The 55,187-nt window shown below is 35.3% G+C and overlaps 4 protein-coding genes across 5 annotated transcripts; 2 read left to right on the forward strand and 2 right to left on the reverse strand.

The window, feature by feature from the left end:
* The first annotated feature begins 217 nt into the window (after window positions 1-217).
* LOC145565433 (polyubiquitin 11-like) lies at window positions 218-3,505 on the forward strand. Its single transcript, XM_081625441.1, has 2 exons — window positions 218-304; window positions 2,681-3,505. Exons 1-2 carry the CDS (start codon window positions 218-220, stop codon window positions 3,503-3,505), a joined length of 912 nt encoding a protein of 303 aa, XP_081481567.1.
* A 949-nt stretch (window positions 3,506-4,454) lies between these two features.
* LOC145564155 (CRIB domain-containing protein RIC6-like) lies at window positions 4,455-5,670 on the reverse strand. The gene is made up of 4 exons (XM_081624492.1): window positions 5,438-5,670; window positions 5,245-5,345; window positions 5,099-5,156; window positions 4,455-5,005 (listed from the first exon to the last, which is right to left on the reverse strand). The coding sequence occupies exons 1-4, from the start codon at window positions 5,493-5,495 to the stop codon at window positions 4,455-4,457; spliced, it is 768 nt and encodes a 255-aa protein (XP_081480618.1). The 5' UTR covers window positions 5,496-5,670.
* Window positions 5,671-7,446: 1,776 nt separating this feature from the next.
* Window positions 7,447-20,220, reverse strand: LOC145564156 (putative helicase MAGATAMA 3). Of its 2 annotated transcripts, XM_081624494.1 has the most exons (20): window positions 20,091-20,220; window positions 19,461-19,599; window positions 19,224-19,366; window positions 18,867-19,061; window positions 17,846-18,037; window positions 17,643-17,678; window positions 16,267-16,352; window positions 16,097-16,147; window positions 15,122-15,233; window positions 14,949-15,054; window positions 14,212-14,309; window positions 13,103-13,213; window positions 12,941-13,033; window positions 12,187-12,240; window positions 11,649-11,707; window positions 11,464-11,548; window positions 10,772-11,140; window positions 10,439-10,561; window positions 10,279-10,365; window positions 7,447-8,181 (listed from the first exon to the last, which is right to left on the reverse strand). In XM_081624494.1, the coding sequence occupies exons 1-20, from the start codon at window positions 20,190-20,192 to the stop codon at window positions 8,002-8,004; spliced, it is 2,421 nt and encodes an 806-aa protein (XP_081480620.1). In that variant the 5' UTR covers window positions 20,193-20,220; the 3' UTR covers window positions 7,447-8,001. The 2 variants fall into 2 exon arrangements, with proteins under 2 accessions (XP_081480620.1, XP_081480619.1); XM_081624493.1 differs by lacking the exon at window positions 20,091-20,220 and having other exon boundaries at window positions 18,867-19,047; window positions 19,461-19,600.
* A 32,134-nt stretch (window positions 20,221-52,354) lies between these two features.
* On the forward strand, window positions 52,355-52,867 carry LOC145565434 (uncharacterized). Its single transcript, XM_081625442.1, has one exon. It carries the CDS (start codon window positions 52,355-52,357, stop codon window positions 52,865-52,867), a length of 513 nt encoding a protein of 170 aa, XP_081481568.1.
* Window positions 52,868-55,187: the final 2,320 nt, after the last annotated feature.

Raw genomic sequence — 55,187 nt, forward strand, 5'->3', positions numbered from 1 at the left:
AATGGCGCCCTGCCACTCAATAAAAACGTGGAGTCACACTAAAGAGCAGTCTTAGGTTGTTTTCATTTCACTATAAATACCCTAAACCCTACTCCTATAATCTCACACCACCTCTCTTTTCTTTTCTCTAATTAAAAATAGTTTTTTTTTTTTTTTTAATTGTTTTCGGTGTTTGTTCTTACAGCCGCCACCGGCCACCACCACCACCACCTTCACCATGGCTGATCATCGTGAAGCTCGTGCCTCGAGTCCCGCTTATGCTATCTCTGCCTCCTCTACTGCTAATGAGACTTATGGCGATGAGGTTTATTTCTTGTTTCATTTTAACACTCATCATGTTGTTTATGTGTTTATTTATGTGTGTTTTATTTGTTTTTGTTTTGTCAAAGGATGTTTTTTTTACATGTTTTTGGATTGGTTAGTTGGCTTTTCATGCGAAAAAATTTAGAATCGATTAGACCATTTGTTGAATCTTGATGTCATTTTCTTTTGATTTTTTATTTTTTATTTATTTTTTTTTTGATTTTTTTTTATATGTAGTTGTGAATTATGATGATGAAATCATTTACTCTGTCTTAAAAAAAAAGTTGAAATCATTTTCTCTTGATTTTTTTAAAATTTTATTATTTATTTAATTTTTGGTTAAGAATTAAAAATTAAATTTTAAATAAATAATAAAATTAAAAAAATTAAAAGAAAATGACTTCAAGATTTAATTTTTATAGTTGTGATGATGAAATGAAGGATGAAGAATTATTTTCCATGAATTTTTGTGCTATAACATTTGTTTTAAGAGTCATTTTTATAGATCTATAATTGAATTGATCAAAAGTTAAGGTTTGTTGATTAATTAATAAATTAAAAATATATATCATCAACATAAAATTGATTTTCACAAATGTTTTTGCCCTCTATATGAATCTTTGGATGTTTAATTTTAATATTAGGGGTTTTTGGTTATTATAAGATTTTGGTCTTTTCTTATATAAATCAAATGTAAAAATTGAAATTTCATGGATTTTTGGGTTTTGAAATATATAATTGTCAATTTTTGCCCTGGAAGGAGTTTGATCTTGTTTTGAAACACCAACTTGCAATTTGTGATTGATCTTTTAAAATCCAAAGGCTTAGATCTAGGATATATTAGTAGAATGGATTGTTGATCACTAATTTGAGAATCAAGATTGCTTCAAATTGATTTCTATTGGCTTGACTACATACGAATTTAATGAGGGCCTGTTTGACAATTTAGGGTGCATAGAGACTTAGATCTAACCCTCATTAGAGCGATCCAATAGATCTAGACTTTCTCATGGAGATCAATAGTCGATCTTTGTTTGTGAATGCATCTAGCTTATTCCTTTAATTTCTCTCCTTAGATTGGGGCGGGGGGGGGGGGGGGGGGGAGCGAGGGATTTTGGGAAGGGTGAGGGAGGGAACGAAGGGGATTTGTGAAGCCATCTAGCTTATTCCTTTAATTTCTCTCCTTTGATTGGGGGGGGGGGGGGGGGGGAGGGCGAGGGATTTTGGGAAGGGTGAGGGAGGGAACAAAGGGGATTTGTGAAGCCATCTAGCTTATTCCTTTAATTTCTCTCCTTCGATTGGGGGGAGGGGGGCGAGGGATTTTGGGAAGGGTGAGGGAGGGAACGAAGGGGATAAAATATTTAAATAATTCTGTATATTAATCTAATTTACCTAAATGTTTAAGTGTTTTTGAGAACCCAAATCATCTTTTTTTGAGGACCCAAATCGATCATCTAGTAATTAATATTGATTTTAATTTGATTGTGAAACATTTCAAGCCTTCTTTTTAGTGTATGAGAGAGTTTAATTTCACATTTTATTCACCCTTTTCCTTTCATTGAGATTGTTAGAGAATTGTTCATTTGAAGGGGAGTGAAGTAGATCAAAATATTTGGAGAGGTTTAGAACCCTACCTCCTATCATTATCCCATAAAATTAATTGAAAATATCAATCATATACTACATGCATGCTTGCTTGTGTGTCAATTGTTAGCTTTGATCCCTAAAATTGTCAATTGTTAACAACGCATAAAATTGCATGATAGATCTATGTAATTCACAAATTTCTAAATGATTAAATGTCTGATGTAGGTTTTTCTACGTGCACAATTTTGCTTATTTATGAATTCACTTTAATAAATAGCGAGGTTATATTATGTTATTAACTGCCGTATTTCTTAGTTATTAAGATATGTTATCTTTTTGTCTCATCGGTAATATTTGGTAGATTATTAATTACATTATATTATTTAGATCCGTTAAATTTTCCTAATATATATTGCATGATTTATGATTTGTCGCCGTGTGTTTCACATGTTTTTCCCATTCTAGAATAGACGATATTTTTAGTTAAAGTAATGTATAGTAACTGAAACAATTAAGTTTTAAAATTTTCAGCAAGAACTAACTTGATAAACTAATAAACTATACCATGTATCTTCACTCAATAGACTCTTCCATGTAAAAGTTAATAACCTCTAGTACTTTATTTAGAGCTGCATCCAATTCAAATTCGCGGTATGTTTACCATTCTTAACGATGTTCACCATGTCCTCTTTCGATTTGTTGTCACTAATATCATATGTACACAAGGATAACAATGTCGTATGTATACTTATTATATAGACTGATTTTATTCCGTCTGTATTTTATGAAGATTAAAAGCACCGCTGCATTCAAAGAGAAGAAATCATATTGTGTTGCTGAGAACCCCATTGATTTATCCCATCAAGATGAATCTCTGAGTGCAGAACAGACACTCGCCGACAACAATGTATCTGAGCTTACTAGGAAATTGCTAATCAAAATCCCTACCAACCCTCAGCTGGACATGATGGTTGTCGCGAATGCCAATGACACCGCGACTTCTGTCAAATACATGATAGCCAATAAGCTGGGATGCAACCCGCACAGCTACGATCTCATGTACGAGGGAAGACTACTTCTTCCTCGTGCAACTCTTGGTATTCTCGACATCAATACTAATTCGACCCTGTTCTTGGTCGAGATCCCTCAGGATCTCGTGTGGATCTCAGTTTACACCCCGAATAATGGGAAAGTGATCTTTCAGATCAGGAAGCTGCAGACTGTTGGTTATGCCAAGGTTGTGATTGGAAGTATGATAAACTCGAGAGTTGATGGAGCTGGACTTCTGTTGGATGGAAATGCTCTCGAGGATTCGAGGACATTGGCTTCATACTGCATTGATAATCATACTGTTCTGCAGCTGATCTATCCGTTTCAGGTGTCTTTGAAGATGTACTTGGGTAGTACTGTCACTCTGAATGTCCTGGCTTCGGATGATGTGGGTAATATCCGTCGAAGGGTGTTTGATCAGCATGGAATTATCCTTCCTTTTAATCCGATGTCCTTCCAAGGGAGACGGCTCGTTGTTGGATATAATCTCGCAAGCTATGGTGTCAAGAGGGACTCCATGCTCAGAATGGGGCGTCCTCCAAAGCACACAATATGTCTTGATTAGCTTGATGAGGGTTTTATCGGCGTCTTTGTTTAAGTTTTATGGAGTCAGTGTTGTCGTCGTTGTTGTTTTTCTTGTTAGCAGTTCTTATTGCTATCGTTGTTGTTTTTCTTCTTGTTGTGTCGTCGTTGTCTGTTTCAGAGAAACACTAGGCTGATTTTACATGTAACATACCAGAATCTCTGTTATTCTGGTAGCAGTAAGCTGTCTATTGCTTTCTGTTTGTTGTGTCAGTCCATGTTATAAGTTTTTATGTTGAATCAAACTCATCAAGCTTTCTATGGTTTAAGATATGTTGTGTTAAAGACTTAAAAGAATGCTGGGTATTTTTATCAATGTTGGTAATTTTAATGTTTGATTATTTCCTGTAGTTTTGTATTGATTGTTAAGTAGTTATGGTAAATGGGTTGTCTGGTTCGGGCAATTTTGCTTTGGGAACGAGTTCAATCAGGTCTATTCAGATGTATCGTAAATTACTACATTCTGTTAAAGGATCAGATCAATTTCAACTTTATGAACCAATCAAGTCATATTTGGTCTAGTAGTTCATATTCGAGTACAAACTACTCTGAGTTAGATAAATTTTGACAGGGTTGAATAATTTATTAATTTCACAAACTATGAAATAGATAAATTCATACCAGTTTAACAAATTTGGTAATGAGATGCGTTATCGTATCCAATAGGGTATTAAAAGCGCATTGCGAATTAGGTAACACTATTGGTTAGCTGAAAATTCAGGTTTTACATGCTATAAGCGAAGAACAAAACTTGGCTAAGAAGATCTTTTTTTTTTGTTCTATTTACTTCCAATCAAAGAATACAACTATCAATCTGTTGCAACTTGCAAGGAATAGAAGAGATTCTAAACCCAAGTTTGCCAAAAAAGGGGAGGTAAAAAGATAAAATGTGTACAGAAAAATATACATTACACATGATGATGAGACTATTTTTACATTGCATGAATTCCTCTAGAAATATCATCCAATGCCTTCTGATCTTCTTGCTCTGTTGCTTTCATAAGTGAACCTTGGCATGTATCTTTGCCTTTCGATCGACGTGGTGGTGTATGATCTGCACTGCCTCCTGCAGTAGCAGTGTTTCTGCTGCTGTTTCCTCCTCCTACACCAGGATCCGAGAAGTGTGAAAACTCGACGACTGGTGGGGCTGCAGACTTGGACTTGGTTGATGTTCTAGATGTGCTGGTCTTGGTCTTTTTCCGGCGTGAGGAGCTTTTTTGGCTCACTGAGGTTGACTCACCTTCTTCTGTTCGGAGAACCTGCTGCTGCTGCTGTTGTTGCTGAGGCGGCTGCTGCTTTGTTAATGACCTTCTGGGGGATTCGACAGCAGCAGAGGGAGTCGAGTTAGCACGCCTCGATCCCCTAGGCTTGTCGGACTTCTTTCGAGAGGGAGACTCAATGGGTGAGTCCGAACTTGTAGAGAATCGTTTTTCTTGGACTAGACCCCGTGTTCTAGGTCCGTTTTGTTGATCAACTAGACAAACAAAATATAACACACGTGTTTCATATCCAGGTAATTATTATTTCCAGACGAAGAGAGTATTAGACTTAAAATTACATTTGTTATCTAATTTCTTACCATTCAAAGCTCCTCCTCCGCCTCCTCCTCCTTCTCCGTCTTTGAATTGATTAATCTACGGAACACACGAAAGATTCAAATTCGATCATAACTAATCTGATCATACTTTCAACTGATATATATGAAATAAATTGTTACAATACCCAGCTCGGCGAATTCGCAGTTGGACCATCCCAACCAATATGAGCAACATGCTTTACATCAGTAGGAAACCCAATTTGCATTTCTGTCTCTTGTTCCTCATCTACATTATTACCAATAAATTTGCAAATATTAAGAATTATATTCCACATTAAACCAAAAAAAAAAAAAAAAAAAATCAACAAAAAAACTTACCAAAAATTGTTGAAATGTATCTAAGACCTTTGAGAAGTCCCTTCATCTTCATTGACATCGTCGATGGATCAAACACGATAGAAAATTTCGAAACAACGAACGTTCGTTAGCAAATTTCGATACAAGCTAACTGTTCATGTAATAATCTAGCTAATCTGCAAAAGGGGAGGAGAAATTCATGTTCATGTTTTTACATGTACACTTTTTTTTTCCCTCAATAATATTAAAATTAATAAATCAACATCTTATTCCTTCCAACTAACAAGATCTTGTAATAAAAGAGAGTTTATCAAATACCGTTGTCAAAAATCTCCAATCATATATTTTGTCAAATATAAATTATTAATTGATTGATTCCTTTTTCTTGGAGTGGAAACCACGAAGACCTTCAACATATTAATTAATTTAAGCATAATAAAAAAAAAAAATTAGTCTTTTTTCATTAAAATATGGAAAGATTTGAACTTTTCCATTAGAGTTTTTTCCTCCTTGTTTTTATGAGTTGACCTTTTAATATTTTTTCAACATATATGAATTTATTACAAACATGTTTCCATGTTTTCATGTTTAATTTCTTGAGCACTTAAAACAAACAAGCATTTATCAATTTTATCATACATAATGATGTAAAAACAACATGCATTTTTATTTTTTAGATGTTTGTGATTTTTTTTGTTGTATTAACGTATGATTATCTCCAATGGAATATGTTTTATACTCTTATCAGATATTGATATTGTTGCGTAACATGTAAAATTAAGCAAAATACATCAAAAATTTAAAAATGGGAATGGGAAAAATGGCATTCTCACCTTATAATAGAAACAAATTTGCAATATAATTCATCAAATTAGTCATAGAAAGAATTATCCTGAATCCATCTATACATCATAGATTGATGAAATAGGAGATCTTCACAGAACAAATTAAACACTAAGAAGAAATTGGCCCACAATGCAACAAATTTTGCCAAGGTTTTTTCATAATTTTTTTTTTTTTTTTGAATAAATTAAAGGAGGAAGAAAAAAAATCAGAAAGGAAAATTTTAATTCAATCTATTGATGTAAGATGAATGAGAGAATTTTGCCATATGATTTAGAAGCCAAACGTGTTTAGTTGGTTTGGTCCAATTTGGCAATTGCCAGCTAAATTTCAAAAATACAACCTGTTATATTTACCCCCTTTTATCTCCTCATTACTTTTTCTAAAGTAAAGTGATGAAATTTTTTATTTTTTTTATAATTCTTTTATTTCATCAAACTAATAATAATCTAGCAAAAATACAATCATATAGAGTAATAGACAATGATGGGTACTTGAAAATTAAATACTCATAACACATTCTATAGTTGAAAATTAAATACTCGTAACGCGTTAGGCTTCGTATTATACTTATGCAACATTTTCATAGTTTTCATATCTTTATAAACCCTAATTAAATAAATTCCCGTATATTGTAAGTGGGGAGTTTTGTCTACATTTACATAGAATGTAAAAGTGAAATGTTTAGATATTCGAAACATATATCTCAGTCTAATTGGAAATTTTTTTTAAAAAAAAAAAATCTATATATTAAAAAAATATTAATAATGGAAAATTGCTTTGGTAGGAAATTATAAATTATTAATGAAGTATTGACTTAGGTTAGTAATTTATGTTTGCATATATACAAATAGTTTGAATGTTTGATTGGTATGTTTGGTTAGCATTGAATTTCTTTTCAGTAAATTCAATAACTTTTACCAAATGAGCATGTTTATACCAAGTTAAAATCAACTTATACTTGTTTAAAAAAAAAGAAAAAAAGAAAAAAAAAAAAAAAACCTCATACATATCTTAACATTACATGTTTCAAATTTAATTCTAAGATAAATAGTAATAGACCTATAAATAAAAAATTATTGTAGTAGCATACGACTAAACACTGAGTTGACTATATTGGACACAGAAACAGGTAGGGTGGTCTAATTGAGTAGGAATAACAAAAGTATATTTAATCAAATAGAAGCCAGCATGACATCATATTATATACTATAATTCAGCAAAATTAGTAACTTCAATTATTAGGAACCATCATGATGGATTTCCTAATTACTATATATTACAATAAAATAATTAATTTGACTCTGCATTTGTTTTTTAAATGATTAAAAAAAAAAAAAAGGCGCCATTTACAGCTTTAACAGTATAGTTTTTATATTTCCCTGATATAAAGTCAGAAATAAAGATATAATTAAAGGATCAATCTTCAAAATTGTATAGGATTCACTATCCTATCCCATGAGGCCAACCCTTTAGTCCGGCAGGGGTATATTTTGCCGTCCAAAGCCCTTCTCTTCCGATCCCATGATCTTCAAATTTTCGGGATGATGACATTACCAGTTTTCTGATAGCCATCTCCTGCAGCTAAGCTGGCAAAAATTATTAGTAGTCATTGTTATGTCATCTGTTTTCTACAGTCATCTTCAACCTGCAAAGTGCAGCCTTGGCAGTATGGTCAGTTTGCCCAATAAATGAAGCCCGTCTACTATACTTCGTCAGTTTGCCCAATGTGGAATCTGCAACTAATCATCACCGCCTGCATCACCAAAACCTTCATCTTCGACATCCATTGCTTGTACAGAGTTGTCCACATCACCATATATAGGAGCATACATTTCTTCATCAAAATCATCAGGCTCAACCTCCACTTTCATGGATTTCATGTGTTCGTCACTAACAAATGATGCATAAGGCTTGGTCACCTGCCATGATAATATTGATAAGAATGAGAGATGATAGCTGGACTCATTATATATTGCGAAAAATCACTCCGTATTATCTTGCACACCACAGAAACAAAGATCTTTCACACATGAAAGACAAATTTTATCCTACTCAGAAACCCAGCTCTTAATCTTCAATTTTCTATATTTTCACCTTTCAATGACAAGATTTGCAGGATATTAGCATAATGAGTTCTACTACCTTCTCTTATTAATTATAGTCAATTGAAGAAGTAGAATGGAGATGCTGTTTCCTAGTACAGCTTGATTCACGTCTTCCAGCAATATCTATCTTAGTCTTTGTTTAGCATCAAAACCTGATGTACAATTTTTGATAATCTAGTTGCAGGTAGATTAGGTTAAGAAACGTACAGTATGCAACATTCACCCTAGCTAGTTGTACAAGGGAAAGTCGGAAGACAAGTTTGACTTGTTTATCAATATTATCAATATTAAAAGTGATCTCAACATTCAGCTTGAATAGCTTGTTTAGATACCACATAAATCAATACTTAAGTGACTCAGTGAATCTAAAAAGACACCCATATCCCAGAACTTGTTTAACCCTACTCAGCATGTCAACCTCCAACAATACATATTCAATAATTTACAGAAACCCTGAAGCTGTTGAAGACAAAAAACATATACTCCATATTTAAGTCTCACATGTATTGTCCTACACCCTGGTTAGTCCATTACACGGACTATTGAAGGATGCTAGACTAAAATACTACAATGTCCCACTTAGATTAGTGGAAACAGCTTCATCATCAATAAGCATTAGTATTACTTCAAATTATCAGAAACATGCCCATAAGCTCAACACCAATGACCAGACAAGTGGCATTTACAGTTTGTTTGGGTAATGTTAAGGGAAGGAAAAGAAAGAGAGGGAGGTAAAGGGGAGGGAAGGGAAAGGAAGGGGAAGGAAGAAGGATGAGTTTTCCTTCCAAATCTCTCCATTGTTGGAGGGATCATTTTCTTAGAATTTAGGGGCCGTTTGGTTGGGGGTAATAATCAAAGGGAAAGGGAATGAACATGCCCCATTCCCTTTGTTGTTGTTTGTTTGTCACTATCAATCATTCCCTTTACCCTCTTTCATTATTGACTTTACCCATTTTTGCTCTAAAATGATTCCTCACCCCCCCCCCCCCTAGACTTTTCCATTCCCTTTCCCTAGACACCAAAACCACCACCATACCCACCCCGGCTAGCAACCTTCTACAGCACAACCACCACCCAGCCACCTCGCCACCCCTCCGCCGGCAAGCGCCGCCCCTACCACAGCCATTTGCACAACCACATCTCCCTCGAAAACCTTCCCCCGTCCGTCTTCGGAGCTTGCCGCCCATCCTCCGACCATCGCCGGCTCTCAGCGCACCTCCCACGCCCTTTTCCAGAACACGGCGCACCTCCCCCACCCATCCCTTCCCCCCGAAAACATCTCCCCTCCTCGAAAAAACTTCCCCCAACCCTCGAATAACCCTAAAAAACTCTCCCCCTCCCCTTAAACCGTCGTCCGCCCCTCCCCCCACCCTTGAAACCCTAGCTGCTAGGGTTTCGAGTGTGGGGGGAGGGGTGGCCGACGGTTTTAAGGGGAGGGGGAGGGTTTTTTAGGGTTATACGTGGGTGGGGGGAAAGTTTTCCGGGTAAATAAATGGCGGCGAGGGTCGAGGGAGGGGGCGAGTTCCGGGGAGGTGGTGGTTGGGCTGTAGGGTGGCTGGGAAATGAAGAAAAAGAGTGTTGCTATGGTGGATGTGGTGGTGCTATGGTGGAGGTGATTCCCTTGTGTTTTTTATAAAACAAACATGCTAAATGGAAAGGGATTCATTCCATTCTCTTTGATACCCTTTCTCCATTCCATTCCAATTCCACCATGCGAACCAAACGGCCCCTTAGTCCCTCCATTTCTCTCCCCTCCAATTCCCTTCATCCCTAATTTTTTTATCCAAATGAAAGAAACTCCCCTCCCTCCATTTCCCTTCCCTTCCTTTCCCTCCATTTCCTTCAATCCAAACACACACTTAAGCTTACAGGTGCATAATATTCATGGAATGCAGAATAAACCATGATTACCTCAAAAAGAGAATTATTCTTCACAGCAGCTTCTACGAGGTTGCTCCAGTGCTTGTCCCTCTTCAATGTTGATGCAGAACCCACAACCTAGAGACTCCGAAGTTCAGGTGAAAAATCATCACAAAGTTTATGTAAAATATAATTTGTTGATCAGCCTTACCAGGATGGATGAACGAGCTCTGGTGATGCCAACATTCATACGCCTAAAATCAGAAACAAATCCAATACCCCCATCTTTGCTTGCCCTAACACATGAGAATATTGCAACATCCTTTTCCCGTCCCTGCAATGAGTTCCAGCAATTTATATAGTTTGATTGTCAATACAATTTTCAGTCAGATAGTATGACTATATATCGCATAGTTGATTATTTGAATATTTGGTCACTCTTGCTTTGCATTTCAGGCATCCACGACATCTAAGTTGGCAAAGACATTAAACAATAAAAATTGCACATTTTAAAACCAAGAACAAAACTACGAAGATCACATACCTGAAAACCATCAACAGTGTTTATGTCTACTACTTTTTCTGAATCAGAACCAAATATTTCCCGGAAACGCTGACGGAAGAGCTTAACCTGAAGGCTATAAGGAGAAATAATAGCAAGTTTGGAGCTTGACTTGAGCTCTGGATATTTGGAAATCAATTTCTGATATAAGAGGAGTGCAAACTCAACCTCATCTACATTTACCCAAGATCCACTTCCTTCAGGTTGCAAATCTGATCCATCCTTTACATCAAAGAAGCAAAAGGGGCGAAAACAGCGATAATCATGCCAAACACGCTTTGTTTGTTCTTCAATATCAGCACCATCTTCCAGTGCATTATCATAAAATTCTTGAGAAGGAAAACTCCGTATCTATTTAAACAACACACTTGTATCATAGACATAAGATGACGATAGTAAACACAAATAAATAAAAGATCAAGTATGAGTTCCCTTAACTTTCAATTCTAAAGCAGAATTGTAAGGGGAATATGGGATCAAAGTTTAGAATTATAATAGTTTGCGTAATACTGGAGAACCAGATATCTTCTCAAGCTTATGAAATCTGTAAGAGTCTAAACCCAATTCAAATCTAGCTTAAGTACCACATATGACCACTTTAAAGACCTGTACGTGCAGAGAATCGAAAATTTGTTACATAAGAGTAAAAACACCACAAAGTTCAAATAGTGTACCTCAGGATGCATACGATATTGCGTCTTGAGCATCAATACTGGATATCCAGCTTTCTGGAATCTTTTGAACAAGCTCATGCCGTATCTATAGGGATACATAAGTTAGTAAGAAGCATTTTAATAAGTAATTTATGATGTAGGTTCTAACATGACAAAAGACAAATATGTAAGATTAAAATTCTTACCCCAGATTTTGAGCCACAGTAGAAATCACAGTAGCTGGCAATTGAACAGGATCACCAACCTGATAAGACAATGAAATGACAGCTTGTAAACCTGCAGCCGCAGAAGCCCAATTCCAGGACATTTGCACATATGTTTAACTCCTATAACATCAGGTTCTATAGCTCTCACTCCTTATCATATAATATACATGTTATATAAGCATTAGTAGCATTACCACATGGGTTACGGAGAAAAAGCATTTCTGAATTTTTAATTGTATATGCCATTTAAAGTTTAGATACTTGCATATGCTCACTTGATACGGCTTTCACATGTCAAACCTTAATATTTCTGTCAAGTCAATAAAAGCTTTATTTAGGACAAAAGAGGTACAGTTTCATAGACTCTGATTGTGACACAGAACTATAGCTTAAATGTGAAGCAGAGAAAGAAAAAAAAATCCTCATTATACAACATAAATAATTATCTTCCAACCAGTGTAAGCATGTAATGTACAAGTCTGATCACTATTAGAAAAAAAGGGGATGTAGATATTACCAAAAACACTTGCTTGCATCCAGTTGACAAAGGCACGAGAGTTGCTGGTTCCACCTATTATCCAAAAAAAAATAGAAAATTGAAGGCCAAGATCAGACACATAAAACAATCTCATAATGGAAATCTCAGTTAAAGCAGCTACCACATACAAACACTGGGGGAGTCATAAGTGCAAACATTTTTTTTTTTTTTTGTGTGTGTGTGTGTGTGCGGGGGGTGGGGGAGGGGGGTGTTGCGGATCATAAGTCCCTTGACATAAATGGTTGACAAGCTAGCTAGAAGAGCTGAGTAGCAATTCAAAAGGCCAATATTTATATTCAGCCACAGAGCATTATCATTCAGGTTTTTCAGCTATAGAAAATTTTCAAGTTTGTAATATGTTATACCAAGCTATTCAACAACAAAAGCATCCACAGAGAAAAGTACAGATATAACTTTGTTTGGATTGAAGGAAATGGAGGGAAAGGAAGGGAAAAGAAAATAACAAATGAGGAAGAAAAAGAATTGGAGGGGAGAGAAAAGGAGGGATAGAATTGTACGAAATTGATCCCTCCAACAATGGAGAGACTTGGAAGGAAAACTCATCATCTTCCCTCCTTTCCCTTTCCTGATTTCCTCCCCTTCCCCTCCCTCCCCTTCTATTCCTTCCTCTTATGAGAAATTTTTCCTTGGTTAAAATATAAATTACAGCTTACTTACTAGCATGAGAAATACAAACAGTAATTCTTAAACAAACAAATGGCAGAATACTTACCGCTTGAGCAGCTTCGTCTATGATAACAATGTCAAAACCACGATTCAATTTAGAAAAAATCGTCGAACCACTGAAGCTGAGAGTAGAGAATACCTACATCCAGAAAAGTATTAGTGAAAAGAGCACCATAAAAATTTCCAGCTAAGGGGAAGAATTGCATACAATCACAGCTTCATCCAGAATTGATGCACGTATGCTATCTCTATCACTCCCTGGAGCTCCTTGCTTCTGCCTATCCAGATGGCCCTCCAGACCAGCTAGCTTTTGCTCTACCTTCAAAAACAAATCAGTTGTATAAGCACCAGAGAAGCTTAAAGAGTAAAACTACAGGCAATTTAGCAGGTTAACAACAATAACACGATTGATAATGCTCAACAACCTCACTGCCATTATTATTTACGTTGAAAGATGCTATAGATCCTCCATATGCCATTATATCATATACCCCTCCCCCTCCTCTCCAATCCCACACAAGGCATTACTACTGAGATTTAACAGCCCAAGCTACAAAAATTGTATTTCAGCTAGCACATTCAAAAGTTGAAACAAAAATAGAACTTGAAAGCATTATGTTTTATGAGTCATTGTAATATATTAACCTAAGGAAGGGCATTATAGGTAATTTAGTAGTATTAGGTTAGAACCTTTAGCCTTAGTATAAATAGAGTGGGAAGGGAAGGGAATAGGTAGGCAGAATTTTGGAGTAGTTCCTTAGGAGAGTTGTGACCTCAAGTCACTCATTTAGAGAGTTGTGAGCTTAACTCACTGTAGAGCTTGATAGGCTAAACCTATCGATTGTGTTAACCGTTATTTATGTTAATTAAAGCCTCAATCTTTCTTCTCTAATTTACCATTCTACAGCTTTCTTCTCTGTTATTGGTTGTATCTGCTCAGTCCATAACAGTCATGGGATAAGATTTCTTTCACACAAATAGAATGGCTTCACATCAGATGAAAAATAATCAATTCCATATATTACAGGCCATCTCACACTCTAAAGATCATAGCCAATAGATCACTTAATTTGGCCATTGCACTTGCAAGCTACCATGGGTTTTTACTTCGTTTAAAATGGTCCTCCAATAAGCCACAACCTTGAGAAGAAGTTATAGTGATGAGAATGCGGAAGGAGCCAAGGATCAAATGAGGATGGATGTGTACCAAAATATACAAGTCACAATATCATCCCCACCCTAAGGCCACAAGAAAAGGCTAAATAGTTTTTATTTGGGGGGAAAAAAAACAGTGCAAGGTACATCAGATATTCATACCAAATAATCCATTGAAACTGCCTGTACTGAATGATGAGCCTTAAGACCTATGCGAACAATCTTAGGATTATAAGCACGGTCATTTTCATCACGAACACCTGCAGATAACCGGAATAATATATCATCATATAAGTTAGATCATCACAAGGTAAATTCTGAGGCTGCTATATCTGACTATTAGATTACATCAACCAATGGCTTAAAAAGTACAGCGGAAACATAAGAAAGAAACAAAGGAGTAGAGGTCGGAGCACATCCAATAGATTCAATTGCTGAAAACCAGTTAGTACATACAGAAGCATGTTGAAACACCTATATACTCAATGGCACATACTTGAGAAGGATAACTTCGTCACTTTATTAATAAAAATCTTCTCGTTGTCGATGAAGTTCCTCATCTAGAGGACCCAAAATAGATCTTCGCAATGTCTTACATCTGTTTGTCTCTTCTTATAATGTACTCCCCACATCTCATATTAGTTGTCAAATCTTTATTTTCCAGACGTCTCAAATTAGCTGTCTAGTTTTCAAATAATAAACTAAAACATTTACTACGCCATAATACTAAATAGCTATTGAAAAAAAAAAGAGTAATATAGAAAGTTGGAAACATCACAACAAATAAAGACTTGTCAGAAATCAACGGTAGGGAATGATGCTCCCTGTAATTTTTTTTCCATTACATAATTATGACACCTTGGACAGGAAAGGTAGAAAAGATAGACAAAAAAGTATACCTGTATTTAGAACTCGCAACACAATCTCATCAAGTGCAGAATTTGATGGGGCACAAACCAGCACACGAACACGATATTTGCGACTAGAATTTACAACTTCTGGTTTCTGCACCACATTGACTGTTCAGAAGACAATCTAAAGAATACTCATCATAGTAGGAAAATTAGTATACCAATTCATTTCCAGTGGTTGGAAAAAACCCATCATCACCATCAACTGGCATGATCTCATCTCTTGGATTGACCTTGGATATCCAGGGAGATGCTAGTCTCCAGTGATTGCACCTGTATCACATAAACATGTTGATATTAGTACCATAACAGATTTGTATACCAATATTCAAATCTATATGCAACAAGAGTCAAAAGATTCTGCTACTTCCCTACAAAAATAACTTGATACCTATGTCTGAAAAGAGACACCCTTCCTGGACAAGCAAGAGGAGGGTCAGATGTACATAGCCTGACCCTTGAAATGACAAAGCAGTTTGTTTTTAACTGACCCTTATTCTAATACATAATGAGTACTAATTACTTCACAAATACTAAAAATCATAGGCATATAATTTGAACTACAGCTGTGAAGCTCCATTAACACTAGATACAGATTCTGTTATACATAATGAGCTATTATACTTTATTATTCTGTTAAAAATACTTCAGAACTACAGCTGTGAAGCTCCATTAACACTAGATACAGATTCTGCATCTTTCCTAACTGGCATATAATTTGAATTTTGAAGTGTGCTGTTGCCTTAAACAATAATCAGCTCACTTGGATGCATATATTCTTAACCAGTACTAAGACAAATGATCCACCAATGACACATGAACAAGAATGCCTGGACCTAGATAGATGAAGCTATGGTAGTTGTGAAACAAGAAACAATACTTCCAACCACAAAAAATGCACCAGCAGAAACTCCTTGGAAGGAAGTAGACCAGGATTTTTTTTTGAAAGAATGAGTTCCAAGAAGATTAAGCACAAGCAAACTGCAAATATTTAGGAATATATAGCATACAGCACAGTATTTGTTAAAATAATTTTTAATAAGTATGTTCCAACTAGCACAGCAAGATATTATAGAATCAAAGGCCAAAAAGAAGAATTATCTAAGACACCAAATTGAGCAACAGGCAAAGCATACTTCTCCTCCATAGGCAATTCCGGGCCTCGCTTCATGTCACGCAGTTTATCCCTGGAAGAGTAAAGAAATTAAGACCCAGATCAGTGAAATTAAGCCTCCACAATGAAACAGCATAGGCAGTCTGCTACATGATCACACAAGAGAAAAAAGTGAGGATAGTTGTAACTCACTTAGCATTCATTCTTGCTGGAACAGAATGCAGAATAGCATTAAGAAGCCCAAGAATAGTTTGTGTCTTTCCAGTCCCTGGAGGACCCTAAAATGAACAAAAAATCAGGTTCCAAGAACCTCATAGATCATAATCAGCATATACAGAAATATCATATAAAGTATAGCAAATAAAGATGATCCAGCTTAAAAAGTTATTGACTCGCACACCCTCCCTCCCCCATCCCAAAAATAAGGAAGTAAATCAGAAATGTTCAAAGTAAACATGAAACAAGAACCAGAATCATCAAACCAAAGAAAACCTTTGGCAGAACAAAATAGGGGAATCAAATCAGTGGCCAACTGGCCATTCCAGATCATAACAGCAATCTGAGAATTGATTAATCAGTGCCAGTATTGTGGAAGCTCTCATTCAATTATTTACAAACACCATCAAACCATGTAAACATAACAATAAACTAGAAGCTAGAATAGAGAGATTTGACTACTTGGTCAAGAATCAAATTGGCTAATGTCTTCTATAGTAAGGATTTGGATCTAAGAAAAATTCCACAGCATCAAAAACATCATATTAGCAACTTCAAAATTCATATTGACTGCTAGGAAATTTCTCCTGAGCCATGGATTTGAAAAAAAAAATGTTCCCCTAGGATAACTTTTGAACAAGAGGCAATCTCCCTCTTTTTCCAAGAACTTCATAAATATGCAAATTTTCAAGCTTAAAAGGTTAAAATAATTAACTCTAATGAAATATTCTATCATGTCATGCTGATATCTTGTAAGATTTTCAGTGCCCAGAAACACAGAAGGCATCACCCAGGTAATTGTCCACTATTAAGACTCAAGAGTGCCTCATGCTGGGAATAAACACATTAATACATAACATCAAACCTCAAGGTGACTCAGCGATGGTTTCAATTATTTTATTTTCAAGTCTTCAATCCCTCAAAGGACAACATTTTATTTGGAAAAAATTGGCCTGGCACCAACTATAGCTTTAATGCATGGAGCAGAAAACCGAAATTGGGATTAGAACACCAACTGTATCGTTGGATGCGCATAATGACATATGATCCAACCCAAATCTACCATCCAACCACAAGCATCAGATAACAGCAAATTCTTTTCTTAAGGCTTATACTTCTTTGAAACTTTAAACATTTCACTAACAAGGTGATTAAAAAATTAAAGCCAGGCAAAACCATTCATATCTTTTTACACCAGACAGCCAAATCAAAGCAAACCTATACACGCTAGCCCAATCCATTCTTATGCCATACAGTTAGTTTTCGAATCAATTAACACATAAATGTGGCCCTAAACATGTTGACATAAATGAGTAAATTGCTGCTGCTTGAGTTTCAAAGTCAGAAAATACCTGTATCAAGACAAAAGGTTTCCGTGATAGCCCTGCCTGAATAAATCAGTCAGATTCACGTCAGGTTATTGTAAAAATAGAATATACAAGACTTTCTAACTAAGAGTAACTGGATTAGAGAGCTATGTGCCTATGCAGACTAATTCAGAAGCAAAAAAGAACTAGAAGAAAATGAGAAATCCAAGAGTTTCACAAATACTCACACGTATAGCTTCCAGTTGAGACTCGTTGTGATTACTTTCAATAGATTCCATCAATTTCCCAGGGATCTCCCAAGCAAGACCAGTTGAATTGGCACTACTGTCAGTAGCCTTCAAAATTACATCCCTGAAGGGAAGAGAGCTAATTGACCGCATGGCAACAAACTCGCGAAAAATAGTAGATAAACTGCAGACCTGTCGTAAGAATCAGTTACTTGAATAAAAAGAAACCTGGCTATATTGAAAATTTGACAAATGAAGATCCTATGATGAGATCACCAAGTAAAATATAGTACAGAATTTTAACATTTTTTAGACTCAATACATTATGAGTACAAACAACACTCGCCAAAAATATAGAATGTCTTCTCAGCTGATAAATGTGTGGTCGCATTGCAAATTATTTAACTCATTCATCAGCACATGATTTATAGGTATATTCCCATCAATTTTTAAACAATATCATTTTCTAAACATACATATTATACGTACCCCCACATCCACCACCAAACTTCAGTAAAGCATTTAATAATCCTTCTTCAGTTAATAATTCTAAATTGAAAACCAGGAGGCAGGAGCTACTCAGATGTAAAAAGTAGTCTCCATGGATTAAAGAATCACTCATATGCATCCAGGTTCAATTTACAGAGACTGTACATAGCAAAGAGACTAAGTGACTCAATTTTTTTTCTTTTCCCTCTTTAACCTACATACAATGCCCTCAATAGGAGAATTTCTCGTAAGCTAATTTTCACTTAAAGTTAGTTTGTGAACCAAAGATAGGTACTTCAGTTACAATGAGACCATTCAAAGGCCACGAAAGATGGAGAACACGATGAACTATGCTGCCATCTCTCAAATATATGTTTCTTTTACTTCTATGGGACCATTTGGTACCCATGACTTGCATTCATTTCTTTTCCATGAACAGATGAGCACATACTATATGAGACACACTGATTAAATAGCGAAATTTCAGAAAATGTAAAAATAGAACAGATTTCAGTAAATAATGATATATTACCTTCGACATGTGAAGAATAATCTGTTCAACTTTTATACATGAACGCATATTGGCAAGTCTCTTGCTAGACACTGTACGGTTTGTATCAGTTCCCTTAACCTCTCCTTGTAAAAACATTCTGAGTCTAAGAGAATCTATCTGACGATGCTCCACCAACGCAAATGCATATGTCTCAGGAAGCCTGTTACCAACAATCTGTAATGTTCAACCACATTAAATTAGCAAGATGGGAGCAAACACACTATCTAATGATAGATATAAGGAATCTTCCATAAAAGAACTAACTCGTAATGCTACTCTTAAATCTTAATTATTAGCTCCCAAACTAGTCATAAACTAGCAAAACAGCTTAATCACCTTCTCTTTCGAAAGTAGCAAAAGATCATTTTGGAAAAAGGAATCTCCCTCCTCCGTCGTGTAAAATACAACTGGGAAATAAAATCCATCTGAATCACTGCATTCTTTAACCATACAAATCTTCTGCTGGAAAGGCGATGCCCCTGATTGTTAGACAAAACTTTAGTATTTATACAAATAATAATCCGCATATTTGGAACAAAGGTCCAAGATGAAGTGAAAGGAAACAAACTATACCCTCTTCATCTTTGGCTCTGACAATTTGGGATTTCACTTCTTCAAAAAGAAGAGGCTCAAAAGTTGCAAGATAATCATCAACATCTTTAAATGTATCTTTCACCTCCTTTAAACCCTTTTTACTTTGTACGCTAGATTTCTGCTTTTCAAATACACATATAAAAAAATACAAAGATCATCAAAATGCAATAACAAGAACAAATTTGTTATAAATAAGAAAAAAAAAAATTGAAACATTAAAACTAAAAATATGCATTATATATCCCAAACTGTTCATCTCATATAACCCAAATGGGGAAAACAATTCACTTATTGGCTAAGAATTTGTATTTAATTGTTCATCCCAAAAACCCAAATAAATAAAAAAAATAAGCTCATCACAATAACAATAACAATAAAAACAATAAACTGCAATCATTATCACAAACTGTTCATCTCAACTATACCCAAATAGGAAAATAATTGTTTTTAATTGTTCGTACCAATTACCCAAAAAGCAAAACCAACCAAAAATTGCATATAAATTGTTGAATAATTGATTAAAAGGAAATTAAATCTAAGCATAAGAAATTAAAGAGATCATAGCATTAAAAAAATAAATAAAAAAAAAAAAGTAAAAAATAAAATTGCCTGAGAATGTTGAAGAAGACGAAAGTAATCCCAGCTAAGAACAATCTTGTAGAAGCGAATCATGCAAGCTTCCTCCTCCACTTTGATCTTCTCTATTGCCATTTTTTCAGTGGAGAAAGAGACTAAGAGAGCAGAGACTTCTCTCGCTGTTAAAAATTGAGGCCAAGGGTTTAAGGGGTTTCTAATGTTATTAACTAGATAAAACTCGTCGTGCAATTTACGAGATAAAAAATTTCTTTAAATAAATATTTATTTTATATATGTTTCTCGTATGAGATAAATTATAAAAACTTAATCATTAATTGTAATGCTATTTAAATCTAACTAATTTTGAAGAAGACTATAAATTTAAGTAAATTATGCAATACGAAATACTTTTTAACCCGGAGTAATTATATTTTGAAGCCAAATAGTAAGTAACTCAAATTCATCGTAATATAGTATATATAATATAATATAATATAATATAATATAATATAATAATTATTTTCCAAAGAAAAAAAACTATTGTAATAATCTAAGATAAAAAATAAAAATAAAAATATGATGTCAGTAATTAATTTAGGTGGGAAAAATTTCAACCACAACTTGACATGTGTACAATTTAAAAAGTGATGATGTCAGCAGTTGTTGTTTTAGTTTATTTATAGACTAGGTTAATCCGTGCGAATGCACGGTTTAAATAATTAAAAACTTACTTGTATGTGTGTAATATAAATATTTTATGCAAAACATAATAAATGTGTGTAATCTCTTTAGTTAGATTAATTAAGTTAAAAAATATTTCTAATTAACTTCATAGTTATAATAAAAATTTTAAAATGTTAGCATTCGTTTTTGATTTATTATAGAAAATTTGAAGAATTAATAAAAATAATCCAAACTCTACTATCACTAATAAATTGTTTAATTAGTCATTTTAGTCATAAAAGCTTTTAAAATAAAATGTATAATTAATTAATAATTTTCAAATATTAGCTTTATTTTGAAAAGGAGAAAAAAAAAAGAAAAAAAAAAGAGAATGATGTCACAAATAGTTTAGGAGGGAAAATTTTTTATAAGAAGGTGATACATGTACAGTGTGATGTCAGCAGTAATTACTTTAGTATTAGTTATAGATAGATTGCTAAATGTTAATTGGAAAAAAGAAAATAGTAATTTTTTTTATTTTTGTTTTTGAGTTTTTTATTTATTTATGGTAATGGTAAAGAAGACCCTGACTAAAAAAAATACTATCTCTGTTTTTTTTTTTTTTTTAATAGTTGTAACTTTGGGGTATTATTTGAGAGATATAAAATATTTCAAAGTTGCAACTAAAAAAAATCAGAAGTAGTATATATATAGAGAGTACGAGTTAGTAGTAATGGGTTTTGGGTTTTAGGGCAAATAATTACCATGTACATTTTCGAACTTGTATGAATATGGAATACGGGCTTTCTTAAAAATATATACTTTCTATGCTTTTTATAGTTACAACACTTCACTTTTCACGCTTGTCGATGCATGTTTTCAATCGTTAATATATTTAGTTACCAATATGTAAAATTATAAACCTTAGATATTAAAATATATAAGTTGAGATAAATTTAACAAGATCCCACATGACTATATTTTTACTTAAGTATAAATTGTTAAAGCTAGTCAAAGTGAGACACATGAATAGTGTAAAAGTCAAATTGTTGCAACTATTAAAAAAAGGATGAAGTATAAAATACGAGCACTATATTATACGAAGGAGGATACTAGAATAGGGAGAATAGTATAGTATGGTAAAGCATTTTTTAATCGGAAAATGGTTTTCCATTCTTGGAAAACTAACTTTTACTCTCTGATTCCGTTAATGTTTGTCCCAATTTTCTATTTAATTCGTCTTTTTAAAGTTGCTTTATACTACCGTATGTCTGTATGTTTGTTGGTTGGAGACTATACCTTCACTAAAATAATCATTTTTTATTTTTCAAAAATGTGAATCTTGTGATCATTTAATTTGTTAAAGAGTAAAATTAGGAGTTTTTTTTTTAAGAGCTAGCCCTGGTTATTCATTTTGAGCAACAACATTTGTTACTCAAATGGCACAATTGTAATATATTTGTTTCTTCTTACTTCTTCCTTCCCATCATTATAGCCACCACAACCACCATCGTCACCACCATCACCACAGCCACATCTAATCGATCTTCTTCTTCCCTATCGACCTCCAATCTTCTTCTTCTTCCGTCGACCTCCGATTTTCTTTCCCCGTCGACCTCCGATATCCTTTCCCCCGTCTCCACCTTCGTTCCTCGATCTCCATCTTCCCCAATCTTATACTCCACCCACATCCGATCTTCTTTTCCTCATCTCCATTCACATCCAGCCATCTATCCCCGATCTCCACCCACTCAAGCTTCCCCATCTCCACCTTCCTCGATCTCCACCCACCTCCCCCGATCTCCACCTACATCTGAAAAAACGGAAAACTTAGGAATGAAGGGTGAAATTAAGGGCATGGTCAACCCCAAAGGGAAGGGGTGACCATGTCCTCCATAGAAGCTCCTTCCATTGATGATGGGTCGAGTTCAGCGGCGAGTTTGTAGATGGGTCGAGTTCATACATGAGTTGAGTTTAGCGGCGACGAAGTGATGATGGTGGATGTGATGGTTGTGGTGACTGTGATGGTTGAGGTATAAGAGGAGTGAGGAGAGAGAAAGTTAAATGGTAAATATAAAAAGACAAGAATAACCCTTGAGTAACACATTTTGTCATAATGTCTACTTTTATAAATTAGTTTTTTCATAATTTTTACTAACTAATGGGCGTTAGAATGGTCGCACATTCCACACTCAATCAAACACATTTATAAACAAACATCCTACAAACCAAGCACAATGATAAGTAAGAGTTCGATCCACAAAGAACGGGATATGGTTGCTAAGGATCTTAACACTAGGGAGTGGGATTTGGGGGTTCATCAAGTAGACAAACAAACTATAGTTCTAATTCAATGGATTAAAAACACTAGGGAGTGGGATTCACTCAACCAAGGTAATTAGGCAAATAGGGAGTAAAATAGACAAGAGATAGCAAGGACTATATGTAAGATCAATCTCATGCAATTAGGAAACAACTCTCACTACTAAACTTAGATTCTTCGTTAGTTTAGCAATAGAAGATACATAATCAAATTACAATAAGTAATGACATACTCAATTCACTTTCCATGTCAAATAAGCATATCATGCTATCAAGCTCCTAAATCAAGGGTAGCTAATCCTATCATGAAGAACTAACAAGCAATCCCATATAATCAATTTAATTGCAATACAAACATCAATACTTCTCCCACATTTACATAACTAACCAATAGGTTGAGCTTCACCCAACCCCTATCAAAGAGGACTACTTACAACTCAAATTAATCAACATGCAAACAAGGGTTAGGGTTCTAACTACTTCAATAATTGGGGAAAAGTGATTAACTAATGAATAAACTATCATCCAACAACAAATTATCAAGAACTAAAGAGATTCAAGTGACATGCAAATACAAAATAAAATCAGAAATTAAATAGATGAAGGTGGAAGAAATTACTAATTAAAGCTTCAAATGTTGAATACAATGTGCCAAATCTTTAGAATAATCCTTGAAACTCACTATTACAATGATTGATTTGATGAAAACTAAACTAAATTATCAAAGTGGATTGTTTCAAACTAAGAGGAACTACTAAAAACTATGCTACTGCTATCTAACTCTCAAATGAACTAAAGGGGAAGTATTTATACTCCCCAAATTACATAGGTTAATTTGTCAAAATAAGACGGATTTCCAGCGAGGAGCGCCCATCCTGAGCCAGGAGCGCCCGCTCCAAACAATTGCGCGCCCGCTCCTGCTTGCTTCAGAGAAAGTCAGAATCCAAAACTTCGGGGAGGAGCGCCCGCTTCAAGGGATCTGCACACCCGCTCCCCTATTCTTTAGCATATGGCAGATTCAAGCTTCAAGGGGAGGAGCGCCCACTCCAAGGAGAGTGCACGCCCGCTCCTCCCTGCTTCACCTTGAGGCAGAATGAATTGGAGCAGCTAGGAGGCCCGCTCCAGCTAGGGTGCACGCCCGCTCCTCATAGGGTTGGATTTTGGCAGAATGTTGTGATTTTGATGGAGCGCCCGCTCCTGAAGATGTGCACGCCCGCTCCATCAGGAGCGAGCTCTCCTTTCTTTGTTTTCAAGCCTTGAACATCATTCCACGCTTTGAATGCTTGTCAAATTGAGTCATAATACTTGCAAAACATGGACAAACACAAACAAAGAGGGGGCAAGGCCGAGACAAAACTTTTATATTCAAAACGGGTTAAAAAGAGGGGAAAGAATAGCAAACTAGGTTAAAATCACCACAATAAGTGGTCAAATAAACCACTTATCACTAACCTCTAATTAAAGATATTCATGGTCAAAGTTGTGTCTCGACAAATGTGCAAATCAAAATCCAGCTTATAAAAATACAGAGGGAGTAGATTAATTCAAATGTTTGTACTCTTTTATATGAAAAAATTGCTCCGAATAATCCCAACTTTGCCTCATCTGCCCAAAATAATCCCACCTTTTGATTATTTTTTAGTAAATTGACTTTTATACCCTATCTGGTCCCAAGTGACTTGAAACCGGCTAAACAAGTTACCATTTGTGACTTGGGACTATTTGCACACGTGTCACCACTCAATTAGTCTAAAATAAAAAAATAAAAAACCCAACGGCCACCCTCTCCGGCAGCCTACCCACCGAAACCACCTCCTCTACTCATCACACCCACCAAAATTGTCCCTTTCTTGTAGGAATGGCGGTTGTGAGGGGTGTAATTTGCAATTTTGGGGCCGATTTGGGGTGTCAAAGCGGCTGCTCTAGTTTAATTTTTGATGTGTGCCAGCGGTTATTAGTGTAGTTGTGGTGGGTGACGACTAATTGTGATGGTGGGTTCGCTTGGTGTTTGCTGCGGGGAGAGTGGTTGTGATGTTGTTGCGGGTTTGTGATCTGGGTGGCGCGTTTGTGAAGGAGTAGTTGTAGCGCTGCTATTTGGTGGTTGGCGGGCTGGTGCCGGGGTCGGGTCGGCCGGGAACGGGGAGAGAGGGGAGGATGTGGCCAGAATCATGAAGAGGAAGGGATTTGGTGGTTGGATTCAAGGAGGGGAAGGCAGATGGTGGCCGGAAATGGGTAGGGGGTCGGTGGCTGGGGCTGCCGGATTCTGGGTTTGGGATTTATTTATTTTTTTCTATTTTCATTTTTTTTTAATTTTTTAAAAAATATTTTTATTTTTTTTACCAATCCTAGTCTGACACGTATCTAGTAACTTGTAATAACATATTAGATGACCAGTTGGGACCATTTAAAGCGGAAGAGGTATAAAAGTCGGATTATTTTGGGTGGATGAGGCAAATGTCAGATTAGTTAGAACAATTTTTCCCTTATATTTTCCAAATCACACATGAAAAATTCAAGTGCATTACAATACTGATTTTGTAAATTAGTGTTACAATGATAAATGAGTACTTTATATCTTTAGTACTTCAAATTTATTAGTTGGAAGAACCATTAAATAGCCAATCAAACAAACTAAAATGAAATAAACTCCACATAAACGAGCCTTGTGATAATCATGGTTTACAATGGCCTACAAAAAAATTGGAACATGTGCTTTTTCCACAGCAGAGAGTGATTGCGCCGCAGCGTCCCCCCACATTTGAGCAATGTTTCTTGGGATCTACAAACAAAGTTTTACGAAGCATATTACATAAGGAGTAGTGTCAAAATCTGACTCAACTCAAAACAATTTGATCTGAAACAAATTATCATAATTCAATAATATCATAGGAAAATAATGACATAGTTTGTCACTTACCTTCTACACATTTGAAACCAGCACCTTTGTTGCACCTATATCCCGCACAACAACTATTAAAACCTAGGAAAGATGAACAGTCTTCTCCGGTAATACCACAATTGTCAAATTTAACAACCATGATTTGCATTGCAAAAGTTTCACATACATATAGCATCAATTTGTAGCGTTAATAATCTTACGATATGTTTGGTATACGTATGCAGTAATAATCAAGGTAATGGACATAAATTTGTGTTGTAAGTTTATGAGAGATTCAATACAGACACTAAGGTCCATGGTACGTGATGCTTTTTTTTTTTAGGAATGTCAGGAATTATATTAAGATAGATCAAGTTCCGCTAAAGTCAATAGACTTTGTGAAAATGGACCAAGACAAACAAACTCATCACAGTTTCTAGTATCCCACCTTGCCACGAAGTGGGCTACAGTATTCCACGACCTTTTAACATGCGAAATAGAAAAACAATCAAACAACAATGAAAGAGCTAAAATATCATCAATCATAAGGAAGAAAGGTGAGCAACCATTAGTCTTCTGCTTCATCCTCGTGACCACATTCAACGCATCACTCTCCACTTGTACCTTTGCATACCCCATTCTTCTAGCGATCTTCAACCCGAAAACTACAGCTGCAGCCTCGGCTACCTCCACAGACCGGCCAACTCCACCTTTTCTCATGACAGCCGCAAGGATGTTACCACTGTCATCTCTAGCAACCACCCCAAGTTGAGTTACATCCCTCACATACGCATCACAATTTATTTTAATAATGCCATGGGATGGTTTACGCCAGTAATTAGCACCATATGGGGCATTATGAGCTATTGATGGGTGGACTTTTTCAGCGTAGCTATTATATGGTATGTGATGCTAATTGACCTTAATTTATGATTAAAAAAAAACATTCATTATGAATTTATGATGCTACTTTATTGCGTGTCAAACAACACTAAATTCATTCTCATTTCCACCATCAATTATCAACTATTATATCAAATAGACCATTAGTACTTAGATGATAAAGTTTATCTAATAATGATCAAAACACCTATAAAAATATAATGGACTAATAAATTGCATCATATGTGATTGCAAACAAATTACTTATATTACCTAGAGCCAGGATGAAAAGAATGGCTACTACATTCTTCTTGGAATCGTAGAAAACCATTTTCCCCTCCATTTCGAGTGATAGAATTTGAAGACTATTAGTATATTTATTACTAATAAATATTTTAGAAATGTTTGTCTTATATATTATGGATTCTCCCTATTTATATACAATCTTAACTGGTTTGATATTATTCTCCTATGTTGCTATATAATTAGTACTACAACCTAGAAACCAATGGTAGATATTGCTTAAATTTGTATTTTTAAATTTGTCCATCCATCCATCAAAATACAAGCATTAATGGATATGTTATTTAGCATTTTAATTAGTGGCTTTGCCATGAATTCGTTAGAAGAAAATAAAAGTCCATGTATATCACTTGCATCAATTTTTTTAAAAAGCGCACATAATAATTCACCAAAACTTAACGCTAACTACACCTAAATCAATCTCAAGTCACATATCTAGCTTATAGTGGCCTAGGTTAGTATCACTTGCAAGTTGCGTGCAACTATATATAGTTAGTATACTATTTAGCTTTTAATTTCGTAGTTTTTGAAAATTTTTTTTTATCTAACCATCCTATTCATTCTCTTATATTCATAATCAAATTATTATTTACCTAAAATAATAACAAGTTTTTAAGCCCAAATTATTCCTGATCAAGTTATCATATACTCATATAGTACTAATGATTATTACATTGTGACCTTTATATGTTAATTGTTGACTACTTAAGAGGAGTGTTTTTTTTTTTTTTTAAATTTTAATTTAATTTATAACTGGATCTGCTCGTCAACACAATATAATTAAGTACTTTTTATCTTCCATTTCGTTATAAATGTTACACTTTCCATAAACAAGAATGTCACGATACATGCTATGATAAGTGTGTATAATATACACTTTTTTTGTCCAAGATTTGCTACTGCTTGGTATCATCATTCATCAAGTTTTTCAAAGCCCTAGGAGCCAAAGAGAAGAAAAGAGATGAGTGATTACATTCATTGGATAATACTTGAGTAATAATTACTCAATTATTATGCCCTGAATCAAGGTCAATCCGTGAGGAGCACAATATTTCAGTTCAAAATATTATGTTTTCTAATTGGTTAGCAATAACAAATTGTTGATATATTATTCCTCTCCAAATAAAAATATTCGAGCAAGTATCTAATTTTCGTATGATAGATTATTACATATGGAGGTTTTTTTTTTTTTTTTTTTTTTTTTTTTTTTTTTTTTTTTTTTTGTGATTAGAGAGCCTTAAGGGTGAGTAGTGAGAATCGATCCCGATATCTCTTGAAACCGGAAAGGAAGCTCTAACCACTTGAGTTTTTCCTCAATCTCGCATGATAGATTATTATGAATTCATGACAAATCTAATGTAGATAGAGCTTCTTAAAATGAGAAGGCAAAAATTAAGGGCAAAACCCAGTTGATATCTTATATTAACAAATACATGTTTATATCACCAATTTTTCTCCCTCCTCCCCTCACATGAACATTATTTCCTTCTCTCTCCTCTATTCCCATGGTCACTATTTCTTTCTTTCTAGCTCCTCCCCTCCTATGGCCATGGCCAAGATCGACCACTTTAGCGGCTTTAAATCTGTCGACTGGCCAAACAAAAGACACCCTAATAGCAAATTATGAAAATTGGGCCCATACTAACCCCTTAGGGAAAGGGATTTGCTCGTGCTGGTGGTGCTCATGGTGGTGTGGCAGTTGAATGGTGGTGCTAATGGTCATGCGGTGATCGGCTCGTGGCGCTACTGATTGTGCGGTGGTTGGTTGGTGAAGCTAATGGTCGTGTGGTGGTGCGATAGGTGGTACTAGTGGTTGTGCAGTGGTGATAGAGGAGAGAGAAAAGGAGTGTGGTTGCTAAATTTACAAATTTACCCTTGGTATGATTGTTAAATTTACAAATTTAGCCTTGATATTAACAAATTTTGTTAACCGTATTTTCTTAAAAATTAATATGCAACTTCTTTTTTCACCTATATTAATGTACACATATTCTAATTTACAGACTAATAAGATTTTTCAATTTCTGTAAAATTCACAAAAATAAAAAATAAGAAATTTTGTTTTTTACCACCTTCAAATAACGACTTTGTCGAATTTACCACCTCCAAAAAAAAAACATTTACTTTACCACCTCATAAAAAAATTTAACATCAGTTTTACCACCAATCACCTCCAACTAACGGATTCCGTCCAAAAATCCGTTAGTGGGGCCTACCTTGCACACGTGTCGCCATATTATTGGGTAAGTTTTAAAAAAAATAAAAAAAAAAACAAAAAAAAATTTAAAAAATACCCATCAAGTAACCGGTGGTTGCTGCCACCGTCGGGACCCCCACCGCCGAACCGGCTATGACCAGCCCCACCACCTAACCGTTACGACCAGCCCCCACTACCTAACCGCTACCAGCCACCGTCGGGACCCACAGCCACCGCACCGATTTCGACCTCAAAACCCTAGCCACCACCTAACAACTACGACCAACCCCACCACCTAACCGCTACCACCGCATCGCACACCACAGCCGCACCGATTTCGACCCCCTTTCCACCAATTTCCGACCTCAAAACCCTAGCCACCACCTAACAGCTACGGCCAACCCCACCACCTAACCGCTACCACCGCACCGCACACCACAGCCGCACCGATTTCTACCCCTTTTCACCAATTTCCGACCTCAAAACCCTAGCCACCACCTAACAACTACGACCAACCCCACCACCATCCAAACCCAGACCAGAAACCACCGCCAGCCAGACGCAAAACCACCGCGACCTGAAACCACCACCACCCAGAAGCGAAACCACCGCAATCCACCCCAGCCAACCTAACCTCAAAACCAACCTAACCTCAGACCAGGAACCACGCCACCCAGACGCAAAACCATCGCGACCCGAAACCACCACCACCTAGACGCAAAACCCACACGAAATTCCGATCAACCGAGGTAGTTGATTTCGTTGCTGGTTGGTTGACATGGAAGATCGAGGAAGATGAAGAAGAAACGTCAAAAATGTGGGCCCTACTAACGGATTCATGGACGGAATCCGGTAGTTGGTGGTAAAATTAAATTTTTGGAAATTTTGGTGGTGGTAAAGTAAATATTTTTTTTTGGAGGTGGTAAATTCAATTAAGTGGTTATTTGAAGGTGGTAAAAGTCAAAATTTCCTAAAAAATAAAATAAAATAAAACACACCATTTTGGTGACAAAAGATAATAACTCAATAACTTTCCTATAAATTTTCAGTCCGTCTTGTGTGTGGCCAGGCACACCGTGTGACCATCTATGAAAGAACAAAGTAACCCATGTAACACTGACCAAGTAACCCTTGTATATTGACTGAGTAACCCCTATAATACTAACTGAGTAACTCAATAACACCGACGAAGTAACACCTTTAACACCGATCAAGTAACCCCTATTATGGAATATTTTCCGAGTAGGCGGATACACCATGCTTCGTGCATTCGGTTTTCTTTTTTAAAAAAAAGGCGGACTGAACATATAGTTGTTCGGTAAATAACATATACTACCTCCGGATCGTATTATATGTAACTTTGGAATTTTTTATATCTTACAAATAATACCCCAAAGTTGCATATAATATGATCCGGAGGTAGTAGTTGTTTTTGTAAAGAACATATAGCTATTTTATAAGGAACATCACATATGATTGTTTTGTAATGATCATATGCTGTGTTACTCGGACACGACATTTTTGTCGTCGGGGACCCGACACGGATCCGGGTATGAAATCCGTTCCAGACACGCCTTTGGCTGTCGGGTACGGCAAGGTGGTCATGAAAAGGTTTTACATGACAGGGAGGAAGCGGCCATTGAAGAAGGGAAGATATAGAGAGAGAAGAAGAAAGCAATGGTCGAAGCTTTTAAGGAAGATGAATGTATTTTTTAATTTTTTTACCTTTATTTGAAAATGCTTTATGGTTTCCCAAGAAGTACAGTAATAATTTTTTGTACTGTTCATTTAAAAAAAAAAATACCTTTGTGGTTTCTCAAGGAAGAAAAACTGTTTGTACAGGGCTAAAAAGGTTTTGTGGTTATCATTCATTTTTGGTTTACTCAGTAATTATTATTTTGGTTTGGCTTCCCAAACAAGCCTCCCCAATATTTTATACGGAGTACTTAGTTAAAAGATAATACGGTGTTTATCAATTTATGTAATCAATTTTAATGAATAAGTTTAATTTTGTTGCACAAATTATCTGCATTTTTTTCTTAAAAAATTTATTGTCGTATCCGTACTCGAGTCCAAAGTTAAGACGGTGTCCCCGTGTCCTAAAGTTTTGAAAATTTCGTATCGGACACTCAGATCCGTACCAATATCGGATACCCGTACCGTGTCAATGTAACATAGATCTAGTTGTTTTATAAAAAACATATAGTAAAAAAAACATCATAAAGAACATCTGTAATATTAATAAAGAACATGATAATATAATGTAATGAATATTTATTTATATTCAAAAAAAAAAAAAAAAGAAAGAACATAATAGTATCTTTTAAAGAACATCTAGCTTTTCAATCTTTAAATGAATTATTTGTCCCATAATTGAAAAGTTTTGGTAATTATTTCCCAATCTCAATTTAGAAATTTGTATATTTCTTCATATTTTAATTTCACTTGTTCGAATTCTTTAGAGAGAGTAATAAAAATCTTAGAGAGAGAAATAGAAAATTTATAGAGAAAAAGAAATTCCACTGATTAAAGACGATGGCTGCGCATTTAGATTGAGTTTCGTGGTGCTTTTGATCATTGTTTTGTTAATGGAGTGATTGCTAATGAAGGTTAATATGTGGATTTGTTAATCAAAGATCGAAGGTAATTTTGAATGAAATATTGTATTTATTTTTCATTAATTGTGTTATTTTAGATTTGAATTAGAATATTTTGTAATCATAAAATTCATTTTTTATTTTCCTTTTTGAAATTTGATGAATCTGGATGTTGAATTTGAGAATAATGCGGCAAAGGTTGAAGATGATGTTTTTATAAGATAGTGTTATGTTCATTGTTATTAATAGCTCTATGTTCTTTTTTTTTTGGAAAATTATCATTGGTACACCCAGAGGCTTTTATCAATGATACACCTACATAAGTTTTAACTATCAGTGGTACACATGTACTTTCAACTAATTAGCTATAATAAGAATTCCGTTAATTATGACTGCTATTTTGACCAATTTTAACTCCCTTCTTTTTTCCCCTCCTTAATTTCCCTCTTCTTATGTAAAGTAACCTACCCACCTTTGTCATTATATAAACGAAGCCTCCTAATTTGCTCTGATTTATGCAGCTTTGATCTTCTTTTTCTTCTCCATTTATATAATGACAGAGGTGGATGGGTGGGCTACTTTAAATATAGGAGGAAAATTAAGGTGGAAAAAAAAGGAGGGAGTTAAAATTGGTCAAAATTATACGTCATTAACCTATAATACTAATGTTTAATTAACGGAATGCTTACTGTAGATAATTTGTTGAAAATATAGGTTTACCACTGATAATTAAAAGTTAAGCAGGTGTATCATTGATAAAAGCCCAAACTTGGGGTGTACCAATGATAATTTTCCTTTTTTTTAATTTTTTTTATATCTCTTATGTTCTTTTAAAATAAACGCTAAAAAATTATCACGTTCAACAATATGTTCTTTTCACTTTAGATATATGTTCTTTAATATTTACAATTCTATAACATGTTCTTTTCACTTTAACCAAATGTTCTTTTCACTTTAACTAAATGTTCTTTTCATTTAAATTAAATGTTCTTTACATCTCTATACAATGTTCTTTCCGCTTTTTTTTTGGAACGGATGTACCATGCACATGGTACACCCGCCTCCACGAACCACTAATTGTCCCTATTATACTACGAAGTAACCCCTGCCACACGGTGTGGCCAGCCACATATAAGACTTTATGTAAAATTTTAATTTAGTGAATATGCTTGTTTGATTCTTTTCTGTGACGCAAGCATAGATTAGAAATTCCAAAAGATGATGACCGAACGATATGTGCATCTTGCACCCAAAAAAAAAAAAAAACTTGGTATTAACAAATCCAGTATTTAATTAGTTATCTTATCCTTTGAATTAATGCGTACTCCATTTTATAATCACAATGGATCTGTCATGCAGAATAATACTATAACTTGGATTAACTTTAAGGCCCTATTTTTTTGAGTTGTTTTGTTCTGCTCTACTCCGTCCTGCTGAAATGTGCTATGCTCTGCTGTACTACTCCCTCCGCTTCGCATTAGTTGCAACAGTAGGGTTGGCTTATAGTTTAAGAAACTTATAGACTAAGCTTATAGCCTTATAATATAAAATATTGTTAATAAAAGATAGAAATTAAAAAAAAAAAAAAAAGTAGTGTGGGTGGAGTTGGTAGGAAAGAGAAATAATAAAATATTTGTGAAAATGGGGTTAGTGGGAGAGATAGATTATAAAATAAGGGTAGATCATGGTACATGACATGCAATGCTATTTACTGTAACTGATATGTACCGCTATGTATTAGTAATTTTTTTTTATATTTTTTTTAATTTCTTTTTAAAGTTAATTCCTTTTAGATTCCTTTTAAATTTATATCCCCTTTTACTAAGACCCTGAAGAGTAGGCAAAGCTCCGCAGCAAGCTCGCCAAAAAAAATATTTTGATGCGTGGGAGAGTATTCGCATGCCAGACTTTCTGCCATATTGCAGTAGGACACGAAGAAGAAGCTTCCTCTTCAGCTTTTGAGTCACCATAGATTGCACGATAAGCCGACCGAACTGAGAATTCCCCACCCTTCTCAAGAACCCACGCAACAGAATCCTCAAATAAACGGAAGCTAAGAGGGATGCTTAGAATACGCTCTTTCTCAAAAGGCAAAAAAAGAGTGTCAATTAAAGAAGCATTCCAACGAGCTGCTGCAAGATGAATTAAATCACAAACACGTAGGTCCTCTGATGCATCACCTCGAGGTGAAATAATCTTTCGAGTTTGAGTACCCGGAATCCACGTATCCTTCCAAACTGATATATTCAAGCCATCACCAACATGCCAACAAAGACCACGCTGCAACACCCACTTCACTCCCCAAATTCCCCTCCATGTATAACTTGGGCTGCTTCCTAGCTCTGAAGTTAAATAATCCCCATTCGAAAAATATCGAGCCTTCAAAATTTTTGCCATTAAACTCTCCGGATACTGCAATAATCTCCAACCTTGTTTAGCTAAGAGGGTTGCATTAAAATATTTGTAATCACGAAATCCCAACCCTCCCTTAGCCTTGGGTTCACATAATTTTTTCCATGCTATCCAATGGATTTTCCTCTCACCCTTTTTTTGACCCCACCAAAAGTTTGCCACCAAAGATCTCATTTCGTCACAAAAAGAAGAAGGGAAGTTAAACACACTCATCGCGTAGGTTGGGATAGATTGGGCCACCGCTTTAATCAACACCTCCCGACTCACTTTAGATAAAAAAAACCCCCCTTCCACCCTTGAAGTCTCTTCCATAACTTCTCCCTAATACCCGTAGTAAGCACCCTCTTTGATCTTCCAATCACCGTTGGAAGGCCAAGGTACTTATCATGCACATCCACCTCTTTAACACCCATCAAGTTCGCTAACTCACTCCTTCTCGCTCCACACAGCCCCTTACTAAAAGAAACCGTCGTCTTATCAAAATTCACCATTGACCCGACGCCTCCTCATATACCTTCAACACCCCTCTAATCGTACTCACCTCCTCTGGGTTGAGTAAATAATGCGAAACCAAAGGGGCCGTCGAAGCCACTCTTACCCCATGAAGGCTACCTCTCTCAACCGCCTTGGTCAACAACCCCGACAAAGCCTCTGCACACAAGATAAACAAATACGGGGATAGAGGATCACCTTGCCGAATACCCCTAGTTGGAGTAAACTCCCCCAAAGGTGCCCCATTAATAAGAACTCTGAAGGAGATAGTCGAAACACAATGCATAACACGATTAACCCAAACCTCCGAGAATCCCATCTTAGCCATCACTACTCTAAAAAAACCCCATTCTACCCTGTCATAAGCTTTAGCCATGTCAAGCTTCAGAGCCATCCCCCACCTTCACTTTCAGACATTTTCATATGATGAGAAAGTTCGAAAGCTACCAAAATATTATCTGTAATTAACCTTCCCGGGACAAAAGCACCACTACAAGAAAAGGCCTATTTCCGACCGAAAATTTCCGTCGCTGAAGCTCGAATTTTCCTCACAAATCACCTTAATGACGAAATTCCGTAGTTACGTTGCGTCGGAAAACCTTTGGTAGGAAAAAGTTGATTTTTCGAGGAAAATTCCGTCGGAAAGGGGTATTCCGATGGATTTTCCAACCGATCCTTTTCTGTCGGAAATTATTTTGACTTTCGAATATAATCCGTCGCAATTGTACGACGAAAAAGTCCGTCGTTGAAAGTACCACAAAGATGGAAAAATCCGTCGTAATTATGTTTTTCCGACAGAAATCAATTCGTCGCAAAGCCAATACGTTGTGACGGAATTTAATTCCGTCGCTAGTTTACAACGGAATTGTCGGTCGTTAACTACCGACGGATTTTAATTCCGTCGCAACATATTGGCTTTGCGACGGATTCTTCTACCTGTTTTTCCGTCTCAAAAATTTGTTTCGACGGATTTTATCTTTAATTTTTCCGTCGCAAAAAACTGTCCATTTCAACAAATTCTGGTAATTTTAAATAAAAAAAAAGCATCATTAATAACCTATATTCCTGCACCTAATACCTGTGATAATTAAAATCATAATCGAATTACGGAAATATTAATATATATATTTCCACAAAAGCTATGCTGAAGTAGAACATATCCAAAGCTACATAATATATAGTAAGTTCTACAAAAGCGGGAACATAATCAAACGCTACATAAATTCAAATTAAGTACATGTCCATACTACATAAACCAAAGCTATGATAAACAATTGTCGGGGTACCCTGGCCTGCTCCTCGACTACTCGGGTCATCCCTGGGGTCTCGACATTGAGGCTGAAAGGTGGAACATGTGTCGTTGTTGCCGAATCGACTCTTGAACTCATTCCACCTCTCCTAGGCTCTCCTCTCCATTTCGGCCACTTCAGCTTGAATTCGGGTTTGCATCTCAACTTCCATTTCACTCCGAATTTCACTCCGGATTTCACTACGAAGAGCCTCCACCCTATGCTCCATTTGATCCTGCATCTGAGAAACAACGGACGATGTGTACTGCTGTGAAGACCTAGAAACTCAACCCATCCGGTTGCCATAGTACAGTTGTGCACTTTGGCCAAGTCCCCTCACCCATCCCTTCTTGTTGCGACCACCCACAGTCTCCCAATACAACTCATTAGGACTCTTTTTAATCCCTTGAGTGGTGGCTTCATCAACCTTCTTCTGGAAGGTCTCCTACAAGAAATACATTATACAATAATATATAGTTTAAACAAATTACCAACAACATAAGTTACAAGTAAAGCAAATAAACATATAAGTGATTATGACTTGAAATGACATATAAGTAGCTACTTTCTAAGTTTTTGGGGTCATATCATCAAAATAAAGCCAAGTAAACCCAAAATGGCTTCTAACATGCCTATATTCTTCATTTCTTAACTTATGAACTCATTCTTTCTCGAACCATTTCATAATTACATAGTTATAAGTGATTATGAATTGAAATGACATATAAGAAGCTAATTTCTAAGTTTATGGGGTCATATCATCAAAATAAAGCCAAAATAATAAGTTTATATACTAAATTATATTAAAGTTGTTACCGCAATGTTCTTGGCTTTGGCATTTGCAGGCACCATTCCTTTCTCAGGGACCTCCTTGAAGTGTGTCTTCATGAAAAGCTCATGTGCAGTTGGTAACTGGCCTTTGTTTTTCGCCGCCTTTGAATGTACATGCACCAAAACAAATTAAACTTGTCATTTCAATGTAAACCACAATTGTTATCTATTTCACTTGCCTAAAAAACAAACTCACCATCCTTTTTGCATGTTGTACAGATGAAATTGAACCCTAGTAGTTGGTTGGTTTAACCACATTGTCCATCGATCCTCCTTTTCTGTTCTTCTTGTTTTGTTCGTACCGCTTCTTGTATGTATCATCAGTGGCAACAATGTGCATCATATACTTGTGGACATCCTCGATCAGCTAGTCCGGCTTCTCACCGTTCATCTTGTGTGTGATTGTGTGAAACATGTCCTTCAGCCGATATGCGAACTTGGATTCGAAGGTTTTCTTCATATGGTCGTTCAACTCAGGTGCCCATGTGCATTGTTTCTGCATATGACAAACATTTAAAGTTATCAACCACAACTCCATCAATACATTTAGTAATACATAGTTATAAGTAGAAAATGTCATACGCAAAACAAGTTCCACCAATGCTCCTTCGTTTTAGCATCAACCTCTCCGTAATTCCTCCAAGGCTTTCGATAGTAGCCTGTTATGGTACCGGAGATGGCTTTTACCACAGGTTTATCATCAAACCTATTTTAACATGCATCATGAACAAAAAGTAAATAAATAGTTCATGTTAGAGTAATACATAGGTCAGTGATAGGAAATATGGATACAAAGGGAAGGAAATCACAACTACATACATACCATTACGTGGCAGGGTCTAATACCACCAACTCAGAAGACTGTGAGGCTTGTTGCCCCTGAAGCTGTTGCCCATGATGCTGTATCTGCATCTGTGTTTGAGGATCCTCATTGTCACCCAAATCTTCCGCGTCCTCCAGTTCCTCGTCATCATCATATATCAAAACTTGCCTTTTCTCCTTTCCCTTTTTTCTTTTCGACGTTTCTCCTTTTTTCCCTCCCACCATTACCACCTGAAAAAGATGTAAGTAACATGCCATGATATTATTAACATTACAAAAATTACAAGTATAATGAGATGTAACAAAATTAACAATAGAATGACAAACTCTTTAATTGATTTTACAATAACAACCAAATTCAACCGATAATTACACAACTACACGCAAATTCTCCTATTCATTTTACAATAACAAGCACATTCTCCTAGTCGTGACTTTCATCGCTACTATCACTACTAGTATCATCACTACTATCATCTAAAAACACGTCGATGTCATCATCCTCGTCACTATCACTAGAGTCAACACTAGATTCATCATCTTCATCGCTTGAGATTATTAAGCCGCCATCATCATCTTCGTCGTCATCCTCAACTAGGTCATAGTCAGGAATGTCATTCGGTGGATAAAGCGTTGCATGGACTTGTGGGGACGGTACCTGTAAAAACTCAAGGTCCACTGGAGCATCAACGACTGACCTTGCTTGTGTTTTAAACATAGCCCACCATTGAACTTGATCCCATTTTAGGCTAGGGTAGGATGTGTAGTACACTTGGATCACTTGATAAGATAATACGAAGGGATCATACTTGGGGTATTTCTTAGTATGATTCACTTCGACAAGCTTGTATTGTTCATGTATGTTCATACCCCTACCACAATCCATCCAACTACACTTAAACAAAATAGTCTTATACTCTTTTTTTGGACCAGTGTAGACGAGTTCAATAATGTCGTCTAGAATGCCAAAGTACTCTCCACTGTCCTCACTAGACACACACACACCATAATTCATCGTAGACTTGTGTTTGCCATGGGAATGTGTATGGAAATTAAATCCACCAACAAAAATCGCCTCCAAGTTCGAACACGCTTGAAAGGACGCATGCACAATGCTTGCAGGACATCCAAATTTGGTTTCTCTTCAACCACCTATTTACGTCACAATTCAAGAATTAATTAAAGTGAATTGCAAGATCTAAAAATCATATTTAAAGAACAGCTAGAACATTTCTATCACCTTATGGTGAAACCAATTAGAGAATTCGGTGTCATATTTCTCCATAAATTCTTCTCTACGCAAAAAAGGTCGGGTACTAAGAACGTAGTCCTTAAACTTCCTATTAGGTCAATGACACAAGAGAAATTAGTAATTCAACCATTTAAATTCTTCAGAACTATAAATAAAATTCAGTCCTTAACATGTATACCTTTCGTATTCACCAAGAATGCCGCAGTTTCGTAAAACGAACAAATGAGCTCACTCGAGTTCCTTTTCATCTAAATACCGAGTTTTACCCTCAGTTGAGACACGACCACTATCCACCGAGAACAACTCTGGTAAGTCAGCGTTGTCCACTGTGGATTCCACATCTACATTCACATTTTGACCGAGATCCCCAGTTTTTGTGTCAACTGACGCCTGAAAGTAATTTGAGCAGAAGTTTGCTATCTCTTCGGTGAGATAAGCATTGCATATAGAACCTTCAACTCGAGCCTTGTTCCCAATTTTACGTTTCAAGTGATTAAGGAACCTGCAATTAAATTAGTATAAATAATTGTGTAAATAGGTCATGACTATGAAGGGTTTGTATGAAAGAGGAAGTGAAAAGGACTTTGATTTACCTTTCGAAGGGATACATCCATCTATATTGAACAGGACCACATAACTTGCTCTCATATGGCAAATGAATAGGTAAATGCTCCATGGAGTTGAAGAATGCAGGAGGGAAAACCTTCTCAAGCTTGCAAAGGATTTCAGCTATGTTTTTCTCTGATCGCTCCATGTCACTAACTGTGATTGTGTAATAACACAAATCGCGGAAGAATTGACTGATCTCTGTAACCACATTCCAAATATGGGTAGGGAGCAATTCCCTCAAAGCAGTGGGCAACAACCTCTCCATAAACACGTGACAGTCGTGGCTTTTCATTCCATGAAGCTTACAGGCTTGTAAATCTACTCATCTGCTCAAATTGGAGGCATATCCATCAGCAAAATGCAACTGTTTAACCCAGTCACACAACACTTTTCTTTGAGCCTTGTCAAGAGCGAATGGGGCTTTTGGCATGAACTATTTTCCTCTATCGTCCTCCTGCAGATGAAGTTGTGGCCGTTTACAATATTTGGCAATGTCATTTCGAGCCAATGGTGTGTCACATGTATGCTTTTTCACATCCATTATGGCGTGGATTAACTGATCAAAGAAGTTCTTTTCAATGTGCATGACATCCAAGTTGTGACGAATGAGCAGATGCTTCCAATAAGGAAGCTCCAACAACGAGGTTTGCTTAAACCACCCTTTTTTTTTTTTTGCTTTTTTGAGGTGTTTCAATGCCTCCGGCCCATCAGCTGCCTTTGGAAGGTGTCTCACACATTCCCACAATTCCTCACTTGACATGATGTATGGCGGTGAACCTTTTTCGACTTTGTTTTTACAAAATGCAGTTTTACTATTTTGAAAAGGGTGATCTGTTGGAAGGAATTGGCGATGGCAATCAAACCAAGAAACTTTGCCACCGTGTTCAAGCCAAAATGCTTTGCTTTTATCCATACAATAAGGACAAGCCTTCTTACCCGCTGTGGTCCAACCAGACAACATACCGTAAGCCGGGAAGTCACTAACGGTCCAAAGGATGGCTGCTCGAAGATTAAAATTTTTTTTCCTCGAAATGTCATAAGTATTTGCGCCAACTTCCCATAATTGTTTCAACTCTTCTACCAACGGTTGCATATACACATCCAAGTTGCCCTTAGGGTTCTTAGGACCAGGAACGAGCAACGAAAGGAACATGAATTGTCTTTTCATACAAATTGAGGGAGGCAAGTTATAAGGGGTCAAAATGACAGGCCAACAAGAATATTGTCCCCCAAACTTACCATGAGGAGCAAAACCATCTGTACACAAGCCAAGTCGAACATTACGAGGCTCATTGGAAAATTCTGGAAAGCAATTGTCGAGGTGTTTCCAAGCTTCACTATCACTAGGGTGCATCATTGTGCCTTGAACTCGAGGATTTTTCGAATGCCATGTCATTTCCTCCAATATGTTCTTGGTTGCATAGAGCCTTTGCAATCTCGGTGTGATCGGAAAATAAATTAAAACATTCAAAGGCACTAAGCTACCTTTAGAAGTCTTCTTGTATCGGTCGCTACCACACACCCTACATGTAGATAGTTGAACATCATCCTTCCAAAACAGCATACATCCTTTCGGGCATACATGAATCTTTTCATGAGACAACTCCAACCCCTTCACAATCTTCATCACCTAATAGAATGTGTCGGCCATATGGTTGTTGTTAGGAATCGCCTCATTGACCAAAGAAGCAAACCTATCAACACATCTATGGGGCAAATTATACTCGCACTTAAGACTAGTAATTCGGGCAGCCATCTCTAACATAGACAATGAACTCCCTTCGTGTAATGGTTGTTCGGAAGCCTTTAACAAATCCAGGAAATGCTTAGCTTGTGCATTAGGCTCCTCCTCTGCCTCTTCTAAATGCCCTTGATCTTCATTATGACCAAAAGCATCGAAAACCATTTCACGATATTCATTTGACGGTCCTTCAAGAACTCCCGGTAACCCTTCCCCATGACACATCCACTCATAGTAATTAGGTACAAAACCCTTGTGATACAAATGAATTTTAACCGTTTCCGCATCCCAAAGCCGTTTGTTCTTACATTTAAAACATGGACACCTAACTTCATTCGGGTTACTGCTCTCGGGATGATCTTCCACGTATTTAAGGAATTTATCTACCCCTTTCACAAATTCTGGATTAATAGAATGCCCAACCTTCCTTGCATACATCCAGCTACGTTCTGTTCGGTTCATGATTACAACTTCTACACAACTCACGAATATGTATAATCACATTAGTCACAATGCGTAATGAATATTCATTATCCATCAAAATGTTATGAATATGCAAATAAGATTGTAAATGATGCCCAAAGGTCCTTATCACTCCAACCTAACCCATGCTTGGACATTTAATCTCACTAGCGAATGTATGCCAGGTTTTCAATTCTATGGAAAATCCGGCAGCATTTCCCTTAATTTCTCCAAGTACACGATGTAGGCTATTAGATACCCCGTCATATGTACCCAGAGAACATTGTAGAGAAATGACAAGCCAGGATATTCCCTAAAATCAATAACAAGGCATACATTCACCATCTAAGTGAGAATAAACGTCCAAGGACAGTCCCAACCGGGGACTATTCAAGACATACTCCTAATGAGTATGCCTTGAACGGGTATCTAGGAAAATGATTATGCAAATGATTCATTCAAAAATATATAAAATAAAGAACACATCCATTGTTATAACACATCCATTATTATAACACGCTCATTTAAAAATATGCCAAGCAAATTAAATAACACAACTATTATAAAGTAAAGAACACTCATAATTAAATTATAATAATCACTATAAGTAAACCAAATATATCATAATCATAATTAAATTGATATAAACAATCATATATAAACAATTAGTATTCATAATTAAATTGATATAAACAATTATTAATCATTACATTAAACATTATATAAAACAAATATATTTTACTAAATTAACTAACATACATTATATTTAACTAAACAAAACTAACATACATTATATTAAACTAAACAAAACTAACATACATTATTAAAGTATAATAAATTAAACTAAACTAACATACATTATTATAATAAACTAAACCAATGTAAACTAACATATCATGCCGTACATTATTATAATAAAATATCAACCTAAACTAACATATCATGTCATACATTATTATACTAAACCAAACAAAATTAACATGTCATGTCTTACATTATTATAAAAAATCAAACTAAACTAACATATCACCATTATTATTTATTATAATAAAGTAAAGCAAACTAAACTAACATATCAACCATTATTATTTATTATAATAAAGTAAAGCAAACTAAACTAACATAAAATAAATACTTGAATAAACTAACATATATCTAAGTCACTAACATGCCAAGTATAAACTAAACTAAGAATTTTAGAAATTATAATGTCACTAACCTCTAGATGTGCACTTTTTATTGAGATTCAAAGCAAGGAAAAGATACAAATCCTACAAATAATAACAATTAAACCTTATTTAGGGTGTAAAATGTCAATTTTTATTCAAAAAAAAATGAATAAAAAAAAGAAAAAAATAAAGGAACACTTACCGGCCCCAGAACGGCGGGAGGATGAAGGTGGTGGTGGTTCTGGTCGGAGCAAGGAACGAATGTGGAGGAACCTGTAAAAAAAAGGGGTGGTGGTGGTTAGGGTTTGAACAAAAAATAAAAATTAAAACAGAAATTTAAAAAAAAAAAACTCAGCGGCGGCTGCCCGGCTTTTTGGAATGCCGCCGATGGGAAACACCTGTGACAGGCGGCTGCTACAAGCCGGTGGTGGCTGTTCACATCGACCAGTGGTTAGTGGTGGCGTTTTTAAATTAAAAAAAACCCAAAACAAAACTTATCGGCCGGGGAGAACTCCGGTGGCGGCTGGCGACGTTGGGATCCGGTGGCGGTGGGATCTTCTCTTCCTCTTTCTCTCTCTTTCTCCCTTTCTTTCTTTCTCTCTCTTCCCCCTTTTTTCTGTTTCTGTCGTGAAAAACAAGGGCTGGGTGCTTTTGTTTTTCGAAATTTTCCGACGAAAAATATTTCGGTCAGAAAATGTAGTTCCAACGGAGATTTCAGTTGTAAAATTATTCCCGTCGGAAACTACATTTTTTGACCGAAATATTTTCCATCGGAAATTCTGCGAGGGAATTTCCGTCGCAAATTATCTTTTCCGACTGATTTAAACGACACACTTACTTCCGTCGTTGAATTTAAATTTTGCGACGGAAAATCAGGTCCGTCGGCATAATTCCGTCGGAAACAGGCCTTTTTCTAGTAGTGCATTCTTATTAATAGAGGTAATATCATTCAGAAAATTTTGAAGCCGATTAGCCAGGACCTTAGTAATCAACTTATACACCACATTACACAAACTAATCGGTCGAAACTCAGTCATCTTATCGGGTTCCTTAGTCTTAGGAATCAAAACAATAAAAGTTTCATTAATTTGCTTCGGGATCATATCCCCATTAAGGACACCCAATACTAAAGAAGTCACAACATGACCCACAATGTGCCAATAAGTCTGAAAAAATAGAGGACACATACCATTTGGGCCCGGCACTTTTAAAGGATGCATTTGTTTCAGAGCTATGAGCACCTCACTTGCCGTATAGGTAGCATTGAGACACTCATTCATTTCTTTAGTCACTCTCCTCTCAACCCCCTCAAGCGCCATCTCAACATTAGTAGGGGTCGAGGTACTAAACAAATTCTGAAAATAATTCACAGCCACATTACCAATCCCCTCTTCATCATCGCACCAAACACCATCATCAGATAAGAGATGTGTAATATTATTCTTAGTACGCCGAGCCGAAGCCTTCCTGTGAAAAAAACTCGAGTTTCGGTCACCATCTTTGAGCCAGAGAGCCCTCGAACGTTGACGCCAATAGATTTCCTCATAATGAATCAATTCTGCAATCTCCTTCACAACTCTTCTCCTTTCTTTCACTCTAGCTTCAAATCGTCCCCCTTCATTCAATATGCTCTATTTTTTCCTTTTCTTTCTGATTTCTCGGAAAATTTTCCCAAATTCCTTATCACTCCATGACTTTAACAATTCTGCACATGACGCTAGCTTTCCTTCCACCGAATACTGCCCTCCTACCCATGCTTGTTATACTACATCCTCACACTTCTCACTCTCGGTCCAGATTTGTTCAAATCGAAAGGGCCTTTCTTTCTTTCTAGCTGTACAATTCCCATTATCCAGCAGCAATTTAATTGGGACATGGTCAGTCCATTCCCGCTCTAAGTGGAGGACCTTTGCTTTCGGGAAAATCTATATCCATTCTTGACGAGAAAGTGCTTTGTCCAGCCTACATCGTACGTTGTCTTCGCCAAACTGACCATTATCAAATGTAAATTCGTACCCCGAAAATGGCATATCTCTCAAATTGCACAAGTCGACAGCTTCACGAAAATTCTCCATTTGCCATGCAGCCCGTTCTCGCCCTCCTTTTTTCTCCGAATCTGCAAGAATTTCATTAAAATCCCCCATACAAATACACACACCCTCTTCTCCCAAAGCTAACTCCTCAAGTAACTTCCATGATAAATGTCTATTGTGAACCTCCGGCCACCCGTAAAAGCCAGTTAAACGCCACCCCACATTCCCTAACCCCTCCACATTGACATCAATGTGATGAATAGACATTGATCTCAACTCCACGTTCAAGCGTGATAATATCCACTTTTTATAATTTTATAATGTTAATAATTAAATATATTAATTATTTAAAACATGCGTTGACAAGCATGATAATAGAAATATGTCAACTAAAAAAAACAAAGGAAGAATTATATTTGGTGTACCTAATTTTAGTTCATTTTTCATCCCAAACTGGTTTCATACTAAAACCAATTGGGGAAGTTAAAGTTAACCTCTTTATCGTGATATTTATCTTCTCTTTCTTCAATGTGTAACAACCCGCATGTGAAACAATGAGTTTCGAACAATTATACTAAGAAGTCGTTTGGTGGGATATTTTGGAATGGGATAAGTGAAGTTATAATCTATTCTATTTAATTTATTATATGATTGTTTAATGAAATCTCATATCAAAAGGGTTCTAACTTTCACAATTCATTATATCAATGAAGTGTAAAAACATTTTCATAATAAAATCAAATAACTTTAAACTGGTATACGATTTTAAATCCGTAATTTTATAGAGTTTATGCTATAAAATTCCAATTAAACGAACCAAACACCCTTAGAATGAACTCCGTATCAACCATTGTAAAAAAAATGAAAAATAAAATTGAAAAAAAATAATAATTATAATTTCACACGTTAATAAATCCATACTTTATTCACTTCTTCAAATAAACAAACAAGTAGAGTTGTGACGGCTTCTGTTTGGTGTTGGAAGATCACAAGTGTTTGGTCTTCTTTGTTTGGAAGATCCCCAAAGGGAACAACTTGTGAAATGTGTTGACATACGCGAGTATTTTAGTAACAGCTTCCTTAAGCTCTTCTCTTGGATAATCCCCTCTATCAAGGCAATTCATGATAAGATCATTATTATGTAATTCGATGGCATCATTGTCATAATAGTAAAACCAAAGCCAGGCATTTTTGATGGTAACACCACTAGAGTTCAACTCCAACCCTTCATCCAAATAACAAAACTGTCATCGATATTGATACTTCTTATTACATAATTCATCTTGATCGATTTTACTTAGTATATAAAGTTAACCTCCCATTATATAAATTACTCGTGTCGTCGTCTTTGCTCACAATTGTTGTCAACATAGGTTGGCGATAATATGCCTTTCCGGTAGGATTGATTTTCATAGATGGAAATTGTACAAGGACTGTACTAGCATGGCGCTTCAAGTGCCTCCATGTCACGCGCGCTCTTTGTTTTGCCTCTTTTGATGATTATTATTATTACTATTACTATTGTTGTTGACGATGGTAGCGTCAACAGAAACAAAGTAATAACTTGAAAGATGCGAGGTAACATTGATCTGAGAATCCCACCTAAACCAGGAATCAGAATCAGCCAAGGGTACGGGTGGAGGCGGGAGTTGAACAACCACAGACTCAAGAAACGAGAATCTTGTAAAAAAATCACTGGATTTTATATACCATAATCAGGGAACGGAAAGTTGATGAATGCCTTCTTATTATTATTAAACCAACATCGTGTTACTTTCATGGACGCTACTATTGCTGCTGCACTCATACATACAACCCTAATTATATTAATACTTCCCATCCTTTCTCCCTTTTTATTTTTTGAACAATTGCTCATATTGGATTCGATATTATTAATGAATGCCTTCTTATTATTATTAACAATTGCTCCCTCCGTTTTAATTTGTTAGTCTCATATACTATTTTGGGCGTTTTAAAAAGATCTATCCATGTTCAATGTATTCCACTTTTAACTTAGTTTTTATTTTCTATTTTATACATAGTAAATTCTGATTGGTTAGATCAATTGATTGTGAATTAATGACATGACTCTAAGTAAAGAAATTACTCCTTTGATTTATGTAATTATGACTAATGTTTTCCTAAAAAAAATCAAAAAAATTAAATAAGGAAAAACTATTTATGAATTGTTTTTTACTTTAATGCTAGATTCTAAATATTCTCCTTTTTCTTATTTTATGTGATTGATTCCATATGGCACTATCATATTGAAACGGAGGGAGTATTATTCATTTGGAAATTGGAGATTTCAAACCCATAAAAAAGATTTTTTAAATTAATAAAATGTAAAGAAAATATTATGTCTGATTATTTTACACGGTTACAACAATTTTGTAGTCAATCTAGTTTTTTCATTGACTAACTAATATATAATAATAATAATAATAATAATAATAATAATAATAATAATAATAATAATAATAATAATAATAATAATAATAATAATAATAAATTTAGTACTATTTGATCTACTAAAAACTTATTTATTAAATTTGTTTGATCATTACCACAATAACTGCAATGAATTTGCAATTGTCTAAAAAAAAAATCAGTGAATTTACTACAATGTACATAAGGTTTGTTGTATGATATTTCATAGCTAGTGGTAGTGTCACTATATAAGTACGGAGTAATACTTTACATGCATATAGTGTTTATTTATTTATTTCGTATATTTTTATAAATTTTATTATTATTATTATTATTATTATTATTATAAGTTGGAGGTTGTAAAACAAATAGCAACTTTTTAACTATTGAGATATATATAGGGGTAAGCAAAAAATCAAGGTACCCTAAATTGAAATTGGAAAGTTTCAGGTAATAAAATACCTGTTGCAACGGGTTCTGGTTCAGGTTCTTAATTTTTTAGAACTGTAACCTGTAGGGTATCCTGTAATCTAATAAAGTATCATTTAACTCCAAATCATACACCAATTCAAGATCAATTATTTTTAAAAAATAATAGTTTATAAATATATATATTAAATTTGTGACTAACTAGCTTTTTTTTACAATAATTTTGCAAAAAAGTACTCCATACTAAGTATATTAAAAGATAGAGTACCTCGAATCGGAACTGGTATCCCCGATTCCTATTTTCTAGGAACCTGTTGAACAGATTCCGACTCTCATTGTGAGGAACCTGGTACAACAGGTTTCAGTTTCAAGAATTTTAACAAGGTACCCTTTTATGGTCACCCCTAGATATATACTTCCTCCGTTTTTAATACTTGCAACACACCTTTTTTCACGGTATTTAAGAAAAGTGGGTCTCATGTGATTTAAAACATTTAAAATGGAGGAGTGAGATTGTTAAGAGTATAATTTATTGGGCCATAAGATTATAAATTTTTAATAAGGGTGATACTACAACTTTTGACATAAAATACTTTCCAATTATAGTGTGTTGCAACTATTGTGACATTTCCATTTTAGGGAAGTGTTGCAACTATAAAGAAACGGAGGAATTATGTATATTGTGATATCATAATATCATATGATATATTATTTTAATACCAGGAGTCTAGTATCTATCTATAATCAATTAACCTATACTAAAAGCAAACCTAAAGTGACACTTGTCACGATGTCATTACAAAATTTTCCATCTTTTTCTTTCCTTTTTTTTTTCCTTGTGTTTGTTGTTGAAATTTAATGACCATTTTATAACATACAATAATTCTTATTTCCATTTTGATAGCACATTTAATCCAATCATACTCAATTAATTTTTTTTAACATATATTCTTTCTATATACAAGATATCTATTAATTACAAATATTGAAATATACTATAGATTAAAAATAAGGTATTGAAATACATCATTACCTAAGATTACTATAATATTATCAATTTTTTTCCAACTTTATCATTTGACAGTCTAATTTATTTAAATTAAAAATAGAAAAATAATTTTGGTAGCATACTTTGAATAAATCTTAAAATTATATCTAACGTTTATAAGAACAACTGAACAAAATCATAAAATCATTCTATTATATTATACTCCCTCCATTTTTTATAAGCTAGAATTGTCGAGACACAACTTTGACCATCTATATTTTTAATTAGATATTATTAAAATTATGAAGAAAAAAAATTATAAAAGCAAACATTATGACAATAATCCAACAAGATAGGATGTGTTTGGTAACTAGCTTATTTGACCTACATTAGCTTATTGACTATTAAATAAGTCAATTCAAGGTGTTTGGTAAGTAGCTTATTTAGTGGAATTAAATAAGCTCTTTTTCAAAAAGCTCCTTTTGGGAGCTTTTTCAAATAGCATATTTAATTCTTATATTGAAATGACACTTATACCCCCATTTAATTAAAATTTCTAATATGAACTACCTACCTTACAATTAGTTTATTGGTCATTTCACATAATCAATTAGCTTTAAAAAATCAGCTATTTACCAAACACTTTTCTACAATCTAATTACTCTGATCTATGCATTTATGCAATATATGTAAAACCCCTACTACTCACTAAAAATATATATTTCAAAAAAGTTGATTACATAATTAATTATCCTAAAGTAATATAAAATCAACTAAAATTTTATATTATGCAGGTCAAAGTGTGTCAACAAATTATAAGGACAAATGTAAATGAGTTCATACATGGGTCAAAGTGTGTGAACAAATTATAAGCTAATATTTTCATTTTCTTATGTAAAACCTTATAGCTTCTAAATTTCTATTACTATATTATTTATTTTTTTAATAAAATTCAATTGAATAACCTTTATGAATTTGGTATTAAATTAAAATTCAAGTTATTTTGTTACAATTTTTTTTTGGATAAATTATTGTTGAATAATTAACACCATCCTTTATAATTTTTGTTGTAAAGTTTAATTATGGTCGTGCATGGCACGGGACGTAACCTATCTTATACTAAAAGCGAATAAATTTTTCCGCCTTTTTCTCTTTCCTTTTTTTCCTTTTTTTTCTGTAAAACCTTCAAGAAAACTATTTATAACCTATGATATATTCTTTCCATTTTGACAATTATATTTATTGTATATACACTCAACTAAGATATTTCTACATATCTTTCATACGAAGTATATTTTTATTTTGTACTTTTTTTTAAATGAACATATATCAAGTAATTATTATAATTTCTTCAAAAAAAGTAATCTATAACTTAATTAACTATATACTAAAGGCGAAACCAAAGATGACATAATGTCATCTCTTGGTTAGACATTTTCTGGCCAAAAGTTGTTTTTTTTTTTTGGTCAAAAAATCTTCTTAGAGAATATTTAATATACGTAATATATTTGATATTTTCCTTTCAATTTTGTCATTATGTTTTTTCCTTACATATTATACTAAAGTATTATTCCATTATGTAATATGTTATGTATCTTCAATAATCTACTACATATCTATCTATCTTCTATTTTAACTTATACTAAAGGCGAATAACCAATGACACACCTTGTGAAAAATTTTCCCGCCTTTTTCGCCTTTTTTTTTTTTTTTTTTTTTTTTTTGCAAAATCTTTAAGTAAACTATTTACAGTATACTTTTTGATATTTTCTTTATTTTCAGTTTGACAATTATATTCCATATATACCCAAATGAAATATTTCTGCATATCTTTTATATACTTTATATTTTGTAATATTATTGTCAAAAATATTTAACAACCGTGTATTCTGCGGGATTTTAACCTAGTACTCTAATATTAAACTAAAAGTTATATAGAGAAATTATTTTACATTATATAATAATTTTGGTTTCTTATCTTTATTTATAATTACATACAACATTAAAAAAAGGGGTAAAACATGTACTACGTACATATATAAATACATGTAACATTATGACGCAACTTATTTTTTTATTTTATTAATCATGTTTGAAATACTTTGTTATAAATAAAATAAATACTGAACGTACAGTACAATTTTTAATTTAAAGATTAAACTAATGAACACAAATTTAATACATTTATTTCTTTAGATAATAAAAGAAAATATGTAGGTAATTTTAGATATATTTTAATTTATAATAACCTTTATTTCTGCTAAAATGTAAATATTAAATAGGAATTATGGGTTAAAAGCTATACTTTTCATATAATTTTACTTTGTATCAATACAACACGGATTTTATGTTATACCTTACCCACATGATCAAATAAGTACTAAATCTTATTGTGATATTATCTATGCAATAATATGACTTTTTTTTAAAAAAAAAAACATGGAGTATATATTTTCAAATTTTAAAAGTGATTAAATTTATAAGGACGAAAAAAATTCTATGTATAGATACGGTAAAAGAAACGCTATATACATATAATTCTCATTTTTGTCAAGAAGAAAAACAATATCACTTTGATGAGAATTTTTAAAAACACTCATACGGGCAAAAGAGTATTTTTACAAAACTCTCTTTGTTAATCAACTCTTTATACTTCATGTGATTAGAGCTATCAATTCAGGTCGGGTTAGTAATAGGTCGGGTTAAATTCGGGTCGGGTTAGTAACAGGTCGGGTTAAATTCGGGTTTTGACAGGTTAAAACGAGTTTGAGTCAATTTCGGTTCAAGTCGGGTTCGGTTCAGGTCAATAATTTATGGGTTATATTCGGGTCGGGTCATCTCCAGGTCGGTTAATGTACGGTTCGGGTCTCAAATACTCGGGTTAACTCGGGTCTAGGGTTGGTTTTAGGTCAAGTCAGATCGGGTTCGGGCCACCATTTTCCGGGTTCAGACGGGTCGGTTAATAATCGAGTTCGGGTCGAGTCAGCTTTTGATCACAGCTCTACATATGATATTCCAAGTTTTATTTTAGTAAATATTAGAAATAATAAGAAAATAAATATATTTTAGTCAAATTTTGTCATGTGTTTTATTTTATTTTTTGACACTTTTTAATTTTGTAATTTAATACTAATTATTGTAGTACACTAACAATCAAATTATTGTGTTACATCAATAATAATTTAGAAATTTACAAGAAGAATCAAATAATCAATCTTTTATCTCCCTCGAAAGAAAGGGTCGACCTCTCTAGCTTGCGCGTAGGGTTTTACTGCCATTTGATTCGGCTGCTGTGAATTGATTGTTCTTTCTGTGATTTCGATGGCGGTTGATATTGTGAGTCGTTATGCAAACCTTAAACTTGATGATGAGGACGGAGGGGGTGGTTGATTTGGGAATGGTGGAATCGTCCTTATTAACAGAGAAATTTCACTTAATGTTGATTGGTAGACTTGTGACTGAATGACCCTATAACGTTGAGGCCTTCAAGAATACGATGACGAAGGTTTGGGCGTTGCAGGACAAATTGGTGATTAGGATTTTAGGCCCGAATCTTTATGCTTTTCAATTCTTCCATTGGAGAGATAAGGAAAAAGTTATGACTGGCGGACCATGGTGTTTTGATAACCTTTTGCTAGTGCTAAAAGAGGTTGAAGGGAATGAGCAACCTGAGAAAATTCCCCTGTTTCATTGCCCGTTCTGGGTGCGAATCAAATTTTTACCCTTTAACTGTCGTTCAGATGAGGATGTCAAGGAGTTGGTTGCAAATTGGGGTGAGGTGTTGGAGATGGAAGAGGACACATTAGGATTGGATCGATTCCGGCGTGCCAAAATTATGATCAATATTGCTAAATCTCTGCGACGATTTCAAAGAATCCTTGATAAAAGTGGAAGAGAAATTTGTGTTGAATTTGCTTATGAACGTCTTCCATATTTTTGTTATGCTTGTGGCATCATTGGACACTCGGAGAGAGATTGTTGCTCCGTATCAGAAGAGAGTAAGATATAGAAACTTGGGTTGGGGGGATGGCTAAAAGCGTCCCCAAGGAAGGGCGGAATGCGAGAATTGGAGGAATTAGAGTATGTGCTTACCTCTAGGAGGCAGCTATTCATTACGAAGGAGGCAGAGCAATTGTCTCCTCAAGCAGAACTTGGCTCGGAAGAGACCTTACACCTTGGTGAGAATAATGTGAGGCCAAATGTAAAATTATTCGAGAAAAACTCGGTGGTTAGCTCAGAGATAGTTGCTGCAAGTTCCTTGTCTAGAGCGTTGGTGGGGGAAGCTGATGGGCAGAGTGGAGAGGGAAAAAGAAGAGATGATGTCAATAAGGTGGATTACGAGAATAATGAGCAGATTGTAGTTAGTGTGGAAAGAGGGAGTGAAGAAATAAACAAAGAGGGGGGGGTCAGTGGGGTTAGTATTTGGAGCTGGGGTAGAGAGTTACAATAAAAATAACACAAAAGGAAGGAATAAGGGGTACAAAAAAATTGTGAGGGAGAGGGATCAGTTTGATACTCATATGGAGGTGGAGAATGATGGGGCGTTAGGCAAAAGAGAGAGGGAAGTAGGTTCTGTTGGTGGGGAGAGTGACCTATCGAAGAAGAAGTTGTTATTGCAAGATGAAATTTCCGGATTGCAAGTGGCGGAGGCTGTCAGTGGGCAGCCCCGCCGAGCTCCATGAGTGCCTTGAGTCTAAATTGCAGAGGTCTGGGCAACACTTCTGCAATTAATAACCTTCGAAATCTAATTTGGAGGGAGGCCCCGTCTCTTATCTTTCTTATGGAGACGAAGTTGAGTAGTGGTGAAATGTGTAAGGTTTGTGCAAAGCTGCTTGGCTATGAAGGGGTTGCGGTTGATAGTAATGGAAGGTCGGGGGGAGTGGCTCTTTTATGGGTCAAAGGCTTGAAGGTGGAGTTGAGATTAATGTCTATTCATCACATTGATGTCAATGTAGAGGGGTTAGGGAATGTGGGGTGGCGTTTTACTGGCTTTTACAGGTGGTCGGAGGTTCACAATAGACATTTATCATGGAAGTTACTTGAGGAGTTAGCTTTGGGAGAATAGGGTGCGTGGATTTGTATGGGGGATTTTAATGAAATTCTTGCAGATTCGGAGAAAAAAGGAGGGCGAGAACGGGCTGTATGGCAAATGGAGAATTTTTGTAAAGCTGTCGACTTGTGCAATTTGAGAGATATGCCATTTTCGGGGTACGAATTTACATTTGATAATGGTCAGTTTGGCAAAGACAACGTACAATGTAGGTTGGACAGAGCACTTTCTCGTCAAGAATGGATATAGATTTTCCCGAAAGCAAAGGTCCTCCACTTAGAGCGGGAATGGACCGACCATGCCCCCATTAAATTGCTACTGGATGATGGGAATAGTACAGCTAGAAAGAAAGAAAGGCCCTTTTGATTTGAACAAATCTGGACCGAGAGTGAGAAGTGTGAGGATGTAGTACAACAAGCATGGGTAGGAGGGCAGTATTCGGTGGAAGGAAAGCTAGCGTTATGTGCAGAATTGTTAAAGTCATGGAGTGATAAGGAATTTGGGAAAATTTTCCGAGAAATAAGAAAGAAAAGGAAAAAATTGAGCATATTGAATAAAGGGGGACGATCTGAAGCTAGAGTGAAATAAAGGAGAAGAGTTGTGAAGGAGATTGCACAATTGATTCATTATGAGGAAATCTATTGGCGTCAACGTTCGAGGGCTCTCTAGCTCAAAGATGGTGACCGAAACTCGAGTTTTTTTCACAGGAAGGCTTCAGCTCGGCGTACGAAGAATAATATTACACATCTCTTATCTGATGATGGTGTTCGGTGCGATGATGAAGAGGGGATTGGTAATGTGGCTGTGAATTATTTTCAGAATTTGTTTAGTACCTCGACCCCTACTAATGTTTAGATGGCGCTTGAGGGGGTGGAGAGGAGAGTGACTAAAGAAATGAATGAGTGTCTCAATGCTACCTATACGGCAAGTAAGGTGCTCATAGCTCTGAAACAAATGCATCCTTTAAAAGCGCCGAGCCCGGATGGTATGTGTCCTCTATTTTTTCAGACTTATTGGCATATTGTGGGTCCTGCTGTGACTTCTTTAGTATTGAGTGTCCTAAATGGGGATATGATCCCGAAGAAAATTAATGAAAATTTTATTGTTTTGATCCCTAAGATTGACTAAGGAACCCGATAAGATGACTGAGTTTCGACCGATTAGTTTGTGTAATGTGGTGTATAAGTTGATTACTAAGGTCCTGGCTAATCGGCTTAAAACTTTTATGAATGATATTACCTCTATTAATCAGAGTGCTTTTGTCCCGGGAAGGTTAATT

This window comes from Chenopodium album, chromosome 10, assembly GCF_948465745.1.
Source record: "Chenopodium album chromosome 10, dcCheAlbu1.1, whole genome shotgun sequence".
Lineage (NCBI taxonomy): Eukaryota > Viridiplantae > Streptophyta > Magnoliopsida > Caryophyllales > Amaranthaceae > Chenopodium > Chenopodium album.

Coding starts and splice junctions, on each gene's coding strand:
- LOC145565433 (XM_081625441.1), top strand. CDS start 218: ATGGCTGATCATCGTGAAGCTCGTGCCTCGAGTCCCGCTTATGCTATC. Junction 305..2,680: donor ATGAGACTTATGGCGATGAG/GTTTATTTCTTG, acceptor TATTTTATGAAG/ATTAAAAGCACCGCTGCATT.
- LOC145564155 (XM_081624492.1), bottom strand. CDS start 5,495: ATGTCAATGAAGATGAAGGGACTTCTCAAAGGTCTTAGATACATTTCA. Junction 5,346..5,437: donor ATACATTTCAACAATTTTTG/GTAAGTTTTTTT, acceptor GTAATAATGTAG/ATGAGGAACAAGAGACAGAA. Junction 5,157..5,244: donor CTGCGAATTCGCCGAGCTGG/GTATTGTAACAA, acceptor TGTGTTCCGTAG/ATTAATCAATTCAAAGACGG.
- LOC145564156 (XM_081624494.1), bottom strand. CDS start 20,192: ATGGCAATAGAGAAGATCAAAGTGGAGGAGGAAGCTTGCATGATTCGC. Junction 19,600..20,090: donor GTCTTCTTCAACATTCTCAG/GCAATTTTATTT, acceptor TTTGAAAAGCAG/AAATCTAGCGTACAAAGTAA. Junction 19,062..19,223: donor TGCTACTTTCGAAAGAGAAG/GTGATTAAGCTG, acceptor TGAACATTACAG/ATTGTTGGTAACAGGCTTCC.
- LOC145565434 (XM_081625442.1), top strand. CDS start 52,355: ATGACGAAGGTTTGGGCGTTGCAGGACAAATTGGTGATTAGGATTTTA.